The sequence below is a fragment of the Lemur catta genome, chromosome 4 (genome assembly GCF_020740605.2).
Source record: "Lemur catta isolate mLemCat1 chromosome 4, mLemCat1.pri, whole genome shotgun sequence".
Taxonomy (NCBI): Eukaryota; Metazoa; Chordata; class Mammalia; order Primates; family Lemuridae; genus Lemur; species Lemur catta.
In genome coordinates, this window is record NC_059131.1 from 28,050,397 (window position 1) to 28,122,485 (window position 72,089).

The 72,089-nt window shown below is 37.3% G+C and overlaps 1 protein-coding gene and 2 pseudogenes across 3 annotated transcripts; 2 read left to right on the plus strand and 1 right to left on the minus strand.

Moving 5' to 3' along the window:
- Nucleotides 1-755: 755 nt before the first annotated feature.
- On the minus strand, nt 756-57,137 carry ATL2 (atlastin GTPase 2). Of its 3 annotated transcripts, XM_045549429.1 has the most exons (14): nt 57,007-57,137; nt 32,086-32,336; nt 16,293-16,427; nt 15,938-16,042; nt 12,716-12,766; nt 12,355-12,411; nt 10,887-10,979; nt 8,709-8,847; nt 7,776-7,903; nt 6,506-6,562; nt 5,454-5,525; nt 4,000-4,431; nt 2,559-2,573; nt 756-2,461 (listed from the first exon to the last, which is right to left on the minus strand). In XM_045549429.1, exons 1-14 carry the CDS (start codon nt 57,110-57,112, stop codon nt 2,354-2,356), a joined length of 1,749 nt encoding a protein of 582 aa, XP_045405385.1. In that variant the 5' UTR covers nt 57,113-57,137; the 3' UTR covers nt 756-2,353. The 3 variants fall into 3 exon arrangements, with proteins under 3 accessions (XP_045405385.1, XP_045405383.1, XP_045405384.1); XM_045549427.1 differs by lacking the exon at nt 2,559-2,573 and having other exon boundaries at nt 756-1,975; XM_045549428.1 differs by lacking the exons at nt 2,559-2,573; nt 57,007-57,137 and adding an exon at nt 56,489-56,599 and having other exon boundaries at nt 756-1,975.
- On the plus strand, nt 34,827-35,314 carry LOC123636620 (annotated as a pseudogene).
- LOC123636814 lies at nt 49,389-50,043 on the plus strand (annotated as a pseudogene).
- Nucleotides 57,138-72,089: the final 14,952 nt, after the last annotated feature.

The following is a 72,089-nucleotide window of genomic DNA, read 5'->3' on the forward strand; positions in this document are numbered from 1 at the left end:
CCAAAGTGCTTTCTTGGAATCCTGTAGAAAATTATGGTTTCTTTGGGGAAAACACTCTTTACAACAAGAAACACTAAGAAATTCAATGGTCTAGATTTAACAAATTTTTTTTTAAGGTAAGCTATGTAAGTCTTTCATTTCAGAAAAACTGCTATTATAGAACAAACTTTTTATTTTTTCATTCATAAAAACAGTCCACAGCATTCATAAAACAAGGTGGTAGAAGAAATAAAAAGAGACACTTTTCAGGTGGATTCTTTATGTTTCAGAACAGATGAATGGGTAGCAATTTAATACAGATGGAAACATACAATCCAGATAAAAACAGGATCTGAATGGGGTGGGAGGGAAGATATACCAACCAAAGTAAATTTAGAGCTTTCATGCAAACAACTCAACATCTGAATTTTCTTCGCTTAGAAACCAAACTAGGTGCTTTAATAGGTGTTCATAAAGAAAACTACAAAAGTACTAAAAAAATGTTAGCCATACATATACCACAAAAAAAAAAAAAGAGCGAGAAAGAAAGAAAAGAAATTAACAAATCCCCAGCTACACCTAGCCTAATCACAAGTTTGTCTTCACAGAGAAAGACACAGAAAAATAACTTTTTACAAGCTTAGCTTTGAGGTACAATACCTTAGAGCTCTCAAGTTGGGTGTTTCCTGCTCATGCTCTTTTCAGTATAAACAGACATGGTTTATATAGTGGAATACATACTTACAGAATTCCTTAAAAAAGAATCACAAGTTTTATTTTATATATACAACAAATTTTTAATTATGTACTGAAAATAAATTACAGGAAATAACTTTAAAATGCAACAGAGGACAAAGTCACAATAAACATTCCCATTGAATTCCCTTGGGGTGGTGGGGGGGGAGATTGCAGTGTTCAAGGAAGATTAAATATCACAAAAATATCAAAAACTTCAAATTGTCTATGCATTCACACACTGAGCCACAAACATTCCTTTCACAGGGACTGTACTTATTAGCCTACCACAGAACCAGATTTTGCCATAAACTACAAAACTTTTAATACAAAATTGTATTTATATATTTATAATTCATATACATGCCCTATCTGTGATTTTAGAAAATAAAAGCTGCACACTGTACAGACACTCTTAACTCATAGCTGTAGGCAACATTTTTGGATGGAATTTCTCCCCCAATAAAATTAATGGCATATTTTATTTACATGAAGGCTAAACTGCAAAAAGACAGTTCAGTTTCCCAGATATGCATCTCCTTTTAGGGCAGGTTTATAAATTTAAAAAGGCAAGACAAATGTACACCTCAGAATTACTTTCTTAGCTACAAGAGTTGTCGTGTAATTTCTGTGAAGTTTCTGATACATGCATTTATGTAATACTGGCATTGAAGGCAGTAAAGCAATATATACTTTTAATGTAGTGGCTCAATAAAGGCTTCATTGTCATTCCAATCTGATTCTTGATACAGTGATTCATAACTTCTCTAAAAATTAAAATCTCAATGGGACACTGTTAAAGAGATTCTAAATAGATTTATTAAAATATTTCCCTGAAATATCCTTTTACATAAGACAAATTTCACTAACATTAGATTAAGTAAAATGAAATAAAAGAATTAAACAGGGCACAAATGTGCTGATAAACTAATGCTCCTCAGCCAATCTGCATGTCTTAAGGAGTCATTAAAAGAATGCTTAAAACCAACAAACAATTTTCACACTCTGTGGCAGCCATCTGTGAAGCCAGTTATACTAAACTACTTCTACAGTTGATTGTAAACTTTGGTTTATTTTGAGTTCTCATTGTACAGCAAGCATGAAAAAGAAAAGAGAGTGGAGTCCATGAGGAGATGAACTGTCAGTCTGTCTTTAATCTGGCATGATGAGACACCTGGTCAGTCAGGCCTGCTTTGATAGAGTTTGTTACAGACTGCCTTATGTTTTCCTCCATCAAATTATCACCCAGGGGCTTCAATACCTGTGGTATGAGAAATGTGCAAAACAAACAAAAATGTGAGGTAAAAAAAGTTACATATAAAAATAGATATAAAAATTCAATTCAAAGCAATGATGAAAATAACCAGGAATGTGGGAAATAAAAAGATGCTTCTCCCAAAAAAGTTATGATGCTACAAATAATGCAGTTAGACATTTTATAATGCAACGAAAATTACTTTCCTCTTATTCAAACCATTTACAATTCCTATGAGATGGATGTGCAATTCCATACCCTATATGCAGCATCAAATCTGGTATGTATACAGCATTTATGCAGACCGGCCCAGACGGTCCTGCTTATTGTCCTACATGTATAAGTGAGAACACTTCAGATAGAGAAAAAAGTTAAAAATACTGTCTAATTTTTCTTCTTGTTATTGTTGGATGACAGTCTCTGTCGCTGTGCTGATGAAAGAGCACGATGAACCATTCGACGTCTAGTAACTTCAAACAGTTTGGAAAACACCTAAAACATGGAGTGATTCGTTAGGAGAATGACTCAAAGTGCCTTGAAGCTAAAGAGTTTAAGACTACAAGAATTTGAGACTTTGTAGGTTTCTCACCTTCCTGGGACTCCTCTGAAGCAAAAGAAAAGAGAAATGCAAAGAAATTTAGACAAGGGTTGTTGACACAGCACAGATCTTCTCTGACTAGTGATCACCTTACCTCAACTATTCTGAAAATAATTTTACACACTTTAGATTCTTCCATTTAATTGTTTTGCAATAATGGTACCTCTAAAATCCTAGAATCAATTCTGTACAGGAGATGAATATTTTCCAAAAGAAAGTATCATACAATTATTGAAAATTATGTTGCAGAAAATAATGGTCCAAAATTTTAGTCATTTTTTTTAAAAAGTGAAGTTAATCCATCTTCTATTAGATGATATCAAAGCAACATGAAGGGGGGTTTTTTAAGAGATAAAAATTTAACAAATATTCAAACACAAACTTCCAGCTCACATCCGAATAGAGCACTTTTCTAGAGAATAAATACAAAATCCAAATTAATATACTGGGTCACTTTATAAAATACTGATGACATTATTACAAGAGAAGTCAACATCTAATCAACTTTCTTCAAAAAATGTCTACTTTAGTCTTTAAAGACAAAAAAAACATGGACCTGCCTATCCTAAATCCTCATGTAAGCTCAATACTTCATCAGCCCAGAAATGGCATCTGAAAATGCCTGTTACATTGTTCATCAGTAATAACTGCTTCCATTCTGGTCCTTGACGTGATATTCAAGTATTTCACGATAATCATTTTAATGACATCCTTAAGTGGACATGTAGGTAATTCTATTACACAGGTGGTAGATATATAAAATGTCTTTCCTTAGTAGATACTTGCTGGGCAAGAGTTCACAGCTTGATTTTCGATTCTGGATTGAGGTAAAAGATCATGATGGAAGTTGGTCCTCTGCTCATGATGCTTTGCTTTGTTCATTAGTATTTCCACGATACAGAGGTCAAAGTTTCTTTGGTAAGAAATCTGTGTAGACTTGTTCTTGCAGGACATCAGGAAATCACCACTATCTTCATGGAAGGCAACGAAGATCTGTCTACCATCCAATATTTCTCCTATTTTACTTCTAGCCAATATTAATAGGAAACTTCTTTTGCTTTCCAAAAGCACTGCATTTCCAAACTTCTTTTCCTTACCTTTAAAATCATTCCCTGATTATACTTTCTTTTCTAAAAGAAAAAACATTGTTAGAGACTCTGGCCCTGCCCTTTGTCTGGTATAATCATGGGCCTATGACTAAGAATCTATCCAGAGGATATCACAGATTTAAGCTAACCAAAGCACATTATAATTATGACTTTTAAAAAAAACTCTTCAATTATACAGATTCTACATCCAAACAAAACAGAAAACATCCTTTTGACAGTCCTTACATAAAGGAAAAGTAGCTGTGAAGATACTGTGAGGGGATGGGAGGGGATCACAAGGAAAATGAGATTAGTCACCGAGAAACCAAAAGATAGATACCAACCTGTTCCCATAGTGTTTCAGCAATCTGATCAATCATTGTTCCAATTTCTCTGAACTCCCCAGAGTATTTAACATATGCCCAAGTACAAAGAGATGTCAGTGCTAACCCCATGACAAGGTTACACAAGACGGCTATAGAGTTTAGGCCAATGAAGCCAGTCAGTCCTGAGATTATGTACATAGCAAACATGACCGCAAACAGTGTGGCAGGGGTACGAGCAGCATAGAAGATATTTTTGCCATCATTGTGCTTTATAAAATTTGCATAGGTTTCTTCAATTTCAGCTTCAAGCTGGTCCTGATAACGACGGCAGAATTCATCTCCACCCATTTTTTTCACAGAACGAAACTGTTTAATTGCCACTTCCTTGAGATCCAGGTGTTTTCGCTCCAGATCGGAAGGTGCAATGTAAGGTTTGTCCCCACCACATACCTGTACAGACAGAATTACACAGGACAGATTACATGCTAGAAATAATTAACACTTGAAATAAGTGCCCTGCTCATAGTTTTAGTCTCAGAAAATCAAACCGTTTACATGGTTCAGTTTTAAACTTATTTGTAATATCTCACAAGTAATCATAACCTATTAATTTTTTGTATGTTGAGCTGACTCAAGCAAAATAATTTTCCAAATATGACTAATCTCAACAAAACTGAAGATAAAAAAAGTTATGCTGTACTCTGTACTTGCCTTCAATTGACCCACAAATACACCATAACAGTACAAAAGACTGCTGGGCAAGAGAGTGGGTAAGCGATAGCACACTAAAAAGGTCTTCTAATGTTTGAGCAAGCTTAGTGCAGAAACTGCTACTGGCCTTAAGCTAATGTTAACTACCACCAAAGGCTACTAGTAACAGTACTCTGAATCATGTGTCAGAAAATTTCAGTAGAATGTATGTAATAACTTACCACCCCCATTCTAAACTCTAATGATGTGAATTATTTTCTTACTGTTTATTTCTGGCAGAGATCATAATGGAGAATTAGGGAATGACATAACATGTCAGTATATAAGTGGCACAAATTAACTCAATTATTTTAAATATAAAAATCTTCGGCCGGGTGCAGTGGCTCACACCTGTAATCCTAGCCCTCTGGCAGGCCGAGGCAGGTGGATCATTCGAGGTCAGGAGTTCGAGACCAGCCTGAGCGAGACCCCCGTCTCTACTAAAAATAGAAATAAATTATCTGGATAACTAAAAATATACGTAGAAAAAATTAGTCGGGCATGGTGGCGCATGCCTGTAGTCCCAGCTACTCAGGAGGCTGAGGCAGTAGGATTGCTTAAGCCCAGGAATTTGAGATTGCTGTGAGCTAGGCTGACACCACGGCACTCACTCTAGCCCGGGCAACAAAGTGAGACTCTGTCTCAAAAAAATAAAAAATAAAATAAAAAAATAAAAATCTTCTATCCCACTCTGGCATCAAAGTTAAATTTTAGTTACACACCTGTTCCATACTTTTGCAATAGATATCTCTTGCTCCTGCTACTGCAGCAAGATTATTAGCTTCAGCTGTTGCCTAAAAAATAAAATTAAAGGTACCATTATTATGTAAAACATACCCTATGACTCTATAAATTCTGATTAACACAATAAATTATATATAATGAACAAGTCTGAAAATGAACCAGAGAAAATACCAACTTTCAGTTTTCCTTTCCTATGGAAGAGAACATTGGTATAAAAAGGATACAGTAAATGCTTCTAACAGGACTGCCTAATTTTGTTTTGCTTAGGTTGATGTTAAAAAATCAGAAAATATGTGTAGAAAATACCACATATGCTCAGGAAATGGACAGAGATAAATAGATACAACCCTAAAATTTGCTGAGTCTCCAGATGTCAGGAATCAAGAATGACCTACATGGTTCGCTCTCTTAATCAGTATTACACAAAAGACATTTTCAAACCCACAAAATTGCTTATTGTATGAATTTTATTAGAAAATACCATTTAATCTACTATAAAATTGAGAAACTGCCCAAAGTAGTAAATTTTTAAAAACATGAATGGATTAAAATAACACTGTCCCAAAAGAACACCATTTAAAAAAGGAAAAAAAGACAAGAAAAAAGTCTATATTCACTAGAGGCAGCTCTAAATCATTAATGCCAAATAAAAATAAGCCTATTTCAAACAACTGTTCAGTGTCAACAACACAGTGAACAGAAGCAGCTTAGTTCGGAGAGACCCACATTAAGCCATCTTCTGCAACAGAAACTTTCCTACACAGTAAGCATCTGAAGAAACGGTACCAAGGACTCTTATTTCCGGTGGCCTATATATTTGCAAAGCCTACAATCTGCAGTTACCGAAAAAAAAAAAAAAAAACATATAAAACTTTAGGACACATGACATGTATTGCCTTAAATCTAGAAAATTTATTTGCATGCAAAAAACCATCCCCCTCCCCTTTTCCAGCATTTCTCTCTAAAGCAAAGATTTTTATTCATAAAAAGCATATGTACAACACATATCATACACTCTCTCTTTCTCTACCTGAAGCATGGACTTTGGATGTGGAAGTTCCTCTCCTTGATAAATTTTAATGTAAGCCTAAAAAGAGAGATTATATTGGTAGGTTATACAATTTGGCTCTGTATTCCTAAAGAAAAAAAAATCATTAAATATAAAAATAATTTACACCATTAAAAGGGAATTCTAGTATATGATTAAAAATAATATACTCTCATTCCAACAAAGTTAACCCTATTCTCAATATTATTAAATACATGTTTCTAAATAATATCCTAGAGAAGTGTTTCTAAATATAATTCCAACTTGCATAAAAGTTATATCTCATATTTAAAGTTATAAAATATATAAAATGCCATCCACTTTAGGCAAAGAAATCCATAATTCTCCCACAGTGTTTCAAATATACATAGGTTAAAAAATATTTGAATTCATTATTTTACTTTGACCAGCTTAAATTCAGCTCAAGAAAAAAAATTACCTAATTTTTGGCTTAAGAGTAAGAAGGATGGGAGTTTTTAGAAGTCAATATAAGGAGTCTTTCAACTTTCTGACTGAAAATTAATTCATAACAAAGACGAGAGTGACCTTGAAGTGCCCATGCCCAGTAAGTAAACAAAAACATACTGTTAGTTAACTGTATCTTCACTTCCACTTATCTATAACTACCTACTATGAATAACAACCTTCTCCAATGGTCTTGTTCTGGCAGACAAGCTATAAAGACTACAGAAGAGTAGAGAAAAAAACCATGAATAATTTACTTCTTCTCGGAAACCAGTATAGAGACTTTCAGCTGCTTTTATCAAATCCTCAGAACGCTGAGAGAATGCTTCTATGAGAACTCGGGATGCAGAATTATGCTCCCAACTGCTATTATCATCCACAGATAACAGAGCGGTATTACAATATAATGAATGGCTCTTCTCTCCATATCATATATGAAGAAAAAGTAGGATAATTCTTTTTTTTTCTTTTATAAATGAGACTAACAGTTCTTTTTCTTTTTTTTTATTTCAGCATATTATAAGGGTACAAAAGTTTAGGTTACATATATTGCCCTTCCCCCTACCCACCCAGAAAGTAGGGTAATTCTGTAAACAAACAAAATCACTGTCTAGAAGATGTAAGTAGTCTGCTACAATCTTTTAAAGATGCTTAAATACTGACACATCCAATTCAGAAAATAAATTATATATTTTTTTGCTTTAAAACACAGACATACAGATGAGTTTTAAAGTCAACTATGTTTCTATCTTAGACAAAGCTATTTAATTTTAAAGCATTCACCTACCTTAAAATATTCTACAAGATCTCTACAAGTGACTTTAGATCCACTTATTTCTTTTTCTACCAAATTTTCAGGGGCAAGCAGCAATGGAACCAGATTTCGAAGCTCTCGTTTAAAGTCTTCATCAATATCTAGTGGATACAAAATTGACCAAAATATTAGTCAAAAAGAAAAACTTTTAGAAGTTCCCACTGGTAAGAGTTCATAAAATTCTGTTTTATGAAATAAGAATACACATATTAATTAATTAAGTAGATTCATTTAAAAAAAATCATACAAACATGCCATATCTTATAGGAAAAATATAATCCCTCCTACTCTACTAGCCCCTTTCTCCCATCCCCCAATCATTCTTTTAGCTCAAATAATAAATAAAACAATTTGTGGACTACCAAAACAAATTCCACATTAAGTATTAACTAAAATATCCTTTTCAAAAGAGACAAACAATTCATGAAATCGTATTAAATTTTACTACTAAATTTTGTTTTTCCAGCCATACTGTGAAAGTTTTGTCAATTTTCCAGCCTTCTGCTATCACACTCAAAATAACCATAAAATACACAAAAAAATATCACCACCCCTGAAAAAGAGACTAAAATCTGATTGTATCAACACAATAAAATGGTAAGGCCTTTCAGCAGACTGCAATCAGTTTAAATACTGTAAAGAAATCTTCTCAGCCTTCAGAATTTTCAGGACATCAGTGCTGGGCAACAAAACACCTCATCAAATAGGTTAATCAATATGCTAGATGCTGCAAACAAACCAATGGAAAGCCAGAGAGACAACACAGAGCATTACAATCACAACATTAACAATGCATCCAAATGTACCCCAGCGTAAGACAGGAAATTTAAGGTGCCTTGTATTTAAAAAAAAACTTTCAGCCTCTAAAAAGTAAGTTCTGATTTTAGCAAGAATGGGAATTCCCACCTTTCAATCTCCCATCAAAACTAGGATTAGTTGCAACTTTAAGACCGGGATGTGGCAAAAGGAAGCAACCAAGATTTGAGAAACAATTGTGAATGTGCTTCCTTACATTCTGTAGCTCTTCATGTTGATTTTGTTTTACCTAAGGGCAGAAGGAGACAGGGTGACGTTGTACACAGGAGAAAAGAAAAATTTTAAAAAAGGAAATACATACACATACTCACAGGGGTGCTTATGATACAAAAAATTACTAAAGGCCCATTTCTAACCACTTTGTTAAGACCCCACATTTTCTTAAACTTTCTTAAATTTAGGTAAAGATGATTTTTTTCCTAAGTAAGCTGCCTAGAATAGCAAAAAAATAAATATAATAATTAATCATTATATCTAACATCTGAATAACAAATTGTGGTTGTGACTTACACATCAGTAAATAAATTAAGAATTTACCTTTAAAGTACTTATAATGGCAACAAAACAAAACAGCAACGTACTAATTTGCCTATAAATAAAAAGATTAACCCCCAAGCAACGTAAGAGCTAAGGTAGAAAGTTCTAGTGCAATCCAAAGAACCTTAGAAAATTTGTTAGCATTTCAGAGCTCTATTTATAATTTGTGCTAGTTATCAGAATTTGAGAAGAGAGATTGCTATGTATTTTCAGGAAGAAAATCTTAAACTTAGAAACATTCTGAATAATTACTCACTTATCCCAACATAACTCACATAGTCTCCTAAAGACTCTTCTCAAAAACCATTCTAACAAAACATGCACTATTCATAATTAAACCTGGAAACCACCTAAATCTCCACCAACAGTAAAATGAAAAAAAAAAAAAAAAACTGCTGTCCATTCATTCAATGGAATGCTGTATAGCAATGAGAATAAATGAACTAAACTATATGCAACAATATGGACTAACCTCAGAAACATAATATTAGGCAAAAAAGCTAGACACAAAAGAATACATTCTGTATGTGATTCCATTCACATAAAGTACAATAGCAAAGACTGTTAGAAGTCAGGATATTGGTACAGAGTTTTGGGGCTTGGTGTCTGACGGGGCGCTTGTAGGTGCTGGCTATACATCTATGGTCATTTGGTACAAATGCATCAAGCTACACACGATTTCAGCAATTTTCTGAATCATGTATCACGTATCAATAAGAAGTAAGAAAATCTTCTTGTCTTTGAGGTACATAAATCTGAGTTTAAACTGCATGTCTCATGTGTTTTGTGTTAATTTCTTCTGAGGGAACCAGAGGAAACTCTGATGATTGAAATTATTTCTGACAAATGCCTTGCAAATAATCCAAGGAGGGGGAATTGGTTTAAATGTCACTTTAGGAATAAAAAAATTATACAGTACTCCAAATCTCTGAATGTGGTTGAGAAACCAAATGCATCATCCCATAGACAGATAAAATCTTATTAACCAAAATATAGTACCCTCCTACTTATATATAAAGGGATCTTTATGTATCCTTTGTGTATCAAGTAGATGGGTAATCTGTAAGTATCTGATCTGCAGGTTTCCTGAGTATTTCCATGGGAGAGTACAAAGGATCATGCTGGTGAGGTTATTGTCCAGAAATGCCTTGATGTGGTATGCTGCATAGGAGTCAGGATATTTTGGTCCTAGTCCCAGTTATCAATGATTAGTTAAATCATAGGTAAGTCACTTTTCTGTGTTCCAGTTTCATTGTGTATTAAAAAAAAAAAAAAAAGGCTGAACTAGATGACATTTAAGATCCTTTTTCTAGCTCTACATGTTGTCACTCTGAGACATACCATTCCTCAATCACCTGTGTTCAATGCATGCACAGACCTGTCCCAAATGTTCAGAAGCTCAGTTGGCCCAGAAAGAGACATATAAGCAATCTAAGTAAATCAAAAAGTTAGTCTCCTTCAAACTTTTATCCTTTGAGTACTTATTTAGAGAGGGGGCAGTTGGCTCTGGAGAGAAATACTTGTCCTTAGTATTGATTCAAGGGCATTGTCTTCTCAGGCAGGAGTACAACCAATTTACTTTTCACCACTTATGTACAGAGTCACCTGGGCTACCTTGGGATGCCTTATTCCAACGACACAGAGAGAGTGGTAGTATAAGCAAGAGTCTAGACAGACCATCCCTTCTCCTGGCTTGGTGCTTATGCTCTCCTCTAGGAGCTGGGGACTTACCTGCAATCTCTTTTCGAGAAATTGTTTTCCACCTTCCAAACCATATGAATGTTCATAAGGATAACTCCAATCTCGAATCAAAAACATTAATGTCTATACACAGAAAAAATATAAATCATTTTTTTAAAATATCCTATCAAAAATCACAACTTTAACAATTGAAGCCTTCCTTACTTTCCTAAACAATCCTTACCAAAAGTTATAGTAACCAAATGGTCAGTACTGCTCATGGTTATATCAAAGAGTCCACTTAAAAAAACAACATTCCCAGCCCCTACAACAAGCAATCGCCACCATTTGAGAACTTCACTGTATGTAAGAACAGAGTCACCACAAGCAATAACACAAGATTTAAATGAACAAAAAAGGCATATCAGGGCATACCAATCATAATTTCCAGGATTTAAAAATGAACAAAAAAATCCTATCAGAGCATACAGCTTATAATTTTAAATCAAGGTTATATAACTAGAAGATCAACTAATTCTAGATGGCAAACTATAAACTGATTATAGATTTAGTAGTGTCAATAAAGCCATTTCACAGAATGTTTTACTCATATAGGATTAGGTTTCTCAACTCCAGCACTTCTGACATTTGGGGTCAGATAATTCTTACTCATGTGTGGTTGTCCTGTGCACTGTAGGATGTTGAAGGCATTTATGGCCTTTATGCACTTGCTGCCAGTAACACTAACCTCTCCCACAAAACTGGGACAATCAAAAATGTCTCCAGGCATTGGCAAATGTCCCCTGGGTGGCAAAATCACCCCAGATCAGAAAAACTGATATTGGCCAAATAGAGTGTATTTTAACCATATCCACAAAACGAAGCCATAACATGTCCAACTATTTCATAAAAGTGATCACTTCAGCCAGACCAGCAGTAACAATCAGTGGCAATGCTGTCATACGGGAAGGATCCCACACACTGATAAGCAAACATGGTGGAGTCATTCCTCCCTACTATAACTGCCGCTGACTAAATAGTAATACTGACAACTTATAAATTACACTTGCTTTGAAAAACAAACTATCTGAAACTTTTTTATATAAAACCAATATAAAGAATAACAGGACTAACTTCAAAGTGCAACATACCACAAAAAAGAAACCTGGAACATATTTGTAATTGTTTATCATGTATTAAAAAAATTCAACATGACTATCTTACATTCCCTACTGTCTTTAAGTTTTGAAATTAAATAACATTCTAAGAGAAACATTACCCCCTTTAATCTAAGTATTAAGAATCGATCTAGATTACTTTGTTCTATTTCCTATCCTGTTTAAGCCTATACTGATAAGTAAGTTGGTAATAACATTACCATAGGTTAGTTTCAACTCCACTGAATCTATTGCTAGAAATGAGTTTGTTGTAATATTCTGCTGTCTCCAAAGTCACAAGCTGAGGTGACTTGACAGCTTCTCATAGGCAAATTTTTATAAATGTTAAAATATTTATTTACCTGAAATGGTTTCTGATAGATTTCTTCCATTGCAAGTCTTCCATATTCTGTAAATAACTGTTAAATCAAGTTATTTAAAATAATGTCCCCAAAGAGACTGGAAGAAGACATTTATAAAACTGTTCTATATCAAAGCACCATATATCAGAGCCTTTAAAATTACTTAAAAGCTAAGTATTCAATTTTCTAATGCACTGGGCATATACTGAAATTTTCTTCCAATTAAAAAATCATACATCAGTTTAAAATCATAAAATATTCAATCTTTTTAATGATATTATAGGCTTCTAAGTGTGAATTCACAAGAAAGTGAGAATTAAATATTCAATACTTTGGCATATTTTCTTTGAGACATACATACTTGCAAGTGTTGCAGATCATCTTCTTGAATATTCTGAGATAGATTATATACCTGTTAAAACAAAATTTGTTTTTTATTAGCGTTTTAATTTGAATATCCAGCTTATATATAACTTTACTTGTGGAAATGAAGGTTACTTTGTACCTCAGCTCAAATGACTCACTTAGTCACTATCTCAACCAGTGGCACATGAAAAGAATTTTCTCTTTTTTCCGAACGGTCAAGATAAAACATGAAGGAGGAAGCAGTGTTGATAAAATATGTAAAAATCATGAACACATGCATATTCATGGTCTGAAGTGGTAGACATAAAAAAACAAAGTATACTATGTAGTAAGCTTCATTTTCTCCTTCTCAAAGTTCTTTAACTTTATTACCATTAAAAAAAAAAGGGAAGATTGTTTCCACATCATTTTTCTAAGTTAGTGAATGTGAGAGGCAATAGTTCTACAAAGATAAATTCCTCCCTGGTATAATCAGAGTATACCAGAGTATACAGTTACTCAGTGAGTGCCCCATCCACCACTGACTCTAATGTGGTTCTCTTTTTCCTTATACTCAACCAGTCTTTTTTTTTACCAGCCTGTGGAAGCTAATAAAAACAACAGTAGGTGGCACTCTTGCCCTTTCCAGAATTTTTAGGAGCCTTTCCAAGTTACACAGACCAGAACGGATAGAGAAGGGTCTAAATATCTTTAGAAGAGAGAGATCTTCTTCCAGTAATTACAAAACAAGTCCTCAGAAGGGAATCTAGGCTGCCACAGGAGAAAACTGGCCATCCACAGACATAACCTCTTATAAGAAATAACTTATATCTGAGTAAATAGGGCTACTCCAAAGACAGAACAATTTGTTCCAACAGCAAATAAGTGATAATCTAGCTGAATCACTTGGAGGTCAAGAATATAAATAGTCAATAAAGGCTGGCAAACCTAAAATGATATTCTCAGCTCCTGACTAATTCCAAAAGGGGTATGTAAAAAAGCAATTAATGACTGAGGTGATTAAACTTTAGATTTAAACTTAAGATCTGACAGCATGACCAACCTATTCCTATCCATGCAGCCTTTAGCTTTTTGAAAATAGCTCCAGATCCTTTCATTGTCAGGGCCAGGTTGCCAATAGCAAAGAGAGGAGACTTGTTTAACTTAGATCACTAGTACCCGGCTTACTGCCTTGGTCTTCATAGGTGCTCAATATACTTTTATTGAAATGAAGAGGATCAACTTGTCACTGCTCTATCAGCCAGATGTCTTACGTAAGGAAAGCATATCACCCTCAAAGGTCAGGAAGAGAACAATAAATATCTTAATCTTTTTGGTTATTTATAGTTTACAAAGCACTTTCATATATGCATTATATCTCATTTAGATCTCATTTTCGACTGCACACAACCACCACGTGTGAGATAAGCAAGATGAAGCAAGCAAAGCTCTCATTTTACAAATGAGAAAGTGGTTGAGTGGCTTTAAGTGGCTGTCCAAAACAAGGTCTTCTACTATCAAAAAGCTGAATAAATAAGAGAAGACCAAGAAACAAGTTTTAAAACACAGAATTCCCTCATGATAATTTAAAACAAACTCTAGAGCCAGCTAACCTGAGGGGCTATAATGTGATAATGTAAACACAAAGTTACGGCTTCTCCTTGCCTCTAGGGAATCACAATTGTTCCATCTTCTAAGATTAGAGAAAACAAAGTAAAACAAAATTTTTAAAAAGATGACTTTGAGGGTTCCTGACAGCATCACTTAGTGGGTAGTGACAAATATCCCCAGCCCTGGTCCCAGATAAACAGAAGCCAGGCTGAAAAGTGCTCTTACTTTAGCTCATGTTAATATCCAACCTTCTTTCCACTCTCATCACTAAGTACTTCAAATTGAGAAAGATGGGGAAATAGGAGCTAAGAGAAACTGGTCATATGTTCCAGACATTCCTGGAAAGCATAATAAAAACTACAACACACTGTGACAGTATCACCTACAATCTATCATCGCTAAGAAAAATTTCTTGGGAGGAATGCATACCCCCCCATTTTTTAAAAATACTTGCAAATACACTTCTTGATACACCATCGACCAGCGGGACCTAAACACCATACTTTAATAATTCATTTTTCAGCCAGAGATGTAACAACCACAGATGATCTCCAAAAAAAAGAAAAGAAATACAAAATGACAAGTGGTAGCTTAATTCAGTCCAGTCAACCTAAATTATACAGAAAAAAAGATGGTCTTGAAGAAACCAGAACTTGATAGAACACCAAACACAGAGTATAAGTGAAACACAGAAGGGATTTTACTCCTTTCTAAATGAAGCAAGTGCTAAAAATCCTTAGTTTATTATATAAGCATCACTTAGGTTTCCTAAATTAAGTATTAATTAATTCTTATGCTTCTATCTCCTTTACTTCAAATAATTCATTATCAGTTGTCAAAGATATCGAACAGAAAACTAGACTTCTAAGTTTAATTACTTCAGTTTTTTTGTTTGGTTTAGCCAAAAACCAAAAATATACTGTACTCCTTATCATATTTGGCAGAGATCTGACTGATTTCAATTACAGATAACATGTAATATCGTTTCCTTTAAAAAAAAAAAAAAAAGCATAGGCTGGGCATAGTGGCTCATGCCTACATTCCAGCACTTTGGAAGGCCAAGGTAGGAGAGGCTGAGGCAGGAGGATTGCTTGAGCCCAGGAATTTGAGGCTGCAGTGAACTATGATGACACCACTCACTGCACTGTAGCCCAGGTAACAGAGCAAGGCCCTGTCCCAAAATTAAAATTAAAAATAAAGCATAGACCCCATAATGAAAAACAAAAGGGATTGGCTATTGGTTTATTGTTCCCTTTGTAACTATCCAAAGTATGAAATTTCACACTGTGAGCCAAAACCAGAACACCAAACATGGAAATGTAAATGACCAATAAGAAACGTAAATAGCTTGCTTTAATTTTAATCCTTTTTCCTCTTTAATCAAAAGGCCTTTTGTCAGGGCACAGTGGCATGTGCCCATAGTCCCAGCTACTCAGGAGGCTGATAAGAGGATTGCTTGAGCCCAGAAGTTCAAGGTGTAGTGTGCCATAATCACACCTGTGAATAGTCACTACACTCCAGCCTGGGCAACATAGCAAGACCCTGTCTCAAAAAAAGGGGGGGGCCATTCTGAGAAAGGGCCAAAGGATTATGTGAACTGATTATTCCACTTAATCTCATGTCTCACCTGGACAGAGCTAGTCATAGTGCTCAGAGCAAACACCGTTGCACAGTCTTTAATAGTGGACTGGCTATCAAAGGCACCCTGAGTATCCATAAGCAGCACAGCGACCTAGGAATTTAAGAGTTTAAAATACTTAGTAAAATATTCACCAAGAATGACTATACAAATCAAATATGAAATAAACTTGAAAATCAATAATGAAATCAAGAAGAGTATTCATACTGTATACATTTTGACATAATAATCCATGTGTTAAAGTTATCATAGTTCTGTGCTGTTTTGATTTTTAACACTAGAAAATAGCCCAAGAAACAATGTGGGAGAAAAAAATAGTAAAAGAGTATAAACAGAATTTTACTTTTGTTCCATTTGGTCTGTCAATCACAAATACTTCATTCCAAACTTGTATGCCTGTTGTTTCCCTTTCACAACCACCTCGCCATGTAAAGCCAGTCAATGGTTCATTGTTTCCACCAATCCAACTTTGCGAATCCTGTTGAAGTCAAGGAAAAATATAAAATAAAGTACAATTAAACTCAGAGAAACTTAAGAAATCACCCATTTCTTATTTTATAGATGAAAAAGCTACATCCAGACAGATAAAATATACTGTGCAACATACAAGTACTTAAAAAAGCAATCCCAATCCCATGTGGGGTTCTTTGTCTAATAGAGAAGTGGTCTCCTCCAAACTTAAACCTTCTCAAGTCAGCTCGCACTTCTATTCTCTAGGTTTCTAGAAAAGTGGGGTCACACCTTTCCCCTTCTTAGAAAGATTTCCTAAAATGTTTAAAAATCATTAAAAAAAAAATATCAGCTATTTTAACATCTTCTTATACAGATAAGCAAAACCAAGTTCCAGACAGAATGGCTGTCAAAACAACATTGCTCTCTTGGAATAGTTTATACTAAAATGTTTTCACACTGCCTTAATTTTCTCTTTAAAAAATAATCAGCTTTAAAAATAACCCCAAGGCTTATTTGGAACCTAATTCAAACAACCCAACTATTTTTCTAAAAGTTTTTTTTTTTTAAACCAACAGGGAAATCTGAACCCAGACTGGGTATCTCATTATATGGTATTAAACCAGGGTAAAGAAGATCATTTGTTATGATGATGGTATTGTGGTTGTGCTAAGCAAAAAATAATAGAGTACTGATCTGTGAGATAATCAAGTATTTGTGGTGAAAGGTTACATCTGGCATTTGCTTTAAAATATTCCAGGAAAAAAAAAAAAAAGAGAGAGAGAGAGTAACAGCTAAAACAAGACCAGAAAATGTTGATAGGCACATTGGGGTTTATCATATTATTCTCTTTATTTTAGAGTATGTTTAAATTTTTCCATAATAAAATGTTTTAACTAGAAACACCAGGCTACATTATCATAACTAAATATTATGAAGTAATACTAAAGTTAAAATATAACGTAAATTATCTAGAAAATTAAATCTGAGACATAATAAATGAGTACCTTTGACAGACATCAAGATCCCTATAGTTTAGTATACTTAAAGCCACATATCCTTTACTCAATGTACCCCATATAAAAATTCCTTGGTCTCAGAAATACTTCTAATTAGCTTGGATATCTAGTACAAAACAGATTATAAAACCCAAACTAGGAGTGGAGACAAGATGTTTGAGGCAGGAAAAAAGGGGATAAAGTGGGATGAAGTGGTTTATGAAAAGGAGATATAAGGTAGCAAAAAACATAGTGTTGTCCAGACCATCACCTAACACAGCCTTAAACTTCAAAACATCTATAATTATTATTATATTATTCCACAAAACATTCATCCCCAATAGACTGCTAATCCTATCAATTACAAAATTCTCTTGGCTTCATTTCTTTTTCTTCAATTTTCGGTACCTCAAATTAAGGACCTCATCTTTGGTGGTTACAAGGCTGCCCCTGACACAACTCCATTCACAGTATAGACAATGGCCTTGTGCTGCAGCAGGCATCCTTCAGGGAGATTAGAAGATTAATGATAATCTTCTAGATAAACACAACTAGTGGTCCTACCCTGGACTATGTTTTAGATTTTCCAAATTGGTTTTCTTGCACCTCCTTGCTCTATCTTCTAACCCATCCTTCCTGTAGTCACTTAATTGTCACAAGAAATGTAATCATGCCACAGTCCTACTAAAAACTCACCTGTGGCTCCCCACTACTATATGACCACCTGGAGATCTGTCCATCTTTAATTCACTTTTCCTATCTCTGTTCCTGATACTCCCCATAGATCCCAACACACACCTTCCTGTTTCTACTTTAGCAAAAAGGTCACCATTCCCCAAATGCGTATGTTGTTAAGCTTATCTTTACTTTTGTTCCACCTGTTCTCTGCCTCAACTCAGCCAGCAGTGAAGAAATTCCAACTTTTCTGAATTCTTAAAGTATATTATTGATACTGCATGTAGTTATCTTTATATGCTTTGTATTGTAGTTCTTGTGTGAGTCCCTTAAGAGCAAGGGCTGTAAACTCATTCATCCTTGTTTACCAAACTGCTACTATCAAAGTGCCTTGCACTGTTATAGGTTCTCACACGTGGCATCTCATTCCCTCACAATGTAAAAATGGAAAAAAAAATCTGGTATTTAATGAACTGATTGTTTTTAAAAGGCCTAACCTACACAAAGAAAAGAATCTATCCTTTTAGAGAACTCTCCTTTTATTCTACATTTATCTAGTTTCTCTATCTTCTCTATAAAAACATAAGTTCCATGAAAGCAGAAGTTTTGTTTCATCCTCGTAAGTATTCACAGCACAAAGTATTCCCTACTGGCTTGCAGTAGGCACTCCAAATATTTGTTAAATAAATGAATAAAAGGATGGGGGGGGCGGGGCGCAAGGTAAACAGGAGAACCTACCTAATCAGATTTTTCAAAACTTGAAGTCTGTAACTTCTCTAACATACTGAACACTAATAGCTTTCATAAAATGTAGTATTCATTCATTCAATAAATATTTATTGAACCTCTATCATATGGCAGCCACTGTTCTAGGTTTACACCAGTGAACAACAAGAAATAGTTCTGTCCTCAAGAATCATTCCAGTAGGAGCTAAAGGCAGCCTCGCTGATCATAGACCCTATTTGCTGTCATAAGTTACTAAAGGCAAACTTAAGAACTCAAAAACCTAATCTGGTACCATTTATTACTATAGAGACAAGCTTCAAAACTCAGAAATCCAAAAGTAACCTATTCCTCCAGGAAAATAAATAGGAAAAGAGATTTTATAAAATAAATCTGTTCCAAAAGGCAATCTGAAATCACCTGAACTTTAAATATAGTCAATTAGTGAATAAATATAGACCTATGTAATATAATTATTAGCAATACAGAAACCCTACTATTCTAAATAATAAGAAACAAATTCATATTTCACAGGCTGAGCATGGTGGCTCACACCTGTAATCCCAGCACTCTGGGAGGCCGAGTCGAGAAAACTGCTTTGAGATCAGCCTGGGCAACCTAAGAAAACCCTATCTCTAAAAAAAAATTTTTTTTTAATTAGCTGGGCATGGTTGGGCATACTTGTAGCCCCAGCTACTTGGGAGGCTGAGGCAGGAGGATCCTTGAGCCCAGGAGTTTGAGATTACAGTAAGCTATGTTGGCACCACTGTACTACAGCCTCAGTGACAGAGCAAGATCCTGTCTTTTAAAAAAAAAAAAATTCATATTTCACCTAAGGAAAGGTAATATTCCCCAGCAACAAAGTGAAACAATAGCTGAGTAAACTTTAGACAAAGAGTTGGTGGTCCAGCCAGGCCTTCATGTATCAGAGCACACCAGCTCTCTATTTGCAGGTAAGCTGACTCCTTTAACAATGAACAGGCTAGAGGAATAAAGGTCCATCCAGAAGCCATAACTCATCACAGCTAGCAGCAAAAGAGACAGAAAGGATGAAACTAAGATCCAAGCAGCAACAACAGTAGGGGATATACTCCCTAGTGACAAGGCATTCCGCACAAAAACCACCACAAATGAAAATCTAACCTGTATAAAATCAGTACCTTTTCAGGAGATAGGTCATGAATAGTCATGAACACTCAACACCCAAACTGGTGGACAGAATGAATACTACACATTCTGACCATCAACTGTATTTAGTATTTTCTTCTGAATATGTGAGAATACTCTGCAAGTCCTGGAACAAACTATGAAACATTTAAAATAATCTAATTTAGTTAAAATAGTTAATGTGATTCTAAAACAGTCTAATATTTTTATCTACCCCCCTCCCCACCGCACATCTACTCCCACCTTCTGGTGCTGGACAAATCAATGACACTGTCGTCTGACCTAAGTCACAAACTCAGAAAAGGGCCAACTCTAACAACTTAGGTGCACACTGAAGAGGAATTTCTTTTGTAAAAAAAGTTCCACTTAAAAAGTATCTTTGACCTTGAAGACACTATGCTAAGTGAAATAAGCCAGGCACAAGAGAACAAATATTGTATGATTCCACTCATATGAGATGCTCAAATTTGTAGAGACAGAAAGTAGAAAGGTGGTGGCCAGGGATGGGGGAAATGGAGTTAGTATTTAATGGGTAGAGAGCTTCAGTTTGGGAAGATTAAAAAGTTCTGCAGAGGGATGGTGGTGATGGTTGCACAACAATGTGAATGTACTTAATGCCACTGAACTGTATCCTTAAAAGTGGTAAATATTATGTCATGTGTATTTTATAATTTAAAAAAAGATGTCCTTGAGGGATACCAGAATAGAAAGAGAAGATACCTCTAGTAATTAAATTGAGGTCTGAATGAAGATTTGACTTCATAGTGTACCACTGAACTACCAGTTTTAGCTCTCACATGTAAAAAGCTTACAAGTCATAATACCCATCCTTAGGAAAAGCCTAACAAACTGAAAATCAATGACATTCCTTTCTTAGATCAAAGAATTTTGGTCACGATGTCAACCACCACCCCAAAATCCAGAGAGACAAATGAATACAAAGAATCATGACCTGAGGCCAACTTAGTTGCTGCAGCAATTGGTAAGAATACTTAAATGATGATTTGGATGAACCGATGGACGCTAAGAGTGGACTAGCTTGAAAGTTAAAAACTTCTACAGGGTCAGTCTTAGCAGACCTCTCACTTTTCTGAGTTTTACCTTAAGGAGCTCCACAGGTTCTCAATATAAAGATAAAGGAAAATTACCCTCATGACTCTGACAGGAGGAGGGGAAAAGTAACCATTTTTAAATTGACCCAGGGGAAAGTAACCACTTTGAATTACATCTACCCAGAGCAGTCCTTATAACAAAAGCATGCCTTCCTAGGAAAAGTACCTTACTGGAGCTGTATCTGGCCCTGGGGAAGAGCAATCAGCCAACTCCAGCCCCCTCCTTTCTAGCTTACCATTAAAGTTTAAAAAATTAAAGTCATAGCCCAGGGGCTCAGGTGCACTCAAAAACTAAGATTTAACCTTAAGATGGTATATAGTGCTTCCCCTCTTCCACATATCACCATATCAACAGGGCTCTAAAACAATGACAGTGGATTACAACTGAGAAAGCTGCAAGACACAGATTCTATTTAAGTAGGAGTTCTTGAGAAAACCCAAAAACAATGGGAGAGGAGGGAGGAAATTAAAGCCTCTGGGACCTACAGCTACAGAAAACATTAAATACAGCCCATCTCCTAGCTAGATTAACATAAAACCTCACACTAAAAGCCTATCTTCAGTTTCTATTACCTGATACTTCATGCCTGGCTTTCAGCAAAAAAAAAAAATGACAAACCATGCCAAAAAGCAAGAATAAACAGACTGACAAAGACAAGGCAAGCATCAGAAACAGACTCATGTACAACATATATTCTGGAATTTTAAGATAGGAAATTTAAAATAACTGATTAGCATGTTAAGGGCTCTAACAAAAAAAGTATACAACATGTAAAAACAAGTAATGTAAGCAGAGAGATGGAAATTCTAAGAAAGAATCAAAAGAAAATGCTAGAAATTAAAAACACTGTAATAGAAATAAAGAATGTCCTTGATACACTTATCCATAGATTGCAGAAAGAATTAGTGAGTTGAAGATATGTCAATTGAAACTTCCTCAACTGAAATATATAAAGAAAAAAGGGTAAGAGTAACAGAACAGACTATTCAAGAACTGTGAGACAATTACAAAAGGTTAACATAGGTGTAATGGAAATACCAGAAGGAGTAGAGAGACAAGAAGGAACAGAAGAAACATCTTAAGTCATAATGGCTGAGATTTTCCAAACTTAATGACAGACACCAAACCCACAGATCCAGAAAGGTCAGAGAACACCAAGCAGAATAAATACCAAAAAATCTACATTAGATATATATCAGTGTAGTTGCAAAATAGCACAGACTAACAGAAAATCCTGAAAGACGCCAGAGACAAAAAATACTTTACCTACAGAGGAATAAGGATAAGAATTACATTGGATTTCTCATCAAAAACCATGCAAACAAGAAGAGAGTGTGGTGAAATATTTACAGGGCTGAAAAAAAAGTCATCAACATAGAATTCTTTATCCAGTGAAGTTATCCTACAAAAGTCAAGGAGAAATACAGACTTTCTTAAAACAAAAACTGAGGGAGTTATCACCAATATAACCACCTTTAACCAATGAAGCAGTATAATATTATTTGAAAGTTGGCTTAGGTTAGTTGTAAATGTATATTGCAAACTTCAGGCAACTGCGAAATAAAAATTTTAAAGAAGTATAAGGGATATATATCAACAGAGTACACAAAATGTGATCACATAAAATGTTCAATTAAAACTAGAGAAGGCAGAAAAACAGGAAGATAAAAAAAGAAAAATGTGCAAAATATAGAAAACAGTTACAAACATGGCAGCTATTAATCCAACTTTATCAATAATCACTTTACTTGTGAATGGTCTAAATATACCAATTAAAAGACAGAAACTGTCACAGTGGGGTTTGTTTTTTTTTTTTAAAAAGAAGAGCCAATTATATGCTGTCTACAAGAAATCCACTGTAAACAAATAATCATAATAGAAAAAAAAAAATCAACAAAACCAAAAGCTGCTCCTTTGAAAAGATCAATAAAATTTGTTAGAGAGAGGAGAGGGAGGAAAAAAGGGAAGGAGGAAAGAATGAAGGGAGAGGACAAATTAATAATATCAGAAACCAAAGAGGAATCATCATTACTAATTCTATGGCTATTAAAAAGATAATAAAGGAATTACTAAGAACTCTGTCCCACAAATTTAGTAACTCAGTTGAAATGGACCAATTCTTTGAGAGAAACAAAGTACTGAACTCACACAAGGAGAACTAGACCATCTATCTGAGTAGGCCTATATCTACTTTAAAAAAAAAGTTAATTAATTAATAACCTTCCAAAAAAGACCATACTAAGTCCAGACAGTTTCAGTGCTGAGTTCTACCAAACACTTAAAGAAGATATGATACCAGTTCTCTACAAGTGCTTCCAGAAAACAGAAGCAGAAGGAATACTTCTTAACTCGTCCTATGTATTATCCTAGTACCAAAACCAGGTAAAGATATTACAACTAAATGAAAACTACAGATCAGCATATCTAACAAACCACAGATGCAAAAATCCTCAACAAAATATTAGCAAATCAAATATGACACCATATAAAAAGAATTATATACCACAATCAAGTAGCATGTGTTCCAGAATGCAAGACTGGCTCAACAATTGAAAGTCAATAAATGTAACCCATCACATCAACCCAATGGTCTAAAGAAGAAAAATCACATAATATCAATAGATACAAAAAAGCATTTGACAAAAGCTAACACTCATTCATAATTAAAAAAAAAAAAAACTCCTAACACACTAGGAATAAATGAACTTCCTCAACTTGATGAAAAAAAAATCTACAAAAAATCCTACCACAGCTAACACAGTAGTGAGAAACTAAATGCTTTCCCACTAAAGATCAGAAAATTGACAAAGATGTCCACTCTTATCACTTGTACTCAACACTGTACTGGAGGTTCTAGCCAGGACAACTAGCCAAGAAAGAGAAATAAAAGGTTCCCAGATTGGAAAGGAAGAAGACTTTCCCCATTTACAGATGATATGATCTTATATGCAGAATACTCTAAGGAATCCACTAAAAAACTAATGGAACTAATAAGTTCTGCAAGGTTGAAGGATACAAGATCAATATACAAAAGTCAACCATATTTCTATAAACTTGCAATGAACAATCCAAAAATAAAGAAAACAATTCCATTTATAGTAGCATAAAAAAATTAATGAAAGTGCAAAACTTATACTTTAAAAACTACAAAAACATTTTTTGAAAGAAATTCAAGATCTAAATAAATGGAAAAACATCCTGTATTCAGGGATTGGAAGACTTTAACACAGCAATACTTCCCAAACTGATCTTTCAGAGTCAACCAATCACCAATGAAATCCCAGCCAACTTCTTGTATAAACTGAGAGGCTGAGTCTAACATTCATCTGGAATTGCAAGGGACCTAGAATAGACAAACAATCCTGAAAAAGAACAAAATATAAGGACTCATACTGCCTGATTTCAAAACTTACTAGAAAACAACATTAATCAAGACAATGTGGTACTGGCATAAGAACAGACATATAGAGCAATGGAATAGAAGTTAGAGTCCAGAAATAGTAATAAATCCATGCCTATGGTTAACTGATTTTCAACAAGGTACCAAGAATATTCAATAGAGAAAGAATAGTCTTTCCAATTAACGGTACTGGGGCAAATGGATAAATATATAATAAAAATAAAATGAAGCTACACCCTTACCTCACACCATTGTTATTCATTACTAAAATATATACATCTATATTATATAATTAATGTTAATATATATTAACATTACAGCATTATTCATAATAGTGATAAAGTTGGGAACTCAAATGCCTGTTAACCAATGAATAGAAAAATAAAATACAGTATGGCCATATGATAGATTATTCAGCCATAAAAAGAATGAAGTATTGATACATGCTATGATATGGATGAACCCTGAGAACATTATGCTAAGTGAAGCCCATCACAAAAGACCACATATTGCATGATTGTCTAGAATAAACAAATCTAGAAACAGAAAATAGTCTAGCGGTTCCTTAGGGCTGAGGGTTTATAGAAAAGGTGGGGGAGGGGGTGACAGCTCAGAGATATGCGAATTCATTCTGAGATGATGAAAATGCTTTGAAATTAATTGTAGTGATGGCTGCAGAGCTCTTTGAAAATACTAAAAACCATTGAATTGTGCACTGTAAGTGAATGAATTATATGTTAAGTGAATTATATCTCAGTAAAGCTGTTCAAGGAAAAACAGAGTATCAAATATCCTTAGCATACAAGTTTAATGAAGACTCCCAAGTCATACAAAATCCATCTCATTAACACTACAGGAATCTAGGGGAAGAAGGTACGGTTCACTACAGTTTCTGTTAACTGTCCATATACTAGTGCAATATAACATAAACCTTATGGCTGAACTTGCTTCTTGATGAAGTATCTATAGAAAATGTATCCTATTAAAGAAATGTGTAAGAAAAAATTTTCAAGAGTGAGAACAAAGAAATTCTGAACTAAAACTCAGGAGCTGAACAACAAAATTGTCCTGGAGGAGTGGGGATAGGAGGCAGGGAGCTAATCATCTTTAAAAAAAATTTCTCCTCCAAAACCAACTAATATTAATATAAAAGGAATTTAAATTACATAAGACAGTTTAACTCCCTAAATATTCTAAAGCTGATGTTTGAGTAGTCAGTGTTCATGTGTCATAGTTTGAGATAGTCTTCAATAAATAGCTTAAATAGGCCGGGCGCGGTGGCTCACACCTGTAATCCTAGCACTCTGGGAGGCCGAGGCGGGTGGATTGTTTGAGCTCAGGAGTTCAAGACCAGCCTGAGCAACAGCGAGACCCCATCCCTACTAAAAGTAGAAAGAAATTATCTGACCAACTAAAATATATATATAGAAAAAATTAGCCAGGCATGGTGGTGCAAGCCTGTAATCCCAGCTACTCGGGAGGCTGAGGCAGAAGGATTGCTTGAGCCCAGGAGTTTGAGGTTGCTGTGAGCTAGGCTGATGCCACGGCACTCACTCTAGCCCGGGCAAGCGAGACTCTGTCTCAAAAAATAAATAAATAAATAAATAAATAGCTTAAATAGAACCAATTTCTTTAGAAATAGTAAATTTAACTTACAGAAACAAAGACTTTAAAATGGAAAAATATCTACAATTTATGTTCTCTTAAATCCAGAATTGAAAAATGTGATGACACAGGTACCATAATTTTGATGATACCACAAAAGATGCAATATGTACATTTGAGGCTTAAAGCTGGAAGGGCACTTTTAGGCAATAGGTTCAGGAATGTAACCAAGAAAGTCCCTCCTAGAATACTGCAATAAAGACTTTGAACAATAGATCACAGACTCTTCCATCTCATCTATTTTTGATTCCTCTAGCTTCGGCAGCACTTGGTGAAGTTTTTGTAATTAAAATCTGAAATCACTCACACTAATTTAAAACCTGTATATGGGAGAATAGAAAATTGGCTAAGAAAATTAGTTCCAGTTCCAAAATCAAAATCTCAAGGGGGAGGACACCAATGTGCTAATGGATAGTCCACAGTCTACATAACCTCTATACCCAGTCTCCTTAAGCTACTATTCACGGGGGGTGGGGGGGCCTCACAATTTTTATTTCCTTATTGACTTAAAATTCTGATCAAATTTTCCCTGCTTCTCATATTGGCAAAAAGAATACAAAATTCAAAATTTCAGCAACTTGTTACATAGAAGTTACATACAATGTTTCACTTATAATGAGTGAAATATTCAAAGATAAATTCAGTTAAAGTAATAATTAAATGAATAAGCTAAACTTCTACGTTAAATCTGGCAAATGATTTTATGAGCAAATGAACCTGTATCAAGTATAATGATGATATGAAATTTAAAAATGCACACCTATCGGAATGGCTAAAATTAAAAAGACTGACAATACTGTTTACCAGACATGTAGCAACAGTAAGTCTCTTTACAATTCTGATGGAAGTGAAAATTGGTGAAATCACTTTGGAAAAAATTTTGGCAGTCCCTACTAAAGTTAAATAAGTATTTTACCCTATTACTCCACATTTCTACTCCTGGGTATAAACCCAACAGAAGTGCTTACATCAGCAAGACTTGTACAAAAATGTTCATAGCAGCTTTATTCATAATAGATAAAAACTAGAAACAATTCATATGTCTATCAATTAGAAGGGGTACATAAACGGTGATATATTCATTTAATGAAATACCACTCAGCAATAAAAAGTAACAAATTTTTTATACATGTATAATAACAACATGAATAAACCTCTTAGGCTTAACGTTGAGTAAAAGAAATCAGACACAAGAGTACATACTTTATGATTACATTTATGTGAAGTTCCAAGTAGGCAAAACCAATCTACAATGATACAAGTCAGAACAGGGTGGCCCTTGAGAGCTGGAGATAGTACTTAATGGGAGAGGGAATGAGAAAAGCCTTCTAAGAATGCTGGAAATGTTCTGTCTTGATCTGAGAGGCAATGATTACAAAAGTATACACATATAAAAATCCACTGGCTATACTAAGGTTTATATACTTTATTACATGTAAGTTATACCACAATAAAGAATAAATAGTAAAATGACCCAAGGAAGATGCATTTTAAAATATTGTTCTCCCTCCAAATACATTTCTTTCTTAGAAAAGGAAACAAATCAAGTTTCTCTTCATGTAGTCCCACATTTCCCATGAGTCTTACACCTCAGACACCGTTAGCCTTAAAGAGGAAGGTGAAATCAAGTTCAATATCCCACAGGGCTGATTCTGAGATATCTGTGCTTTGGGCAAGTTATATGCAGCAGCACATATGATTCTTAAAAGATAGTTTTTACTCCTGATCTCTGGCAAGAGTTTTGGGAGCAGGTCTTTAAATGGTGAAGAATAAAAACCTATATAAAGGACAGTTCTCTTAAAATGCCATTAGCAAATATGTTACAGATGAAGTCAAAATCTTATATAGCAAACAAAGCAAAGACCCTCTCCATTAAGCTTAGATACCAGTGGGCAGCAAGAAAAGTCACCACCTTTGTACTCCCAGGTGTCCTCCTGTCAGTCAAGTTCAACTCTGAAGTAAACAATGAAATGCAAGGTGAACACTTACAAAAGAACAATTTAGTATAGGTATATCCCATAAAGTACCTGTACTTTACATACTACAGATATATGGGAAAATGACCAAACATAATTTTACATAATAGTTTTTAGAATAAAAGTTCTGGCATCAAAATGCCTGCTCAGGCATCTCAGCTCTGCCACTTACTTTGACCCTTATTTCTTTAACTACTAAGTTGAAATACTAATATTACTGCATAGGATTACTGTGAATACTGAGTAAGATATTGTCTATTAAATGCTTAATAATCAAAATACCTAGAATTCAGTAAAGATTGAAGAATTGTTATATTAAAAGATAGTATGTGCCTCCTGATGGAAGAATACATCATCATCTATGAAGTACTCCTGCCAAAAAAGTGTCAAACCTGAGTTTGATCAGGTCTCTAGATTCAACTAACAATTTATAGAAAATTCACAGGGCACAGAAACATGTAAAACCACGCCAATGAGATACAACAGCAAATCCAGAGTGGGAAACTCTAAAAGACCACCAAATCAGTCTCTTGAACAAATAAATTCCCAAGAGAGAGAGGTAGAGAAACTTAAAAAGAGTAAAAAATACTTTAAAGATAATCATAATGTAGACCTCTTCTGGTTGGATTCAAACAAACTATTAAAAAATAATAAAGCATTTGAGGCAACTGGAAAATTAAACAGTTACAAAACATTTCACAATATTAAAGAATTACTGATTTTTATATACAGTATTATTGTAATGTCCAAAAAAGCCCTTATCTTTTAAAGACAGACACTAAAATATTTACAAACAAAATGACATGATGTCTGGGATTTACTTCAAAACAATACATAAGCTGTGGAGTTGAAATATAGATGAAATGAGATTGATGGAGTTGTAACTGCTAAAAATTGTTAAGTACACGGGCATTCATACTATTGTCTACTTTTACATGCATTTAAAATTCCTCACAATAAAGTTTTAAAAAAACAGGAAATAAATATAAAAGTAGAAGCAACTCTGTACTGAATTAAGAATCCTGACATAGAACAGTTCAATAACAGCTATCACTATTACCTAATATTAATATCCCAAGCATTATGTTTAGTTTTACATGTATTATATAACTTACTTCTACTAAATTACGTTTTGACCTTTGTAAGCTGATTCCTGGAATTCAAACTACTTTTACAGTAGCCAGATATGACATTTTGAACAGCATTTTTCTAACAACTCCTATTGACACTGGAATAATCTACTTCACTTTGGAAGGGTGTAATTAACAAAGAATCAACTGACCAAAAATTATAACATCAAAGCAAATATCCATCAACAGTTAAATGGATAAATAAAACGTGGTACAATCATACAGTGAAATACTAAGGCAACAAAAATAATGCAAAAACATGGGTACATCTCAAAGTTGTAATATTAACAAAATAAGCTAAACACAGGATGCATATGGTATGATTTCATTCACGATATGCTCAAAAACAGATTAAATGAGCCTTTGGTGAGAGGTTCAGAACAGTGTTACTTTTGGGGGGTAGATATTAACTGGGAGAGAGCACAAAAGGAGAGTGTTCTATATCTTCATCTGGGTAGTATTAATATGGGTATACACATATGTAAAATTTCATCAAGCTGTACACTTAAGATGTGTGCACCTTTCTGTAAGTTATACTTCAACAAAAAAAGAAACATTTTAAAAAGGAACATTTCACCTGAACTATACTCCCGAACAACCAAATCAGAATTAGAAAGGGGGAAGCACAGAACACTTGAAGAGTATGCACATATATTTTGGAGGGGAAAGTTAACCTCCCTCATACCACCAATACTAATTCAGTCTCTGATCACAGATTTTAATCTCCTCTTGCATAACTCACTACTTTAGTAAACTATAATATATACTTCCATAAATTAGACTCAGGCCAACACAGAAGATTCCTACTTCTTTCAGCTAGCATCCCACCTTTGCGGGCACAGAGGTGAATAAAATAAATCCAAAACGATCACACTGTTATTTCTCCTTCTTTACTTTCACCTCACAGGAAAAGTATGACCCATCACTAAATCAGTGTTAAGTAGAGGCATGTTATCCCAAAAATCACACTGTTTAAATGCAATTTCTGATTAACAGAACAAGGTGATTTCTATCAGGAATTCTAAATGGAAACCTTATAAGTGAAAGTTAATGAAGAAATATCAACTTAGAAGCCACTAACTAGGTGTGTAGCCTCACTCAGGCCATCATAACCCTTTCTATGGCTTCAATATCTCCCCCACAAAAGAGGAAGTTCTATTAGTTCAGAGACTGCACATACATGACAAATGGGGGGCTGCTACGCCCCCTCTGAACACCTACTACTATTTTTTTTTTTTTTTTTGAGACAGAGTCTTGCTCTGTCACCTGGGCTAGAGTTCTGTGGTGTCAGCCTAGCTCACAGCAACCTCAAACTCCTGGGCTTAAGCTATCCTCCTGCCTCAGCCTCCCGAGTAGCTGGGACTACAGGCATGCACCACCACACCCAGCTCATTTTTTTTTTATTTTTTAGTTGCCCAGCTAATTTCTTTCTATTTTTAGTAGAGACAGGGTCTTGCTCTTGCTCAGGCTGGTCTTGAACTCCTGACCTCAAGCAATCCTCCAACTTTGGCCTCCCAGAGTGCTAGGATTACACGCGTGAACCATCATGCCCAGCCTGAACACCTACTACTAATCGACCAGAGATGAACTCAGAAATGGCACCTGAGGCGAAACTTATCTGTCATTCTTAGGCAAATGATCTAAGCTGCCTTCCCTTTCTAACACTCTACTGTATGTGACTCACTTGGAATCAAATACATTTGCTGTGAACAGCTCAGATTCACATAGATACAATACATCAAAGCTAACTTAAGGAGTTAGAGGGCCTTAAGATACAGAAATTCTTTATCATCTTTAAAAGTACAGACATTTTTTAAAAGAATGTGCCAGTATTTATACAGTTCTCTATTTCAGACAAGATCAGGTGTGTTCAGAGAAACATTCTGATTCAAGTGAAAAAAAAATTTTTTTTTTTCAGGAGAGAAAGTCAAAGTCAGGCAGAGGGAGGAAAATAACAATTGTCTGTACCATCTAAAAGTGAAGATGTGTAGCGCAAGGGAGATTCATCAATCAAAATAGCCAAGTGCCTACTAAGGCCCAAGTGTGCTAGGCTCTGGAGATATCATTAGCAAAGGCCCACCCCTGAGAGAGCATAAACTAGCCAGAAAAAATAAACAACTAAAGTAATATCAATAAAACATATGACCTGCACCATGAGAGTTAGCCAGAGGATGTAATGTACTACAAGTAAGGAAAGACCCCTATGATAATATTAGCTAAGAATACAGCAAAATTTGAGAAATAATATCCTCTGTTATATTAATAATATAATTATCCTGAATAATTATCCTCTGTTATATAATATACTGTCTGCCTCTATATAGTTGGCATACACAGGCAAAAGAGGCTGAGATCATGGATGGCCACGGAAGCCACTCTAAGGAATTCAACTTCATCTCAAAAAAGTTAAGTCACTAAAAGTGACTTATTTAAGGAACATAGGTGTATTTTTCCAAAGGTCTCTATCTATCTACTTCACTCACTGTAAAGGTGGCCAAGAAGGGAAAAGTGTGAAGAAATAACAAAAAGGGAGAGAAGATAAATAGTACTTCAGAGACTTTCAGGGTATACTCAGACATCTTAGGTTAGAACTACAATGTCTGGAACATAAATGTTCAATCATATATAACAACGTATATTTTATCCAAAAAGGAGTTATGGAAATGAAAAGAAGTCAAGAGCTCAAACTTACTTTACTGTCTTAACCAAGAAGTTCTATAAAGAACGATATTTCTGTAAAATTAAACATACAGTTCTTACTGGTTTTGTCTATTTTTTAAAACAGGGTTGGTTGGTAGTTTTTTGTTAACTGGGTTCAATTTAAAAGACACTATTCACCTTGTTATACATGTATCTAAGCATGAAGTCCAGTAGAAATGATTTCCCTTTACGAAAAGCTCCTGCCACAGATACCACTACTATGTTAAGATCTCGAATGTGCTCCTGTAGCAGTATCTGCTCCAAAGCTTCTTCATCAAGCTCAAAGTTATGGTCATCTTCATGAGCAAGAACAATCTGTACTGGACATGGTTTCTTCATAACCTCATCAGAGTTTACTAGGTCAAGGTCATCATCTTCATAATTCTCACCTAGAATTTAAAAAAGAAAGAAGCACGTTACCTTAACCCCTGCATTGCAAACTTTTCATTAAGGATCACAACTAAAGCAAAATTTCAAATAAACAACTGCCCCCTCCCCCATTACACATCATTTGAGAATAGTTACAACAAGTGACGTTCAAGTAGCTTTGGAATTCTCACTCCCTCTGTAACAGGACAAAGAACACCAGCAAAATTTCCTACTATATCTACAGATAAGCAACAATACTAAGTATGACCTATCTTATGTCTTAACAGCTAAATGGGAGCAGGAGCTATTCTTGAGCACCGTATCATTCTGTAAACAACTTTTGCTACTGCATGCACAAAAACTAGATATAGAAGGGAAAAATCAATTTCACCTGCTCCTTCAGATTCCAATTTTTCCTTGGACATCACTTGGAAAATTACTCCACATTACAAAGGTTAAAACACATATATGAATTGTGCGTGTTAATTTTTCATTTAGAACTTAATGAGCAAAGTTAGGGTCCTAATAAGTTTCCAAAAATGATACTTATGACAAGTTCCTAATTTAATAAGAGTAACCTACTAATATAGACTTCCTTATTAAAGTAAAGCCCAGGATTAATGTTTTAATAGAGGAAAATGGTCAGTGAGATGCAGTTATAGCCTTGTCTTATCTTCCACTGAGGCTCTGTCTCAAATATCACAGCCACCACTTTAAAATTATATAGTTCCCCTGAAAACAGCCACAAAAACTTTTCCTTTTTTCCCCACAACACACCAAAATAAGGTAACCTTTGCAGAAAGAATCTTACTGAATAGTGATGAAGAAATAACTAAGGAAAATGTAAAATTTCCAAAGTTTAGGTTTCTGTTCTTTTGTAAAACCCACCTAATAGCTTCAGAAGACATGTACCTTGTTTGGCTTTCTTCTCTATCAACTGCATGATCCATTGTAGCAACAAGTTATTCCTGGGACCTTATCCTCTCCCATATCAAAATTTCTAAGAGACCCTCCTCCCCTTGAGCCTGTCTACTATGGGTCAGTTTCCACTCTAAGGAGACATACAGTATCCATCGTGTTCACAGCAATTACTGCCCACACACGCTCCCTCACTGAAGAGGGCCAGTCCACTGAGGCATAGTACATTATTAATCAGTATAATATCTTACCCACATAACCACTATTCACAGAGCAAAGATTATATACCTACATTAGTGGATTTTTAACCTTTTAACAAAAAGAAGCACCTAGCTTATCTGATTTGCAAAGACTATTATAGCCCTTACCTAGACATCACAAGGCACCTTTAACTGTATAAATCAAAGTCAGCAACACTATTTCAAAATGTGCTGTACGCAGTGACAATACATTATAAAGAGCAAGCAACTTCAAAAGAGAATCTTTGGAAATAAAAGCAATTAATGTTTAATTAAAGAGGATATTATCATTATCTGTTTCAACAGCATACAGCTACAGTCAGGTATGCTATTTGAACACACAAAAAGTATACTTTCCAGGAAAGGTTATAACAATAGTTAAATCCCAAAATAATATCATTAGGTAAGTCCAAATAAGTAATAAAACAGTATACAATGTGTGATTAAAAGCTTCCATGCTTAGTTAGTAGTTAAGACCATGAGCTAGGGAGCAAAGCTCCATATATGTATGTCGCTTAACTTCTCTGTGCCTGTTTTCTCATCTGCAAACTGGGTATAATAACAGTACCTACCTCATAGGGTTATCATCGGGATTAGAAGAAACATGTGTGGTACATACTAAGCACTATAGGTGTCTCTTAAGGTAACTAATTTTAAAATAACCCAACAGGAGCTTTATATTTTACACCTTGAAATGTTAAAACGCTATAATGATTTTCAACTGACCAGTGTAGCTGTGCACTGACATCACCATCCACTCACTTGCTCAGGCACAAACCTGAAGGCTGTCCTTGATACATCTCTCCTTTTCCTTATTCCTAAATCTAATCAATAACCACATCCTTAAATTTGTCTTCATTTCAGAATCTCTATTGATAACATCCCTGCACCCATCACCACCATCTTAGGTATCTGTGGTACCTAACTGATCTCCCTTCATCAATTTTCTTGCCCTCCCCCACCCCCAATCCAATCCAATCTCCACACAGTAGCAACTAAGTAACAAAGTTAAACATAAATTTGATCAAGTTCCTCTCCTTCTTAAAATCATTGTTATGGAGGACTTAAGACTGAAATCCTACACCTGCCTTGTGAGGTCCTGTACTCACTGCCAGCTTGCCTCATTTGGTGCTACTCTCCCCTCTTTAAACTACAGATAGCCAAGCTAGCCATTCTTCAGATCCTTATGCTATTAAGCTCTTTCTAGGCTCAGACTTCACTTAATGATATTCTTCTGCCTGGAATATTCTTTGCCATGTTGTTCCCCTAATCAAGTCATACCTATTCCTTAAGTCTCAGCTTAAATGTCATTTCCCAGGAACAAGAATCTTGAGGCTCCCTTTCTGATCTGCCATGTGCAGTGGAACCGCCACCAAGAAGCAGATTTTCATAAAAACCCTTACAGGGAAGACCACCATTCTCAAGGCTGAACCCTCAGATACAACAGAAAATGTAAAGGCCAAGATCCAGGATAAAGAAAAAATTCCTCCTGATCAGCAAAGATTGATTTTTGCCAGCAAGCAACTGGAGTACGGAAGTATTTTGTCTGACTAGAACATTCAAAAGGAGTCCACTCTTCACCTTGTGTTGAGACTTTGTGGTGGTGCTAAGAAAAGGAAGAGAAGTCTTACACCACTCCCAAGAAGAATAAGCCTAAGAGAAAGGGTCAGCTGGCTGCCCTGAAATACTATAAGGTGGATGAGGATGGCAAAATTAGTCACCATCATCTGGAGTGTCCTTCAGATGAATGTGCTGGAGTTTTTATGGCCAGCCACTTTGATAGACATTATTGTGGAAAACATTATCTAACTTACAGCTTCAATAAACCAGAAGACAAGTAATTGTAAATGAGTTAATAAAAGACATGAACTAAAAGAAAAATCTTGAGGCGCTAACCAAGTTTAGTCCTCCCATATGTCCCTAATTTTAATCTATCATTTGAATATTTATATAAGTACTTATTAATGTCCCCCCTTCTGGGTTGCCAATCCCCTGCTTAAAAAACCTCAATTACCTTCTTGTCATAAACAGAAAATAAAGAGAAACAAAAAAAAAAACTCTTAAATTCTTTACCATGACCTCCACAGTGCAATGTGGTCTGGTCCCAGCCTCCCCTCTGGTTTCATCTTATAAGACATTTCTGTTCATTCCCAAAGCTCTAGCTCATACAGCCTTCTTGCTGTTCCTTGAACAGGCTAAACCTTTTTCCCACCCTAGAATCTTTGTCCTGGGTTGTCCCCTTGGTCTGGAATGCTCTGTCCCTAGAAATCTACCTGGCTTATATCCCCATCATCCAGATCTCAGCTCAACTACTATCTTCTCAGTATGACCTTTCTTGACCACTATCTCTTTAATAAGACAGGTTTTCTCACAATTCTTTTCAATATCTAAACCTTTTTCCATTTATTTATGTGTGCTTCTTCTATCTCCCCCTCCATAGAATGTGTGTGCCACTAAAGTTAGGATCCCAACCACCCTGTTGACCATTCTATCTCCCAAAACACCTAGAACAGTGCTTGACACCTAGTCTAGCAGGTGCTTAATATAATAAATATTTCTTGAATGAATGAAATTTAAACATTTTACTCAGAAGTCTCATACCTGCCCTTATCTATTTTATGAGCAAATTTGGTGACCAATTAGTTTGGGGAAGTACCTCTGGCAACTCAAGAATAGCAAGTATATTTAACACAAAAGTACAACAAAAATTAGGAAGTTCTACCAAGTAAAACACTTTAATGAAAAAGGAACTCAAAATTAACAAGTGCTAAAACATCACAATGACCAACTTTGCAGACTGGTAATTTTGTTAAAACCAACAAATAGTTTTGCTCTTACTGAAAAGAAAACATTAGTTGGTTTAAAAAAATAAAACACTTAGCAGGAAACTTTTGTTACCTTGAAATTTCACCTAGATTAATTAGTTGGCTATAGTTACCACGTGGCTAGGTTTCTTTACTGGCAAGGATAAAGACAGGCACTTCAGAATATTTGTCATCATTTCATTAAAGGGAAGGGCGGCAAATATGTTTCAAACGTATAATGGAGCACAATGACGTGCGTGATTCAAGTATGTTTACTTCCCATGATGATCGCTCTACCAAATATGGACTAAATACTGATAAAGTACTTCATCAAACACTGATACAGACAATAAAAAAGAACTGTATGTAAATTTCATCAGCATAACTGTAAATACTGTATTAGCATTTAGTAATTACCTACAATTAGAAATCTTTTTAAATTCAGCTTTACCCTAAGATTTTAAATGGAAATTTTTTGCTTTTACTGTGATCTCAAAATGAAAAGTAAAAAAATTATCACTCTAGAACTAAGGAATGGCATTTTAAATCTATAGAAGTAAGGAATAAAAGAGTATGAGTTATCTTCCAAGTTCAAATTATCATATTCAACAAAGCACAGTTGCAAAAAACAAGGCAACATAACTTTAGGAAGCACAGATCTCTGGGTAAGTGCAATTACCAGTAATCTTTGTTAAATGTGACAGGTTGACTAATGATGTGGAGAAACTTGATACAATGGATGTATCAGCAAATCCAGAAAATCCACAAAACTGAACCAAAGTGACAATTTTCTTAGATGCACTATGTATAGTCTACAAAATGCTTAAAAACTGGATAGGAAAGCTACCAAAGAAACAAGTTTTTAGCTCAAAAGATGATGTGAGGGGTTTAGGAAGAAAACTGGCACTGAAATTCAGTGGGAAGTATTAAGTGCCATTAACAGATGTCCTGAAAAATTTTCCAATAATGTTACTTGGAAGTTAAGAAGGAATTACTATTTGAGGTCCCCAACAACAAAACAATTTTTCAGAAAGTGAATGCATTAGTTTAGCTACATTGCCAAGAAGGAAAAAGCAATATAAGATTTCAAAGCAAACTTAACTGAATTGTTCGAATCTCACTCAAAGCTCAGCAATAAATCACTTTCAAAGTGAAAAAGCAAGGAAGCACTTAAAAATGCTTCCCTTGGCCGGGCGCAGTGGCTCACGCCTGTAAATCCTAGCACTCTGGGAGGCCGAGGCGGGAGGACAGCTGGAGGTCAGGAGTTCGAGACCAGCCTGAGCAAGAGCAACACCCCATTTCTACTAAAAAATAGAAAGAAATTAACCGGACAACTAAAAATATATATAGAAAAAATTAGCCATGCATGGTGGCACATGTCTGTAGTCCCAGCTACTCGGGAGGGTGAGGCAGTAGGATCCCTTAAGCCCAGGAGTTTGAGGTTGCTGTGAGCTAGGCTGACGCCACAGCACTCTAGCCTGGGCAACAGAGTGAGACTCTGTCCCACTTTGGAAATATAACGATAATTATAAGATCTTTGGAATAATGGTTGCTAAAGCAAAGTCTACCAGGGAAAAGTAGTATCCTGATGGCCAAGCTTTATTTTGCTCTTAGAAGAGCTTTAGAAGAGGCTCTTAGAAGCCTCAATCAATTAATTCAGCCAATCTAGTTAGAAGAGAAAAATTCCTTAAAAAGTTGCATTAAACACATAATCATTAAGTAGCAATACATAATAAATATCTGATATTTGTTAATAAATGTCTAAAATACATTTCCAATTTTCTTTTCATTTCTAGATCAAGTATGACATGAAATAAAAATTAATTTCCTAAAAGAATCCCAGCTAGAAACAATGCATTTATAGGAACTAATAATCTGACTTAAGACTGCTACCCTGGAACCAGTCAAGCAGTAAAGTCTAAGGTCTTCCATAAATAGAACCCAGGTAATCTTCATTCCCTAGAAATGGGACTTCATAAAAGCAGCAAGTCACAGTGACTAAGACTACAAGGTAAAACAATGATGGGGTAGATTATAATGGATAGATCAACTCCTAACTCCCCTGAGGCACTGACAGACGATCAGGCATTGTGTGGCTTCTGATGTGATGCCTCAGGAAGCATTGGACACCACCTATGACATACTGGTGGGAAAAAAAAATGTGTGAACTCTAAATCCCATCAAGCCTCTAGATCTAACAGGGAAGAAAATACAGGAGGCAGAGAAACATCACCACAGAGATGGAGTCAAAAATCCAGAACACACGCAATTCCACTGGACAAATAAACGGCAAAAGCGGGGGGCGAAGCGGGGGGCGAAGCGGGGGGCGAAGCGGGGGGCGGGGCGGGGGGGGGGGCCTATAGAAAAGAGACTTAAAAGACCTATCAACAGGTGCGGTGTGGTGGCTCACGCCTAAAATCCTAGCACTCTGGGAGGTTGAGGGAGGAGGAACACTTGACCAGCCTGAGCAAGAGCCACACAATCTCTGCTAGTAGAAAAACAGCCTGGTGTGGTGGAGTGTTCCTGTAGTCCCAACTACTCGGAGGCAGAGGCAAGAGGATCACTTGACGCCATTCTAGCTCAGGCAACAGAGAGACTCTATCTCAAAAAAAAAAAAAAAAAAAGACAGACAACGACCTATCAACAAAATGCAAATGCAGTGTTTGGGCCTTGTTCAAGCAAAGCAACTATTAAAAAATGTGAAATAATTAGGAAAATTTGAACTCTGGATATTTTATATTATTTTTCTAGTGTGATAATTAATGGTACCATGGCTATGTTTTTTAAAGTCTTTTAATCTTTTAAAGACACAAGTAAAACATTCATACAATCTGCTATTTGCTTCAAAATAATCTGGTGGGGAAGATGGCTATGGGGGAACAGATAAAAAAACAAAGTCGCTATTATGTTGGTAATTGTTTTAAAAAGTGGTTGATGAGGCCTGGCGTGGTGGCTCAGGCCAGTAATACCAGTATTTTAGGATGCTGAGGCAGTAGGATCGCTTGAGGGTGGGAGTACAAAACCAGCCTGGGCAACATAGGGAGATCTCATCTCTACAAAAAATAAAAAAAGAAAAATGAGCCCATGCGATGGTGTGCACGTGTAGTCCCAGCTACTCAGGAGGCTGAGGTGGGAGGATTGCTTGGGCCCAGGAGTTTGAGGTTACAGGGAGCTATAATTGCACCACTGCACTCCGGCCTGGGTGACAGAGAGAGACTCTGTTTCTTAAAAAATTAAATAAATAAAAGTAGTTGATGCAAATTAAGAGTTTATTAGGAGATTAAGCAGATCTAGGTATAAAAGATAGAGGTACACGCTAGTGCTATCAGAGGTAAGAGGAGGTCTCTCAAATATTCTAGAACTCTGCTTCTCAACCTTTTTTCTACTTCCATGCTTTTAATGATTAGGAAGGACAGGAGGGTGCTGTCAAGCATCAAAAATGTTTTCAAAATATATAAAGCCAGGTGATTCTACTATAAATATAAATTTATATAAATTCTGTGTCTACCCCACAATTCCCATTAACCTAATCCCCAGAAATACAGTTCTAAACACACACCAATTATTGCCTCTTAAAATGTGGAAGAACCCTACCCTAAGAAACTCACTATCAATTAACTAAAAGAAGATACTCAACTCTTTCATAGGGAAATCTAAAAAGAATCAACTTTCAAATCAAATCCATTAAACATCCTAAATAAAAAAAAAAAAGAAAGAAAAAGAAAACCCTCTAGGTCCAGATGGCTTCACGGATGAATTCTACCAACATTTAAGGAAGAAATGATATCAATTCTACACAGACTCTTCCAGAAAAAAAGAGAAAGGAACAGTCTCAATTCATTTTATGAAGCCAGAATCATTACTGATACCAAAATCAGACAAAGACACTGCAAGGAAACAAAACTATAGACCAATATCCCTAATAAACAGACTTCAAACTCCTTAAATCAAAATCCAGTATTCAGAATATAAAGAACCCTTACAACTGTGTAAGAATTATTCCATTTTTAAATGGGCAACAGATTTAACAGACAATTCAAAGACAACATATGAATGGTAAATAAGCACAAGAAAAGATTCTCAGCACAATTAGATGTTAGGGAAATATAAATTAACCACAGTGAGATACCACCCCAGGCACCAGAATAACTAAAACTTAGAACAAAAGAGTTGATGGGGAGTAACTGGCCCTCAGATATATTGCTGGTGAGAGTGTAAAATGCCACAAAGCCCCTTCAAAAAACTTTTTAACAGTATCAACATACACTTACCAAACAACCAGTAATCATACTCCTAGGTACTAAAAAGAGAAATTAGAAGAGATGACAACAAAGACTTGACCACAAATGTTCATAACAGCTTTATTCACAATAGCCAAAAACTGGAAGCCATCCAAATGTCCATTTTCTAAAAAATGAACAAATTGTTTTAAATCCATACAATTGACTACTACACAGCAATGAAAAGAAATGAATTACTGATTATGTATAACACAGGTAAATCTAAATTTACTATGCTAAGTGAAAAAAGCGACACACACACAAAATTGTACTGTATGATTCCATTTACATGAAATTCTAGAAAAAGCAAAACTACAGTGAGAGAAAGCACATCAGTCGTTGCCAGGAGCTGAGGGTAAAGAAAGAGAACTGACCAAGGGAACTTTTTGAGGTAATAAAAATGTTGTATATCATGATTATGGTGGTGGTCAGATACTACACATTTGTCAAAACTCATTAAATTGTATTCCAAAATCAGCAAATTTTATGTAAATTATCTCAACGTGGCAGATTTTTTTTTTTTTTTTTTTTGAGACAGAGTCTCACTCTGTTGCCCAGGCTAGAGTGCTGTGGCATCAGCCTAGCTCACAGAGACCTCAAACTCCTGGGTTCAAGCGATCCTCCTGCCTCAGCCTCCTGAGTAGCTGGGATTACAGGCATGCGCCACCATGCTCGGCCAATTATTTTTCTCTATATATATTTTTAGTTGTCCATATAATTTCTTTCTATTTTTAGTAGAGACGGAGTCTCGCTCTTGCTCAGGCTGGTCTCGAACTCCTGAGCTCAAATGATCCACCCACCTCGGCCTCCCAGAGTGCTAGGATTATAGGCGTGAGCCACCACGCCCGGCCTAACATGGCAGATTTTTAAAAATCAGATTCAGCCTATTCCCCTTAACATTTTCATTTATTAAATGAATGAAGCATTAAAACCAATCTATTAATCATTTTCTAGAACAAAAATATTTTAATTAGTATTATCCCCTTCAAGGATAATTGTCCATGAAGGTTATACGAATATGATGAAAAACTGAGCTACCCACCAATACGAATATGATGAAAAACTGAGCTACCCACCAAATCTGACACCGCTCAAATTCAATTTAAAATATTTTCTCATAACCTGCATATGGGGTCTTCAGCATAATTTAGAGTATCTCCAGTGATGACAAATTTACTCCTTCCTTTGTGGATGAATGTACCTGATCAAGCCAAGATATTTTGGTTGACAAATAAAAAGTTATTATGAACTTACTAATATTTATTTTCTTAAAGAATTCTAGAGATGATTTTTATATTGGGGAGGAAAGGCATTTTCTAAGTCCTACAAGTGTTTTAAGCATCAATAGAATAGGCCTAGACTCCTAGAATACATACATGTCAAAACACATGAGGCCATTCAAATTCTAGTACATATACTTAAAAATTACCCTCAACACTTAAAATTAAATCTAATATATAACTCACAGGAGCTTTATATAATAGATTATGCAGCCCAATTAGACTACTATTTGGGGGAAAAAACAGGGCGAGGTCTTCTTATTTAGTGTATTTCTTCTACAGCAGTGCTTCTCAAGCTTAACATAAATACAAATCACCTGAGGATCCTGTTAAAATGCATATTCTGATTCGGTAAATCTGGGGTGGAGCTTGAAACTGCACCTCTACCTCCAACATGCCAGGGATGCAGGGAACAAGGGTCACAATATTTCACAGATGTTTGGAATATAAATATCATTCACTTAATTTTATTTCATGTAGTTTCTAATGATGTTAAAGCAAAGTTTACAAGGCAAGAAAAGTTTTCAAGCTCAACCGTAATGCTACATTCCTTCTGGGAGACTTCTAATCCTGCACAAGTAACCACTCCAGCCTAGCTACTGAGGATTCTATATAAAGTTCAAAAAAGTCAACGTCCATACAACAATCTCTTTTTAATACTTTTTTAAAGTGTTAAACAGATGTAGAAATGTTTTAAAATGTTAACAGGATACACAACTAGGGCTGAAAACTATTCTGAAGGAAAGCAGCAGCTATCAGCCAAACAGATACTATTATATAAGATTTTAACTTACATATAATTTGCTTCTATAAAATAATGTTATTAAGTATTAAGAATTTATAAAATTAAATTTCTCTCATACAAAATTGGAACTACAATGCAAACTGCAAAAACAAAATCTTTAAAGACTCCAGAAAAGGACCTATTAACAATGCCAGTTATCTAATACTTTCCCCCATTAGCCCTACCCCTCTGACCAACAAAAGACCATCCTAAAACATTCAGGCTGTAAAAAAACTCCTTAAAGAGTATATAATGTAGTTCATCTCCATCCTTCATTACTATCAAATCAGGAGACAAAGAATTGTTTTTCCTATAAGATTCACATATTATTTTCCACTTCAAATCTACCCTGTTTCCATAGTAACTAGCACTGATATCACAGAATTTTTGCTGTTCCCACTTAAAGAACAGAGGCATAAAAATGATTTTACACATTTAAATAAATGAAGCAGATTAAATTATAACTCAAAGTATTTTCCCCAAAGTTTGTCATCAAGTATTAACCAGTCCTTAAAGCATACACTTGAATATAAGTATACTTTAAGGGAAAAAAAAAGTGAAGTTAATTTAAAATAGATATTTTAAATGAGGTTGCATTTTATGAACTGAACTTTGTTAGCTAGTTAAGAGATGCTAGAATAAATGATGGCTCAGGGGACCTTAAGCAACAAGAGAGAAACTCAGAAACATTCTATTTAGGTTCTGCAAATCCTCACACTAAGGTTGTTCTCCATTTTTTTTAAAGGAAGTCTACAGAAAATATCACCTCAAGACATACAAAGGGTCTTCCATCTGCTCTTAGGTACTTTTTGGAGGTTGGTGAGGGGGGAATATACTTTTGTTCTGTGGTCCAGATTTTTTAAGAATGAGAATACACGATACCGAATCTTTTTTAGGTTAATACTCCTAAGTAAGCTGTTTATATCCTAGAGGAATTCCTGCACATATATACAAGAAGAGAGGAATATAGCCCCTTGTTCATTGAAGTATTGATTGTAACTGCAAAACAATAAATTTGAGGACAACCTAAATTCCCATGGATAAATAACACATCAGACAAGTCAGAACTAAAATTAATGAATAAGATCTAAATATTTATACATGGATAAGCCTCAAAACCAACATGGAATGGAAAACTAAAACAAGACACAAAACAATACACAGTTTGAGCCACTTACTAAAATGCGTAAGCAGCAAGATACCGTATTTGTGAAATACATGTTATAAAACTATTAAAAAATAAAGAAACATATACACCACTTTCACTACAGATATGTATCTATGGAGGAAGGGGAGAAAAGGAAGATATCAGGAGAACTGTTCAACTCTATAGTAACATTTTATTTCTCTTTTAAAAAGGATTCAAAACCAATATGGCAAATATTATGTACTAAAATCAATGCAATAGGTACCTGGGGATCTAGTATATCTTTCTCTGTCACTTTTGTAAGTTTGAAATACATTACAATTGCTTTTAATGAAACATTTTGAGTTACCTCAGAATTACTTCCACAGGGAAGAGAACTTATATTTACTGAATGACTCAATAAAATGATCCTCTCAACAATCCTGTGACTTATTATAGTTACTATCCCTATTTGAGAGAGAGAAATGTGAACATTCAACAAAGTTTTAAAAAAATTCAAGATTCTACAGCTAAAACGTACTGCCTGCATCAAGATTTCTATCTTTGTATTAAACTCATCCTGTTTCCACTATACCAAACTGCCTTTCAACATTACAGGATAATTCTTAAAGAGATCAATCATTGCTTCCCAGTGATATAGCCATAGAAGGTAAGGAGACTCAATCAGTCCACAGTTTTGAATGATGCTTATCATTTAAAATAAATTCCCTAGTCTTTCTCCACTCATGGGAGGCTGACCTGCTCCTGAAGGGACATTCTCTTTTCTTATAAGCCTTTATAAGGTGACAATGTACTACATTCCCATTTCCAAAAGTATTTTTGGTACAATGACTCCAAGGTTTTGTAACACAGGGATCAGGAATCCATCAAAACCAGAGGAGGTTTCCTTGACTCAGGCAAACAGTTTAATCATTCCCTTTTTGGCCCCAAAATTAACTTTTATCATTTAAAATAAATCCCTAGTCTTTCTCCACTCATGGAGACTGATCTGTTCCTCTCTGGAACATTTTTTAAAAATAAAATAAAATAAAATAGACCCCTAATATTAGCTCATCTATTCTTATAAGTAAAAAATGACAAGTACAGAACATGAGTAGGTTTAAAGGGTTTTTGTTTGTGAGAAGTGGATTGACTAACATCTGGATTTGAGATTTCTAGATGCCTCGAGTTCCAGATTAAACTGGATTTTTGGACAAAAACTAGAGTAAACAAAATAATCACAACTACAGATACATACACCCCTTCCTTAACAGATCAGGAAAAAGAAACAGTGCTTGCTACAAAACAGTCAGCCCATCTATAATTTAATTATAATGGGTCTACAACTGAGTTACACTGTCAATATTTAATTAGCCATAGCCACACCATAAAACAGTGAGTCCTATGCACACTAAAGCTTAAGAACCATTTAGGTAGTTTGCTCAGAATACAGATTTCTTGGACCCCACGTCCGGAGTTTGATTCAGCTGATCAGGCATGGGGCACAGGAATCTACATTTTTAACAAGCAGGCCACTAACCACCACTATGGTAATTCTGATGCAGGGGGTGAAAGGTCTAGAATTAGAGGTGCATAAATCTTTATTCCTTCAATAAACAGTCACAGAATACATACAACAAAGTTCTAGGAACTGCAGATTCATTAGTGAACAAAATAAACCAAAAAACAAACAAAACAAAACCCTGTTCTTAGGAGCCTTATATCCCAAAGGTGTAGAAAACACATATATTATGGCAGCTAGTGTTAAGTGCTACAGAAAAAAAGTAAGCAGGTTAAGGGAAATGGAAGTAGAAACTGCCATTTTATAAGAGAATAGTCAAGGACAGTTTCTTCAATACGGAGACATTTGAAAAAGAAGTGGACATGTGGGAGAAGAGGGGAAAACATTATTAGTAACTTTCACATCCCTGAAAATAATTTACCATATGGAATAATTTTAGGTGTTGTAGCTTTTACTACGGAAGAGGGAAAACACTTATTTGGAGTGCCTAATATGTGCTAATGCTACATATTACCTCTTTAAACCTCAAAATCATTTTGTGGGGTAGCTATAAATTTCCTTGCTTTCACAAAGGAGGACACAGATTAAGGAGGCTCAGTTTAAGCAACTTGCAAGGACACACATTTTGTAAGTAATCAAGACAGGATGCACAGCCAGGTCTTTGTGATCCATCATCTTCCAACTATGCCAAACAGCATCTTTATTATCAAATGAGCATATTTGTTGAATAAACTCAGATCTGAATTCTTTTATGGTCATGATTTCTAGAAATCTGAAAAAAGTTACTAAAAATATTTATTTTCAAAAGGGAGAAGATTATTTCACCTTTATAACAAAGCTTGGTATACAGCCATTTTTCCAAGAATTTCCTTGCCAAAATTTATTTACACAGTCCCCTAATATTTAAAGAACATTTTTTTTCTTCATAAGCTTTCTAGAAGGGCAAGTTTTAAATTGCAGACCTTAAAAATATAAGACCCAATGAAAGTATATTTCCTCATCTTCAGAAAGATATGCATTTATATTTCTATATAAATGTGCAACACATTGTTTCATACTCATTGACTCCGGCAATGCTCAGTACACCTGTCCAATGTGTCGTGAATAACCGAGGAAGGCCTCCTACCCTACCTACTTAAAGCTAATAATTACAGAGCAAGGCACTATGCTTGATGAAGAAGCACAATTCGATAATAACAGTCCTTACTCTTAAGGTTCTAACACAAACAAGTATAAAAGGATACTGTAGTATAAAGGAAATGCTATTTGAGTAAAATAAAAGAAGTGCTACATTGGATTATTTTTACTAAGTTATCAATGAAGACATCCTGGAGATGGCTACATCTCTCTGGGCCCTGAAGGTCAGATTAAGGCTAACCTTAACAGTGCAGGCTGGGAATGCTGGGCATTACCCCCGAGGAGAGCCACTGGAATTTTGGAGCAGAGGAGTGACAGGATGAAAGCTGTGTTGCAGAGATAAACTGAAAGTGATGAGTGCGTAAGAAGTATAATGAGAGTCTAAAAACAGAGAAATCAGATATAAGGTCATTGCAAGAGCCTGGATGTTAAGTGAGAAGCCCAAAGTCGAGAGGTGACAGTAAAAATGGAAAGAGATACATGCAAGAACTAATTTCTTAAATATCCTTCTTCGGCCTAGTCAACAGATAACACTAAATTATTCCGTATTTTTTATAAGGGACATTCTCTTTTCTTATAAGGCAACAATGTACTACATTCCCATTTCCAAAAGTATTTTTGGTACAATGACGCCAAGGTTTTGTAACACAGGGATCAGGAATCCATCAAAACCAGAGGAGGTTTCCTTGACTCAGGCAAACAGTTTAATCATTCCCTTTTTGGGCTCAAAATTAACTTTGTTGAAGTTTTAATACATCAAACCTATAAAAGACCTATGAAATTTGGGATAACCAGTTAGCAAGGGAATCATACACACATACACACATACCCTCAACCTTAAAAATTTTAGAATAGGGTTATCTTGACAAATCTCAAAAAGTTATGTGCCAAGACTCTGGTAATTAGACACTAAGTTCCATTTTGCCATATCTCTCTACCTCAGATGACTGTTAGAGCAGCAGTTTAAAAAAATAAAGAGAAGTATTCCCTCAAATTCCAGACTTGGCTCACTACAAGCAAAATTCCCACTATGGAAAGCAGCTGCGAAAAGGGATTGGTGCCAAAAACAGACAAATAAACAACCTTTCAACTAGATAAAATGTGTCTAATTTGAAAAAAAAAACAAAGAGATCAGAATGTCTGAGCTTCCTACTATACTCTCCTTTTATCTCTTCTCTATTTTGGCAATTTTGGAGTACATGTCAGGATTCCTTGTGGTAAATAAATACATATGCTCAAAAACAGGGGAAAGGGAGAATACATCTCCAGTCTTCAAGTTGCATTTTGGGTTACTCAGTTTTTACAGGAATTATTTAGTAATTTAAATCAATTCTTTGCTCTATTGGCTACGGAAAAACAGCCCATATTCCTTTTTTTTAAATTAAACATACTCTAACACCATTTGATCTTTTAGTTGCCTCTAATTGTATTTAAATACTTTCTAACTACCTCTTTTAGATCGAAAATTCTTAGAAATCACGGACAAGTGCTTATTTTATAAAATCGTTACCAAAATTATTGTCTTTTTTTTTGTGAAAGAGAGTCTCCCTCCATCTCCCTGGGTAGAGTGCACTGGCATTATCATAGCTCACCACAACCTCAAACTCCTAGGCTCAAGTGATCCTCCTGCCTAGGTACATGACCTTGGCTAATTTTTCCTATTTTTGGTACAGATGGGGGACTCGCTCTTGCTCAGGCTCGTCCTGAACTCCTGACCTCAAGCAATCCTCCCGCCTACTGTCTATCTTTTTATCTTTGAACAAGGGGTATATGGTACAGCTTGCTTTCTAAGACCCACCCATTGTTCAAAGCCTAACAAAGCCCACCATCCTCCATGAAGTTTTCTTCAACACTCTGGCCGGCCGCGGTGGCTCACGCCTGTAATCCTAGCACGTGGGAGGCGGAGGCGGGCGGATCATTTGAGCTCAGGAGTTCGGGACCAGCCTGAGCAAGAACAAGACCCCATCTCTACTAAAAATAGAAAGAAATTAGCTGGACAACTAAAAATATATAGAAAAAATTAGCCAGGCACGGTGGTGCATGCCTGTAGTCCCAGCTACTCGGGAGGCTGAGGCAGAAGGATCGTTTGAGCTCAGGAGTTGGAGGTTGCTGTGAGCTAGGCTGACGCCACGGCACTCTAACGGGGGCAACCAACACAGTGAGACTCTGTCTCAAAAAAAAAAACCAAAAAAACACTAGCACATAGTAATTCTTATTTCTGAACTTATTAGCTTAATGATAAACTTAATTCACAAATATGCATAAGGTCTCTCTTATCTACCATCTACATGAAAGCTTAGAACAGGGATCTCCCTGCACAATTCTACATGAGTATTCACTACAAGCAACTGAAAAGCCCTTTTATAAGGTTGGTATACAGTATGTCAACCAGTAATATCAAGGGGAAAAAGCCTGTTCTTTGTCTAAGTATGGTCCTCTATTTGCCTGCTCTACTACCTCTCTTTACTCCCCAAAGAAAACTAATCTTGGCCCCTTCGAGTTCTCCCTTACCCTCAAGAGAATGGGTAACTTTTTTGTAAACTCAGTACATGCCAAATGCTTTAAAGACATTATCTTTTAATCTTAAACTGCTAAGGTAGATTTTTTTCAGTTAAGGACACTGAAGGCTGGTAGTTATAGAGATCTGAACCCAATGCCTAAGCTTGCTTTTCTTCTACCACACTACTAGACACTGAAGCAGATGTTCACATTTCTGGCAATAAAAAACAGGAATAAACAATCAATACACTGTGATAAATTTAAAACAGAAGAAAAAAAGTACTTCAATAGTACACCTAAAGACTAAGAAGAGACTGGCACTAAGTTACTAAGTTCAAAAGTTGCCAATTTATTTAAGGAAAACACTCATATGATAGAAACCACTCTTAAATATTTAAAAAACACATAATTCTCACCCCCCAAAAAATTAAAAAGCAAATATGAAATATAACTTCTTGCATGCAAAAGGGCTTTTACAGGAAGATGGCAGCCACCTTGGTAGCTGCTTGGGGAGTGGGGCTGGCACCAGGCCGGAGGCCATCACTCCAGACTGGGAAAACCGTTAAGTCTCCACGGGACCATTATCATGGCCATCCAATTTGACGGGGGCGTGGTATTGGGGACGGACCCAGAACAACCACTGGGTCTTACATCGCCAATCGAGTGACTGACAAGCTGACTCCTGTTCATGACCGAATTTTGTGCTGCCACTCAGGCTCAGCAGCTGATGCCCAAGCAGTAGCTGACGCTGTCACTTACCAGTTTGGTTTCCACAGCATTAAACTGAATGAGCCTCCACTGGTGCACACTGCAGCCAGCCTCGTTAAAGAGATGTGTTACCCATACCGGGAAGACTTTATGGCGGGAATTACCGTTGATGGCTGGGACCAGCAAGAAGGGCAGTTGTATTCAGTGGCCATGGCGGGTATGATGGTAAGGCAGTCCTTTGCCATTGGAGGCTCCAGCAGCTCCTATGTCTATGGCTATGTCGATGCTCCTACCGGGAAGGCATGACCAAGGAAGAGTGTCTGCAATTCACTGCCAATGCTCTCCCTTTGGCCATGGAGCAGGATGGCTCCAATGGAGGGGTGATCCGCCTGGCAGCCGTTGAAGAGTCAGGGGTAGAGCGGCAGGTACTTTTGGGAGACCAGATATCCAAATTCACCATTGCCACTATATCACCCCCTTTGAATCCTGGGATTGTAGAATGCAGTAAGAGATACCCCATACCAACACAAGATTTAATAGTTTGTCAAAAAGAAAACAAGGGGGGGGGTGGCTTTTACAATACAATAAGAGAAACACTAAGAGATGGTCAAAGAATGCAAAAAGGCAATAAAAAGAATTCACATTTCTCAATTACATATTAACATTTCAACACCAACTATAATCAAAGAAATGCAAATTAAGAAAATACGATGCTCATTTTTACGTATGTGTTGGCATTTATCCTTAATTAACACACACTGTCAAGAAAGGTATTTGTAAACAAGCACAAACCTAAACCTAACAAAGAGAAACTAAATGGGTACAACCTCTGTGAATGGATCTGGTCAAGTGTGGCTTCAAACTTGAAAACGTACATGCCATTTGACCCAGTAAGCTACTTTTAAAAACATATCATAAAGATAAAGATTTATCTACAAAGATGTTTAGCCAACATTGTTTATGGAAATAACCCCATATCCAAAGGGGGATTAAAGTACTACACCATTTAAAAAATCATATTGTACAGATTAATCACATAGGAAAATACAATATGAAATGAAAATGCAGATTACAAAAATTACAAGATCCCAATTTAGGAAAAATTAAATTTTGCATTTAAAAAAGGATATAGACTAAAAGATATATACTAAAATGTTAGCAGTGGTTACCACTAGTTGGTATTTTTATTTTCTTTTTTATTTGTATTTTCCAAAGTATCTACCAAGATTGATAGCTTTTGAACTAAAAATAATTAAAAACTTTTAAGACAAAGTATTAACTACCATAGTATACATATTAGCTTTAGAGCTGTGATCAAAAACCGTTCAATAAAAAGTTTAGCTGTAATTTAAAGACAGCAAACTTCTATCTTAACATCCAGTTGTAACAGATGTTAAGACATTTGAAATCAGCTACATCACTCAACCTTTCCAAGAACTATGTTACGTGGGAACTTAGTTATTTTTTTGAGAAACAACATCCCAGTGCACTGCCATTTTCCTGCAATAAAAAGTCTCTAAACTCTAAACAAAAACTCCACGTAGCCAGTTCATATTATCATATTTATTTTAAAAACTGAACTGCTGATGAAAACAGCAATTTCAGAAGATTTAATTAATAACTGTCTTCAAAAAAAAATAAATCTAAGAAGGGTGATTTTCCTGTCAAAACTCCTCTTGGATTTGTCATTCAAAAATCAACCTCCCCACCCCTATCCTGATAAAAGTGAAGTGAATCCAACTTTTGACATCCCATAAATTCATTCACTCAAACAAACAAATAGCAGCTCATTTAGTGTGCCAATTCCCCCTTTTATTATACAAGGCTTTAGAGTTTCTAAAGTGCCTCTTTAGATATTATCTCTTTAATAGTATTTTTTTTAAAGACCTGTAAGTTTGCTAGGGTAGATATTAACCAACAGGAAGGAAAAACTGTTACAGATAAACATTACAGACGTAGTACTAAAATCCAAGTCCCCATTTAAATCTATTCCTAAGGTCTGAAGGAAGTTTACAGAACTCAATAGTCTTTAGTTCCAGCCTGGTCAAGAGTGAGACCCCATGTCTACAAAAAATAGAAAAATTAGCCAAGTGTGTGGCATGCACTGGTAGTCCCAGCTACTTCGGAGGCTGAGGCAGGAGGATTGCTTGAACCCAGGAGTATGCGGTTACAGTGAGCTATCTTGATGCCACTGCACATTCTATCCCAGGAAACAGAGCAAGACCCTGTCTCAAAAAAAAAAAAATATCTTTAGCTAAAATTTTAAGGATATAGTTCTAACCACTATCCATGACTCTATTGCAAAGGATTAAACGAAGGGGAAAAAACGTTTTTATAGGATTCACTATTAGCATGATTTCAAGTCAATCATTTTTTTAGGCATTCCTATGCATAACACACCCAAGTCAGATTTTGCAGATTTACTGTTTGAAAAGCCAATGCTGTCAGCCCTCCCTACCTATGGGTTCTACACCCATGAATTCAATCAACCTAGGACACAAAATACTCGGAGAAAAAAATTGCATCTGTACTGAACATGTACAGACTTTTTTTCTTGTCATTATTCCCTAAACAATACAGTATAACAACTATTTACATAACAGTTACATTGTATTAGGTATTATAAGTAATCTAGAAATGATTTAAAGTATACAGAAGGTTGTATGTATGCAAATACTACACCACTTTATATCAGGGACTTGAGCATTCTCAGATTTTGGTGTCCGAGGGAGGTCCTAAAACCAATCTCCCATTGATGCTGACGGACAACTGTACTTGGAAATTGCCATAACCTTAAACTAAGAAATTAATTCATACTGAATCCTGTAATTGAAATAATTCCAGAAAACTAGTTCACCACATGATTCTCTAAAAATGCACATTTATTGAAATGAAGCTAAGAAGAATATTTATTTATATGTTATTTTAAAAACTGAACAAAGGCCTTTCAAGTCATCTGCTTTAAAAATTAATTTTTAGTTCAAAGTCTCATCTTAAATAACCATACATTGTAGTAATAACTACCTCCAATAGAACATTTGGCACTGAGTTAATAAGCACATTTAATACTCACAATAATCCTATATGAAGATATTATCAGCATCTTAAAGATAAAGTTCAAAATTTGCCCACCATCCTTGCCCAAACTAAACCTCTGTCCATAATACAGGAAAAAAATCATAACTTTTGATTGCAAACAAATACAGTATATATAATAGCACAAGTAATCAAATTGGCACATTCTTACCTATTTGTTACTATCTTACACACAGCTTTACAAACTCTAAAATGTTACATAACACTTGTATTCTATCTCCCATTTGTTGTCCCACAACAGTCTTGTTCTGGAACTATTATCACTACTGTATATGAGAGCTCAAGGCTCAGAGAGCTTAAGTGAAGTCACTCAACTTTTGATTCCTCCTTTTTCCACTACACTGCCTTGCTTCTCTATGATTCAAGAAATATTGCCGACATAAGCAGAGAACTTTGCAACAAAAGATGAAATGTACTAAAGATCCTAGTTAAGCATCTTTCATCAGTTACATATTTCTCCAAGTTATTAGAGCTACTGGCTAGCAGGATATCCAGCTGGCCACTAACTGGTTATTCAGGTGCTAATCATAGAAATACAAGCTGTATTATTAATAACAATTTTTATTAAACTGGTAGGTTAGCAAGGGAATTCCCTAGATACTGCTTGTACTGGGCCAGAAGACCAAATCCAAAGTCAGTCAAAAGTGCAAATTATCTTCTTGGGAAAATAAACGATGTTAAATTTGTCTTTCATGACCTTAAAAGTTGTTTCTAGCAGCTATCATCTAACCACAAAACCAATAGTCATTTGTCCCAGAGTAGGTAATGAAGGTGGCTACTTAAATATACACATTTTTACAAAATTATTCAAGTTTAACGACATGTACAGATACCCAAGCACATAGAGATAGGTTTACCAAAAACTTGAAAAATCATTTGTAAAATAGTTATTTTGGTTTTCCACTTCTAAACACTTCATGCTTCTCAATGTCCAAAACAGAATTGTTTTACTTCCTTCACTAATTAATTGTTCCTCTTCCTTCTACAACTACCTATTCCTTTCCTACTTGAAAATTTCCCACTCCATTTAGTGACCTGCCTTATCTTTACAACTGCCCTATCTTCTCCTTCCCTCATCAGTATGATTTCAAACTTCATTTGGGCAAGAAAGTTTCACCCATTCATCTCTAATAATATGTGATAATTTCCAACGAAGAAGGGGCCCTACCCTCCTCCAAGTCTGGTGAGAAACAGTAAAAATGTCTCAGAAGTTGCTGTGACTGTGGACAGAACACACTCCCTCCAACGGGAATAACTTAATTCCCTCACAGGAAGGTTTTAGGAAATAAAATGAAAACAAGATGTTTAAAGTTCTTTATTGAGTACCAAATATTATCCTATTGTCATATTTTCAGGTTGGTATTTTCTTCCGGCTATCCTTTTTTAGAGCTATAGAGAAAACTCTCAGTTGTTCTTCCATACCATGGATGGTGAAGAAGAGTAAAGGATAGGAAGAAACTAACATGAGTAATGAATTCATAGTGGGATCAAATTCAGTTATTTTATGTTCACATCTATCATCCTTAAGGTAAATTATGCCCAATTTTCTAGAAAGTAAATAATACACCTGGACTTTGAAAACTCAAAATGGCTACAACATAAGAATACCATTACACTTTTTTAAAAAGAAAGAAAAGAAGAAGAAAGCTGTTTCCCTGCGCCCACCCTGGAAAAAACCCTTGTGCTATAAAGCTGTAAACCACCATTACCGAAAAAAACTTTTAACGTCTACGCCTATCCCTTACATTTCTGGTGCATAACTTTAAGACCCTGCCAAACAGCTTTGCTTACAATTGTATATGTCAAACAGGTCTTCTACTTGAGATAAACAATTTTTTAAAATGCATCCTTGCTACTAAGTCCCACAATTTTAAAAATAAATCTTAAACTCCAGCATCATTAAACTAGTTGACAATCAGCCTTCCAGGTACTCTTAGCAGCTGCTTAATAACTGTGGGAAAAGCACAATTTTGGAAAAGGTCTAACAACTCAAGAAAGTTAACTTATGAATACTCTAAAACTTTATCCTAAAGTTACAATACAGTCGCAAAAAAAAAGAATCCCAAATACACCTATGTGCATGAGACTTAAGGCCAGAATCTAATTTTCACTCACGGTTTATTTTCCCTATAATATCTCTTTACCGTAAGGCAGCTCCTTCTCCCTAAACAAAGAATTTCAAAACACTTTACTGAATAGATTTAATCACGTCTACAGAAGTCTATCAACCTACAAAGTTAATAAAATGAGTGCTTGTTTTATAAAGATCCTACATTTTTAAAAAGAATACATATTTCTCCTAAGAGAAACACAAAGAATCTTCCTAAAACTAAAACTAGCAGAGTGACACCTGACTCACCCTAACTCAGCTTTACTAGTTTACTTCTCCAGAAAGCAGAGGGAGACAAAGAGTTCCTACACAGTCAAAAATAGATGAGTCCCTATTCATTCACAGCCTGTTTGTTCTTACTTTAAACACAAATCCTACCAAGTTTATTTGGTTTTTAATACAGTATTGGGTGACTCAGAGCAAATTAGCATGTACAAGGGCTGTTTTAAGCAGCCAATTGCTAGGATTAGCTATCAAGTGAAGGTCTTCTCCCCCCCCCACCCCCTCAAAAAGGACAAAAACCAATGAGTAGCAGACAAGAGAATTTAATTAATGGTGGGCCCTATTTATCAACAGTCTCAAGAGCCTCATCTCTTCTCAATGTTCCACAGCATAAAAACTATCTTCATAACCATGAATGACTTACAAATTTATGCTTCTCCTAACAAGGCAAGTACATAAAACACCTTGAAACTACATCTTAAACGGTTGACTTAGAAAAAGCACACACCTCCTCCCCTAGGGTCCAAAACAGCTAAATTCCATCCGCATTCCAAAGCAACTAATTACTGAGAAATCCAGCCAACAGAGAGAGACCTAAGGCATAGCGTCTCTTCTCTGGTAGTATTTCATTTTACAGGTGCTACCACTGTAAACAGTTCTGTCAATTGCTTTGATTGGCAGACAATAACGTAAGCTTTATTTCCTTTCCTTTCTCTCTTAGCAAAACTCTAGTTTGTCATCACCTCTGACTTATGCCAAGGACTACCATAATTGATGAAGTATATGTCAAATAAACTTCTCTATTAAAAGTGAGTCCTTGTGGTTAATATTTTACCATATGTTTAAAATTTCATCCAGCAAAACCCTTATCAGACTGTGAAAAGAGAAATCTGAAAACACAAGCTCATATTTAGTGTACTTAATAAACACTTATCTTGGCTGTACTTACCTAACCGTAGGCTTTTACTATTTATAAGCCTTTGACAAAACTTTATGCCTTTTTAAGTATCATCAAAATTCTCAATCAGGATTTAATGTGTTCAATTCGCACCGCGGTGAAAGATCAAATGCTAAACTCCTATAAATAGGGGTGTTATGAGTGAGAGAGATACACAACACTGTGCTGCCAACACAACTGTGTCTTCGAGGGGGCAGGGGTGCTCCTTGTGCACGTACAGTAGGAGCTCACATTCAGCAAAACCGGGGAGCGAAGGATCAGGTGACTTCACAGACACTTTCAGGCTGATCGGGCCTTACTACCGTCCGAGTGACTAGTAAACGATTCATAATCCCAGTTTGACACCTACATCTGGGGGCTTGCAACCCTGGCCACGCGCAACCCTCGCGCATCAGGGGCCGAGGAGCCCCGGACCACGAGCCCCGGGGCACCGCGCTGGCCTGCCGACTGCGGTTCCCTCCAGCAAGGGTGTCTGAAGAGCTTTCCAACCTGGCAGCGAGGTGTCCTTTCCCTCCGCGTCCTCCTCCTTCGCGAGGCCCATCACGCCCCTGCCGCCCCTTCCTCCCTGGCCGCGCGAGTGACAGAGCGCAGCTAGTGCCGGCCCGGAGAAGGGTCGCCCCGCCGCGTCAGGAGCTCGCCAGCCCCAGCTGCGCCTTCGCCGACCTCCCCGCGGCCCCGGCTCAAGGCCGCCCCCTCAGGTCGGGGCGGACACCGCGGCAGCCACGCGGCGGGCAAGCGAGCAGGGGGCCGGGCAGGGCGCAGACGCACGCGCTGCCCGTTCACCCAACAGCTGCAGTCCGCGGGCCGCCCTTCCAGGCCGCCGGCGGCGGCGCGGGCACGGGGCGCGGCTGAGGCTAGGCCCGGCGGGCAGACGCGGCGGCGGCGGGAGGAGACCTGAGCCAGCCGAGGACTCCGACCCTGCAGCCTGCGGCCAGTGCTCGCGAGCCCGAGCAGCCAGCGCCCTCTCGCCACCAGAACCCTGCGGCCTCTGCCCCGCCGGCCAGTACCTAGGGAAGTCGTGGACGAGACGTGGTTAACCCCGACGCTTGGGTCGCTGGTCCGCCGCCGGCGCCGCAGCCGCTGCCTTCGCGCTGCCTCGTCCCCCTCCGCCATCTTGTACCGATTTAAAATTAACTCCCCACTGACGTCAAACGCCGCCGCCGCTTTATCAACCTCCCGGGAGCCGGCGGGGCGGCCGGCGGGTCCTAGCGCCGCCCTTAAGCTGCGCCTCCGTGCCCGGCCCCGCCCATCGGCTCCCTCGCCCCGCCTCCGCCGTGCCTGGCGGCGCTCCGAGTCCCCGGCCCTACACTCTGGGAGGAGCTGGGCGAGAGGGGGACGCCCTCGCCGCCGCCGCCTCACACCCCCACCTCCCAGCTCTCGCTACCACACCCCCTTAGCGCGGGGCTGGACTGTGTAAACGCAGAAGGGATCTCCGGAGGACTGAGTCCCTCCTTCCCAATTCAGCTACCCTGTTCTCTTTACATCTCTGATTGTTGGTTCGTGCGCCCTGCACGTGAGGTTGCTCTCGCACCCCTTTCCCTCCCTCCTTTTTATCCCCACCGCCTCCCGCACGGCTATTCCCCGCCTCGCTCCCTACCCACCCCCTAAGCTGTTGCGTGTGCCCTGCTTTTCCTCTTGATCTTTGCTTCCCTCGCTCAAGTCCCTACTGCTGCTTTCCCCGCCACCGTTCTAAGGTGTGTTTGCATCAGCTCCCCACCTACTTACGAGACCCTCCCCCTATGTTCTTAACTGTGCTTGCCCTTGTCCTCCTGCCCCTAGCACCTTGCAGGAGCAAGCCAAAAAGCAGTCTAATCAGAAAATGACTTCGGTCCTTTCCTAACCGTGATGGACCTTCTTGTGGGTATCCAGTGACATCCTATAGAAAGTTCAGATCACTTTTTTAAATGTCAGGCTGTGAAGGCGTCTGTGAAACATGGTCCCTATTCTCCTGGATTTTCATCACGTCATCCGCTGCATTAGAAATTCCTTTTCCCCAGTAAAGACAGATATCCAGGAGTCCAGGTGGCCGTTTTGTCCAGGTCTTCTTACAAGTCTAAAATTCACAGCCTTTCATCCTGCATGATCTCTAGAAAAGCACTGGTGTCATTGAAGTCCACTGAGTATCATTTTAGAGGCGGGTTTGTTGGGCTGTTTGGGGGTTGCTTACTCACCTGTTTTCTGTCTTTGGAGCTCCTTCTGGACTTTCTAACTCCCTGAATCTTGGTTCAATGTCCCTGGGGCAGTCTAACAAACTACTTGCTTGATAATGGATTTCCTTTCATAATCTCCCTATGTGACATCTATTTAATACTGTCCACGGTCTGCTTTATGCAAGGTATCATCTTGGACATAAGAGAACATGCAAAGATGGTTATTTTTGCCCTCAAAGACTAAACTTCCATTTAGAATTAGCAGTTAACTTAGCACTGACCATCCCCTATCAGGCACCCCACCCCACCCCCCACCCTGCCCCAGAGTTAAGGCGATTCCCATGGTTGCACCACTGGCCAACTGGCCTCCCAACTGGTGTCCTTTCTACTGTTAGACACTGTTTATCTCATATGCTACTACTACAGTGCCCTGAACAGGTGCACACAGCTCTTGACCTCAGGACTGTAGAGAAACCAAATGCAAGCACAGTCAAGAGAATGAACATTGGTCCCACAGTCCCCTCAAATCCATATGTTTGTTTAAAAAGCCTTCCTCCATTTTCCCCAGTTAGCAATCCTCTTATCACAGTGAAACCTCGGTGTTACCCCAAACTTCTCTTCCTTCCTCTCCCAGAAAATCCCATGTGAAGTCAATTCTGACTTCTAAATCTCCCTCCGGCTCACCTCCTCTTCTTTCCCTCTGCCTCCTCCATTCAGGCCCTCCTCATCTCCCACTAGACTTATTGTAACAACCTGCTGTCCCTCCTTCTCCTGTAGGTCCTCCTCACAGACACTGGCTTAAGTTTTCTCACATGCAAATCTGATCCTGTTGATTTTTCTGCTCAGGATGAATCCAAATTCTCGACAAGGCCTTTTATAATTTAGGCTCTGCCAATGTATTGAGCCTTATTTTGACCACTCATTCATTCCTTCTTTCTTCCATTTAACAAATGAATCTTGACTCTGTTGTGACTTGCGAAGAGACAAGTAATGAACAAGACAAAATGAGTTTCCCTGTGTTTTGTCTCTTTCTACACCCCACACAGATTTGTCTGCCACAAGAAAGTGAGCTCCAAGAGCTCAAAGATCTGTCTTGCCCAGAGTATATCTCCAGCACCTAGTCCAGGGCCTGGTACATAGCAGAGCCTCAGTAAATACCTGTGGAATGAACAAATGAATGGATGGATGGATGGATGGATGGGTGGGTGGCTTATAATTCTGATTCTACCACTACTCGCTTAATGTTTCCAAACCTCCAATTCCTCATTTTTTATAACAATGTAACAGGATTCTTATGGGATCAAATCAAATGTATTGAGAGCATTTTCTTGACTGTAAATAGCTACCATTTGTGGAATGTTTACTGTTCCAGGCACTGTTCAAAGTACTTTACATATGCCAAGTCATTTAATACTTACAACAATCCTAAGAGGTAAGTGCTATTTCCATTATCATCTTAGAGATGGAGAAACAGAGGCACTGAGAGGTAAAATAACCTGCCTAAGTGGCAAAATTGGCATTTGAAAGCAGAGTTTACACTCATCCCCACTGTGACAGTGTTCAGCTTATAGAGTATGAGTTTCTGGAGGGTAGAATCTATAGCTTACCCACAGCAGGTACTCTAGTGTTCTGCCTTCAGTTAATGGAAATTGTAGCAAAGGCTGCTTCTGCCAAATAACAACTTTAAATTTTTTAAATCCTATTGGAAAAAAATGGATAAAAGACATCCACAGATAATTCACAAAAAAGGAAAGGTCTAAAAATGGACCTTAAACATATGAAAAAATGTTCAGTTTCATACGTAATAAGAGAAGTGCAGATCAAAACCACATTGAGACAAAATTTCTCACCCATTAGGTTGGCAAAAATTCAAAAGTTTATGATTGCATCTGTCAGCAAGAATTTGAGGGAAACATATATGTCATACATAGCTGGTGAGAATACAAAATGGTATAACCCCTATGGAAAGGAATATGGCAATATCCAACAAACCTCATTTGCTTTTACATTTGACCTACCAGTCTCACTGTGGGCATTTACCCTGAAGATACAACTCCAACAATACAAAAGAATACATTTGCACAAGGATTTTCACTGCAGCATTATTTGCAGTTGCAAAATATTGGAAACTATCTAACTGTTCAAGGATAGGTGTTTGGTTAAATAAGCTGTGATAAATACTTATGATGGAGCATTTTGCAACTATTACAGAGAAAGAGACAGAGACAGAGAGAAATCACTGCAAACTGATATGTGGTAATTTCCAAGAGACATTCTTAACTGAAAAAAACAAATGCAAAAATGTATATTTAGTATGCTGCCTTTTGTGTAAGAAGGAGAAAATAAAAAAATATATGTAAATCTGCTTATCTGTCCAAAAAGAAACCCAGAAAGGTTACACAGAAAACAATGAAGTGAGTTCCCTCCAGAGGCAGAAGGAATACAGGATGGAGTTAACACTTCTCTGAGTGTAACTTTTTGTACAGTATTGACTTTTGAAAATATGCTCTATGTGATCAGAAAAATAAAATTAAATCAACGAGAATGGGAAGGGGGAATAAAAACTGAAAGCAAATTAAATGATCTTAACTGTATCGGAAATTATAATAATAGCATAACCACCCTGAAAAAGAAAAAAAGGACAGCCAGCTAATCCAAGTAATTTACAAAGATAGTATTGGACAATAAGTATTTCTCAGTCTTGGTTGGGGTTAGGGTAGAACAGCAAACCAATTCAGAACTCTTTTAGCAGACCTGTTTTTGTAGAGGTATGGGCAAAGCAATTCTGCACTTATTTTAGATGTATTAAAAGATTGAGCAAATGAGTGAATGTGATGTTGTTCAGAGCCAGAGTTCTCAATGGGGAAGAAGGAACATACAAGTAATGAAAGAGGGAAGGCAAGATGAACCCTATGGAATGGACTAAATTGGAAGTTTAAGATTTCTAAAATATGTATATGTGTACTTGTGTTTATGGAAGTATAAATATGCATGTATATGTATATGTATATGCATACATATAGATGTATATTTGCATGTGTGTGTATTTCCCAATCTTGTTCACAAAAAGGGCCTATAAGCAAAGACACCCAAGTAGCAGTGGTCATACCTAGTGCTCAGTCTTGATGTTTAATACCATTCCCTACCAAAAGGAAGCAGGACTCCTTGGAGAAATGGCTGATTCCAGCACTGGGGCAGGTTTGGTACAAGGTGAGCCATGAGTATCGTTTCTGTGGCAGAATTTAAGGAGGAACTCAAACATTTAATGAGAATGTCACAGAATGTCACATGAAAGACACAGAAATCAACTTGAAGGGGTTCCCACTGGCCAAATTTGGGACAATTTGGAATGATGTATGAAACTTCCTTTTAAATGGTTTATACAAATACTATGTAGAGAGAGAGGAACAAAGAAAAGAGGGTAAGAGAGAGAAAGCAAATGATAATGCAAATGGGGCAAAATATTACTTTTTTGTAATTTTGAAACATTTTTCAAAAAAGAGGGCTCTTTTTTTAAAATGTTAAAAACGTATTTTAAAAAACCTGTTTTAAAAAGGCAGAACATCATATATCTTTGATTGTTTCAAAGGTCATTCAAAACCTACACTCCATGTATTATTGTGCAATTGTTAAAAATGACTATCATTAACCATTTAGCAACAGAGGAAAGTTTTTATAACATCAAGTAGGAAAACAGTACATTAAGTCATATAAAACCACGTGTGGCCATGAAAAAAAAACTGGAAAAAGATATGTTAAAGATGAAGGAAAGTGACAGGATGAGATGGGGTTATGCTTATTCTCTATTTTACAAACTTTCTCTAGTGTTGCCACATTGCCTATTTTCTTAAATTACTTTGCAAGTGGCTTTTTCAGACTTTTAACAAATTTCTGTGATGAGAGGCCTAGATTTCAGGAGGAAGGACCTATGTTAAACATTAGAAATGACTTCTTGCCTTGAAAAAATCTTAGAAAACATTTGCAAAAGTAAGCAATGCCAGTTGGGATACCCCTCTGGAAAATTTTTAAACGGGACAACTAATGATCCAGAGTTTCTCAAAGTCCATTTCTGATATATAAATTTGTTCCTTCTGCATAAAATACAGTTAAAAATACCTTGGGACATTCTTCACAGCCTATTCTATATCTCTAGAATAGAAATTCTTCACATATTCTCCAGCCATGCAGTCCAGATTTTCCAGATGATTCTGATTTCAGACATACTCTCCCATTGCATACTAAGTCATGCCTTCAGAGGTTGGCTGTGAAAATGTCATCACTGCACTTTAGGTCTATCTAATATAGGAGAATTGGAGAACCCGCCTCCCTATGTCCCTTACTCTTCCTAATATTAGTAAGTACTCACTCTCTTTTCCTTTCTCCTCCCAGGAGCTCTGGAAATTGCATGATTTCCCTGAAAATTCAGAAAGGAAGAATTAAATTGGTTTATAGAAAAGCCAAAGGCACAGACTGTGTCCAAATATATTTCAACAGAATCAGGAGTTTATTCCAGTTGTCACATCTAAGAGAATAATCATGTCCACGTGCTTGACAACGATCTTTGGGTAACTAAGTTGCTAGTTCTGGAGCCTGAACCACCAGCACAATCCAAAGAATAACTACCCTTACCTCTTCTTTCATGCTAATGGCAGGCTCTTTATCAACTTGTTAAGTGATAACAAGTTGTCTTGATATACAATTATCAAGATTTTAAAATACATTTTTTAAAAAGAGCCACAATTGTCTTATGTCTGTAACACACAAATTGGTGAGCTCACCTTGTCAGGACGTTTTCTGTTTTATCGTTGACCCAAAGAACTTAATATTTAAAAAAAAAAGGAAGACAAGAAAATAATCTTTTAAAGGGTTACTCTACAAAGATAAAATATTTGCTGAGACACATTAAAAAAAGAAACTGTTTACAAACAGGACAGCATAGGTTTTTTGCTAAATTAAAGAAAAAGCTACCTAAATCCTTACCGACCTGTAGCATTCGCCTAAGTCAAATCACCCTGTACTATTTAGCGCAGACGTTCTTTTGAAAGATGCAGAACATCTTGCATGTAATAAGAGACCTTATGGTTTCCCTCACTGTGCCTTCAATTTTAAGGAATCCAACTCTACCTATTAATCTCGTCTACCACCCCATATGTTTTTGTGTTTTTCTTTTTTCTTTTCTGTTCTTCATTTTTGCTATGCTTTTCTCTTTTTGGTGTTCTGCCATCTTGGCCCCCAAACCCTTTCCCTTCCTTGTCTGTGGTTACTACACCTGGATCAAGATAAGTCAAACTCTTATTTTAAAAAAAGAGGAGGAAGAAAAGAAAAGAAGAAAGAAAACATTGGCTTTCCAGAAAAAAGGCAGTGATTCCTAAAGAAAATCTTCCACTGATACAATTCAGGGAGACATTCTTTCTTAAGAGTGTTTTACGGAAGAAGAAAAACACAGGGTACCAAGAGCGTGAGAACTGAGTAGAACTCACCCTACAATCATTTTAATCTTCATGGAGGTGGTGTAAGAGTGAAGGAATGTTCCTCCTTATAAGAGGTAGAGATTGGATATCTATTAGTGAAAACCATTTCCTCTATTTGGGAGACAACAGATGGACAGGTCAGGGTTAGACAAATACAAAGCAGTGACCCCAATGGAAAAGGTGTTGAATATTACTGTGGCTGAAATAAGATAAATTGGTCTTTCTGAAAATGAAAAATGCTATCTATGTTGGGGCAAACTGCGTCTTTGTAGACCTTGTTATCTTTTCAATGATGTGTTCTCTGGAAGTACTGTTTAAGCTACACCTTGCTTACAAATTGTTGCTCCTGAAGACGTGTGCTTTCTTGTGCAAGAATGGCTGACAGAAGATGAGCGAGCTGTTTCCCTGAGTCTATGTGGAGTTCTGGACACAAGCAGAATTGCTTCAGGGCCTGGAATACAAAAAGCAGGACAGGGCTAGGGAATTGGTCTTGGGAGCCAGCAGCATGATAAGGCACTAAAAAAACAATGAGCTTGACCCAGCGATCACTGGCATTCTCATGATGGACTCTGCAGGCTCCTTTTATTGATCTCAGAGGTGGTGGCCACTGATTAATCCCAGAAGTTGCACAGTGACTATAGCTAATAAACTGATTTACCACATCCCAGGCTTCCTTTGGGATTAAACGTTTTGGGGGAAGGGCTGGAGAGGAAATTTTTCGCAAGGACAGAGGGAAATCAGAGTTCCTGTTGGAGTAGATGTGGACAAGAATAGGGATTTGGGGTTATTGATTGGCAGGAAGATTTTATTTATATCCAAAGCTAGTGAGTCGGGGTCTTTGGATTATACCCTCTAAGGGAGATCAAATCAAGCAAGAACATCAAGGGTTCCTCGGGGCTAATACTTGTTGTAGGAGCCTGGACATCAGTGCCTGCCTGTCTGGCACAGCCAGTCATGTTGATAATTGTGGGCATGTTGAAAGGCAGTCACTCTATGTGGACATTGAGGGTGGATGGCTTTCCACCTGGGCTTATTGCTTAGTACTAGGTGTCCATTTTTCTCTAAAGCAAAGGACAGCTGTTCCTTATGAACACAAGAGGGAAATAATAACCCTTCCCACTCATATTCACCCACAGGGGCAGTTACTTGAACTGGGACACATGAGCATCAGGATGGCTTAGAGAAAAGAATGCCAGCTTTGCAGTTTACACCCCAGCTCTGCCACTTGGTTTTGTGACCCCGAGAAAGATAGTGAGCCTCTCCGACCCTCGATTTCCTCTCCTGTAAAGGTCTCTTCCTAGAATTTTGCATTATGGTTATAGATAATGTAGATAAAGTACTTAGCCCAATGGCTGGCACATGGCAGTACATGATAGCCATCATGATTATTGCTCCAATAAAGCAGCTCTTTCTAGTCTAAGACGGGACTGATGAGCAGGAACATAATAATACCTATTCATAGTTTCATTTAATCTGCAAAATACCTTTGTGAGGCAAAGATTATTGGATTCATCCCTCTACAGATGAAGAAACTGGGGCTTAAAAAGGTTCTATAATTTGTTCAAGGCCACATGACTAGTAAATTAAGGAGCTGAGATTTCAACCCAGTTGTCTGCCTTGAGAGCCCATGTTCTTAACCATGTATCTTTGGATAACACAACGGCCTTGTGGCAAGACACTGAAAACTCTCTAATCATTTATATAGACCACTAAGTCGCTAGAAGCATAGCTTCTGGATGTCCAGGAGACTGTTTTGAATACCTGCAGTGGACAAGGCCCAGGATAAGGGCATCTGTGAGAACCACGATGAGCCTCTCTAGGATGAAATGGGAGCATCTGCTTGAACAACTGACTTCTACAGAGTTCACAGGTCTCTTGTAGTTGCTAAAATGACTTAGCAGTGGAAGTGACAAAAATCCAAACACATGAATTGGACTTTCTTGGGGATTTTTGGAAAAGTATATAGAGAAATCTATCTAAGTGAGGATCATCATACAAAATAACACTGGCTGGAACTCTCCAGGATATCCTATAGCACTTCCTCAAAAATAATAATGAGGGAATGAATGTAACCACCATGATATGGAAAATGTGCTTCCAGCCTGAGGCAAACGCTGCCATGTGCTGTAGTCTCCTCTGAGAACAGGGTAGTGAATGGCATCCACCCAGACAGCCTAATGCGTTCCCCATAACTTGCCTGCCCACAGGAATGTCTTTGAAGTCAGTGGGAAACCCAGACTTCACAGAAGGAACTGCATATCTTGGCCTCTTTTAAGATTAAGACAATGTCTACATTGGCCTTATTACAATCGACATACTTTATTTATAACTGGAAAGCAGCCAAATCCTTCTTTTCATCTCACAACCAAGCTTAATTCCAAACTCCTAAAATCTAGCTGACTGCTTGGGAGGCAGAAATGCTCTACCTTGACAATGTCCTTAGAATGCATTGTTTTTACTGTAACCTATTTAATCCTTGGATTCACTGCCACTAAAGTAGTTTCATCGTTATACTTTGATGATGAAATCTGCACCTCACCTCAAACACTTCCTCCAGTCTCATGCCATTTCTCTCCTCCTCCAGTACTCTTGGTGTCTGTCTTCAAGTATAAATGCTGAGAATATGAGTCCCTTCCTTCCATTTCCCCAAGAGTTTTTGTCTCAAACTGAAATCGTGCACATAATGCCACTGTCACTTGGTCTGCCTGGCAAATATTTATCTTTCAAGCTTATCCTGATCACCTTCCAAGAAGGTGAGATATAGTAAGACATAATGAAATGATGGTTGTTTTAAGACATTATTTTTTCTTTTTTTTTTTTGAGACAAAGTCTCACTCTCTTGCCTGGACTAGAGTGCCATGATATAGATAGCCTAGCTCACAGCAACCTCAAATTCCTGGGCTCAAGTGATTCTCCTGCCTCAGCCTCCCAAGTAGCTGGGGCTACAGGCGTGTGCCACCATGCTCAGCTAATTTTTCTATTTTTAGTAGAGACAGGGTCTCGTTCTTGCTCAGGCTGGTCTTGAACTCCTGAGCTCAAGCAATCCTCCCTCTTTGACCTCCCAGAGTGCTAGGATTACAGAAGACATTATGTATTGAGGTAATTTGTTACACAGCAATAGATAATCAGAACACATGCACATGGTATAATACCAGTGTATAGACATATATGTATAGTAAACGTATACATAAGCAAATATATAGCAATAATAAACACCGAATTCAGATAGTGAAAATCACTCTTCAGTAAAGTTACTTGTTTGCTTCCGCTGTCTAAAGCAGTGGTTCTTAAATTTTTTTGTTTTGTTTGTTTGACAGTAATGTAAATGATAAATGGCACTCACCTGTAGAACGTGTCCCGGGGGGGGGGGGGGTGGGGGGGGCCAAATATCCATCGGTGGCCATTGTAATTTAGACTACGGACCATGTAGCACCCATCAGGGACAGATTTAGTGTTTCAGGGGCCTAAAGAATCTACAAATTTGGGAAATTTGCTTAAAAAAAACAAATTATGAATCAAGACAAATTATGAAAGTAAAGGTGTATTTAGAATGAGAAGAGAAATACCCTCAAAATCACAAATTTTATAAGGCTAACCCATACCACAAGCTTCACAAACATACAGAAAAATAATGTTTTATTGATTAACTTCATGGCATACCTTCCTGAAACACTTTTTTTTCCAGACTTTTTGACTGTAGAGTCTTTGATTGGCTCTTTCTATTATGCCAATTTGGAGATAACATTTTCTGAAGAGAGAATAGAAAGGCAATTTAGTTTTTTCCTATAGCACCATAGTCAATAAAGTTTTCATTTATTGGTTACTTAGAAAAGTCTCTTTCAGCTTCATAACATTTTATTGTTAATGCCATAAAAATGGTTAGGATTATTGTCAAAGTTGAGAAAACCTCTATCAGGTCTCTTTCATGTGGGAGCTTCAGATTTCAGGGCATATCAAGTTTTCTTTTCAGTGACCATCTCAACTACTCTTTGGATTGAAAATGCATGGGGTGCTTATAATGGTATGTGCTTTATTTTGCAGTACAGTCTTGACAGAAGAGAAATTCCATTTTTAATCATCATCGATTAGGACAAAATCCTCTTTTCACAAATTCTCTGTAGTCTAGTTTCTGGTTCCATACATTTCAAATATTAATTTCCCTCCACTCCCTGCATACATTCTGCCAGTGCTAGGTGTTGTAGGACACTTTTAACCTCTGACCTTACATTTGTTCCTATCACCTTGGAGTCCAAGAACACAGGGATAGAGATATAAAAGATATGGATTTTCTGTTTCGGCCCTTTAGGGCTTACATCCCCAAAGTTGATGTTAAATAGAGGAGAAAACAGAAAGCAGAGGGGGGTTTGTGCCCCTCTCCCCCATGTGGAGCTCATGGAAGAAACTGCTCCACAGGGTGGCCTTACTCCATTAAGAGACAGTTCAGCAGATAAAAATGATGGTGCATGGTGTTTAGGTGGACATGGGCCTCAGTTATCCCCTCTGAGCTTCCCTCAGCTGGGGCCCAGAGGCCACCACATACACCATGGAGGACTAGGGAGGTAGCTGAGTTAAGAACCAGAGGTCATCATGGCAGTACAGGAATCTGATGGCAGTTTTAGGTAAGATTCAGACAGGTAAGTCCCACCAAGGGGACCTGAATCAGCAAAAAGGAGCACCAGGTCCTGGACAAGCCAAAGAATAAGCACAGGTGGGTCAGCTCCAGCTCCACAGACACGAGTGCAGGTGCCCAGGGACTGGACAAGCCAAGCCACCTGATAGCAGAGCCCCCCAAGGCCCCACACAAGAGCACTGGGACCCAGACGCACAGCCCAGGCCTCCCTTCCTTGCCAGGTGGTCACACAAGGAAGTTTTCCACTCTGTCTGGAGCCCTGTCCTTTAGACATTGTTCTAGGAGGGAGTAGAAACAACAGAGCCTGCAATACCAGAGTCAAGTTCTCAAGTCACAGAGGAGACTCTCTGGACTCAATCATCTACTAATACTTGTAATAGCATCTGACATTGTATGTGCTTGTATGTGCCAGGAATTCATATTACCATAATAATATATTACTTTTTTTCAGTTAATCCTCTCAATAACTCTAAAACAGAGGTGCTACTATATTTTACAGTTTACACTGAGAAGTCTGAAACCAAGAGAAATTAAATAATTTGCCCAAGATTACCCAGCTTATGAAATAGCAGAGCTGAGCTTTGACCCCACAGACAGAACTCTGGAGTTCGCACTTGAACTGCTAAGCTCTATTGCCTGTAGCAGCTTGAAGAACTCCAGGTGTATGATACCAATAGCACCTTGGGGTTGGGCTGACCATCCCCCACCACAAGTCCCTTCCTTGAATTAGGGTTTAGGACCCTGCAGGATGAACAAACCACCGAAGGATTAAGGGTCGTCCTCTCTCCATGGTTAAGTCAAAGGTCATGGTTGAATACCTATAGTATTTCCACTGGGCTTTTTGCCACCACCATGTGACATTAACGGCAGATCTCAGAAGATACAGTGAGTGCTGCTCCAGTATATTCAGGGTAGTCTGCTTCTCAAATCCAGAGCCTGAAGTGCTACAAGGAGGGACACCTGTTGCTGTGGAAGCATTGCGCATCTGTCGTCACTGCCCTGTGGATACAATATTGGGGCTGTGCTGGCAGCAGCAAGCCATGCCCTCCAACTTGTACCCATTCTCTGCTCCACTCTAGAAACCTCTGCAGCATCTCAAGGGCATGCTCACTCCCAGCACAACCATGTGTTACATATTTTAATCCATGAAAAACCATCTTTAGAAATAACCACACTTGCTACAGATAATCCAGAAACTAGAGCAGCAAGGGCTCCAGATCCCAATTCTGAATTTGTGGTAAGAACCCTTGAAAGATGTATTTAACCTTTATGTAGGTCATTTCCACCAAACTGGAAGGGGCTGCAACATACCACTATCCTTCATAGGCTGGCTGGCTGGTTTTTTCTTGAGCAAGTTTTGACGTTCATGTACTTCTGTGCCTAGCCTTGCCATCCCCTCCAACACCCGCTCCCTTCAGCATCTGCTTCCTTCCGCGCTCTCAGGGACAGAGCGATATCCTTGCTGTTGCTAACAGTGCCCACGGAGAAAGCTAGGGTCTGCGCCAAGTGCTCAGACTGCTGATGCTCCTAGAATCTCTGGTCCACTGGGTACCACAGCTGAGAAGAATTCTGTGCAGAGCCATAGTTTGTTCCTAAGCAGTTCTGCTTGTGCCTAAGGATTCCCATAGTCTCTCATGCATAGTTTCGCAGTTTCTTAATCTCACCTCTTGCTGGAAATGCCTCAAAGTCTCATGAAGCCAATTCCTCTATTCCTAACCAGTGGTCTCCAACACCTTCCAAGAGGGCAGGCAGGGAACCAGATACTGTCTTTCCTCCACCATTCACCTCTCAGGCCTTGCTCTCAACCAATCCTAGCTGTCCTGCCCCTAGCTCGCATTGGATGTTTGACCAACCCAGCACAAAACAAGGTATAGTGACAATGGGTGCAAATCCATATGAGAGGAGGGAGGCAGGGACGTAAAGGGACTGAAAAAGAAATATGGTCCTCACTAGCTATATGTTGGCCCTAGCTCAGTAAGTCAAAATTGCCCTATTATAGATGGTTAAAATAATCATACTTAGTAATTTCAGCATGGATTAAATACTTTCCTCCTATTCTTATTTTAAGTATGCAGAACCAAAAATGTAGAGATCCATATTGAAAACCAGCATTTTTAGATTCTAGTTCATAGTTACATTTAAAACTGAAGGTCAAGACCAACACCCCCGTGTATGCCAGGGCTCTCTCCTCATATACATTCGTGTTTTCTTTTCCTTCCTCCTTAATTGATGGTGACGGAGGATTCATCACATTCAGACCAATGAAGAAAAGCTAGGGGAAGTTCACCATGTCTGTAGGTCGGGTACTTGTTCTTTACGAGATAGGCAGGTTATTTCTCATCATAAAAGTTGCCGTTGTGGCCAGGTGCAGTGGCTCACACCTGTAATCCCCACACTTTGGGAGGCCTAGACAGGAGGATTGATTGGGGCCAGAAGTTGGAGACCAGCCTGAGCAACACAGTAAGACCCCATCTCTACAAAAAATAGAAAAAGTAGCCCAATGTGGTGGTGCATGCCTATAGTCCCAGCTACTCAGAAGGCCGAAGCAGGAGGATTTCTTGAGCCCAGGAGTTTGAGGTTGCAGTGAGCTACGATCACATCACTATACTCTAGCCCAGGCAACAGAATGAACAGAGTGAGACATTGTCTCAAAAAAAAATGTTGCAGTTGTATAAAAGAACAGAATCTTTCAGTCTAATTCTTTGACAGAAAAAAACTATTCTTGAGTGGTTTTAATACCTTTCATAAGGCTCATATGAGCACTGGGAGTTGGTAGCCATTCTGTGAGAAGCTGAAATTGGTGGAGGTTAAACACTGTGTGCGGAAGACTGGTACATGACTGTTTCCCAGAATTAAGTCAGGAGAGCTCCAGCAAACCCCTGCAGTTCCAGGTGTTCCAGGTGCACATACAGATGCTCTGGAAAGGATAGAAGAAAACAAAACAGGCATCTAGTGAAAAGACAGGAACAGGGATACTATGGGATAAAGGAGCCTCTTGTGAGCAGTCGAGGATGGGAAAGAGGGACTGAGAGCAAGTTAGATTTGTGAAGGTCTCACTGAAGCAAAGACATGTCCCTTGTGCTCAAGAGGGAGGAAAGAGAAATTAGGCAGCAAAAATTCAGGATCCAAAAAAGGAGAAGAAATGAGACATATTCGAGTCCAATATGATTCTGGGGAATCGGAATCCACTCACTAAATAATGATGTCCCCAAGCCCCACAAGCAAGGAAATGGAGAATAAGATCCTGGTTTCTGATCTGTCCTCTCCAACATCCATTAAAGCAATTCCCGAAAGCAGCCATTTGGCTAGCTATTCATTCCCTCTTGAGGGGCAGGGAGTGAAGAAGGATGCAGAAAACAAAGGCAGGAGGAAAATATAAAGGACAATAACAACAAACATTTTAATAGAGGAAAGACTTAGGAGGTGCCACTGGGTGAAGGCAGAGGTGAGTGCAGCTCCTACGGTGGGTGGGGGATCTGGCACACTGAGGGAGGGGGCTTGCAAATAGTGATCACAGCCAAAAGGTAACTTTGTAGGGTCACAGGTCATTTGAGAGTCCGGATCATTCGCAGTTCAATGAGCATGGGTGATTTAGATCTAAGACTGCACTTGATTCCCCGCACAGTATACCTGAGGATGTGGAGTTGGTCACAAGCTACCAATCTACCATGGATGCCCCATGCTCTCCTGTCCTGCCAGGGAGACCTCTGTTCACACCCAAGCCTTCAGTAGGTTCCTCTACAAACAGGCAGCTGTAATCTTTGGAGGCTTCTTTAAACGTAAAGAGCAAGATTAAAACTCATAGTCCAGTTCTCTTTGTGGGCACTTTCTAATCTTGA

What these genes read in the sequence shown, in the direction of transcription:
- ATL2 (XM_045549429.1), bottom strand. Translation starts at nt 57,112, where the DNA reads ATGGCGGAGGGGGACGAGGCAGCGCGAAGGCAGCGGCTGCGGCGCCGG. An exon ending in TTTTGATGGGAGATTGAAAG is followed by an intron (nt 7,904 to 8,708) that starts GTGGGAATTCCC and finishes TGTATCCACTAG; the next exon opens with ATATTGATGAAGACTTTAAA. An exon ending in ATCCAAAGTCCATGCTTCAG is followed by an intron (nt 5,526 to 6,505) that starts GTAGAGAAAGAG and finishes TTTATTTTTTAG; the next exon opens with GCAACAGCTGAAGCTAATAA.